General features: G+C 38.3%; 1 protein-coding gene across 1 annotated transcript; it reads right to left on the bottom strand.

The window, feature by feature from the left end:
• Positions 1–32,511: 32,511 nt before the first annotated feature.
• On the bottom strand, positions 32,512–36,600 carry LOC136206391 (F-box/LRR-repeat protein 3). Its single transcript, XM_065997422.1, has 8 exons — positions 35,811–36,600; positions 35,373–35,498; positions 34,907–35,011; positions 34,420–34,813; positions 34,206–34,335; positions 33,710–34,004; positions 33,364–33,615; positions 32,512–32,786 (listed from the first exon to the last, which is right to left on the bottom strand). The coding sequence occupies exons 1-8, from the start codon at positions 36,462–36,464 to the stop codon at positions 32,733–32,735; spliced, it is 2,010 nt and encodes a 669-aa protein (XP_065853494.1). The 5' UTR covers positions 36,465–36,600; the 3' UTR covers positions 32,512–32,732.
• Between the last annotated feature and the right edge of the window lie 35,489 nt (positions 36,601–72,089).

The raw sequence follows: 72,089 nt of genomic DNA, 5'->3' as shown, positions 1-72,089 counted from the left end.
AAGACTTAGATAATATAACTCAACTTACTTGTGGCATTGTCGTTTAGGCCATATAAACCAGAGACGCATGCTTAAGCTACATCAAGATGGGCGTATAGACTCAATTGATTGTGAATCGATGGGAACGTGTGAGTCATGTTTAAAAGGAAAAATGACAAAGACACCCTTTAGCAATAAAGGTCAGCGTGTATCAGACACTCTAGGATTGATACATTCAGATGTATATGGTCCTATGTCAGTCCAAGCAAGAGGAGGATTCAGATACTTCATTAGTTTCATAGATGATCATACTAGATATGGTTATATCTATTTGATGAAACACAAGTCAGAAGCTTTTGAGAAATTCAAATGCTTTAAGAATGAAGTTGAGAATCAAATAGGAAAGACTATCAAAATACTTCGATCTGATCGAGGTGGAGAATATCTTTCTGAAGAATTTATGAGTTATCTAAATGAATGTGGAATATGCTCACAATGGACACCTCCTTATACACCACAACACAATGGTGTATCAGAAAGGAGAAATCGCACCTTACTAGATATGGTACGATCCATGATGAGCACCACTGCTCTTCCAAAATCATTCTGGGGCTATGCCTTAAAAACCGCCCTATTTACCTTAAACCGAGTTCCAACCAAATCCGTCAGTTCCACGCCATTTGAACTGTTCGTTGGTAGAAAACCCATCTTCTCTTTCATAAGAATATGGGGATGTTCAGCATACGTCAAACGTATTGTGTCAGATAAATTAGATCCCAAATCTGACAAGTGTTTCTTCATTGGATACCCAAAGGAAACTATGGGATATTACTTTTATCATCCAGATGACCAAAAGGTAATAGTATCCAAACACGCAGTGTTTCTAGAGAAAGAGTTTCTGGAAGAAACACAAAATGGAAGCGCGATTGAACTTGAAGAAGTTCAAGAGGAATCACATGTTGAAAACGCGGAAGAAGTTGAACCCGAACCCGTTTCACTAGATGAAACATAAGTGTCATATCCCACTCGTAGGTCTCAGAGAATTCGTGAACTCCCAGTTAGATATGGTTTTCTAGTGGGAGATGACGAACTGGTTCCCGTGTTAGACGATGAACCCGAAACCTACGAAGAAGCTCTTGCTAGTCCAGAATCCAAAGCATGGCTTGAAGCCATGAATTCTAAAATGGACTCCATGTATACTAACCAAGTGTGGACTTTGGTTGATCCACCCGAAGGGATAAAACCCATTGGGTGCAGGTGGATCTTCAAGAAGAAGACTGACATGGATGGAAAGGTTAGTACCTACAAAGCTAGGTTAGTAGCGAAAGGATATCGTCAAAGACAAGGTATTGACTATGACGAGACTTTCTCTCCAGTAGCCATGTTCAAATCCATCAGAATATTGCTTGCAATTGCCGCTCATTTTGATTATGAGATTTGGCAAATGGATGTGAAAACAGCTTTCCTAAATGGAAACCTACTTGAGGATGTATACATGATGCAACCTGAAGGTTTCACATCAAAGGATGCAACCAAGGTTTGAAAACTTCAAAGGTCCATTTATGGACTCAAGCAAGCATCTAGGAGCTGGAACAAGCGTTTTTGATGAAACCATAAAACAATTTGGTTTCGAACAAAACTCAAAAGAGGCTTGTGTTTACAAGAAGACAAGTGGGAGCTCAGTCGTTTTCCTAGTACTATATGTTGATGATATACTACTTATGGGAAACGATGTGGCCATGTTGCAAACAGTAAAAGTTTGGTTATCGGGTAATTTCTCCATGAAAGACTTGGGAGAAGTAGCCTACATCTTAGGGATCAAGATCTATCGTGATAGACCAAGGAGACTGCTCGGACAATCCCAATCTACATATATTGACAAAGTGCTAAAACGTTTTGACATGCATGAATCGAAAAGAGGTAACTTACCAATGGTCCATGGTGTCAAGTTATCAAATGGTCAGTGTCCTAAAATGGACAGTGACAAGAATCGCATGGCTGTAATTCCTTACTCCAGCGCGGTTGGTTCGATCATGTATGCTATGCTATGCACTAAACCTGATGTGGCATTCGCATTAAGTATGACGAGCCGATATCAAGGGAATCCAGGATTTGATCACTGGATTGCTATCAAGAACATTCTTAAGTATCTTAGAAGAACTAAAGACATGTTCCTCATATATGGACAAGGAGAATTGAAAATTGAAGGATATTCAAATGCTAGTCATCTGACTGATGAAAATGATTACAGATCCTAATCAGGATACCAGTTTATCCTAAATGGAGGTTCAGTTAGTTGGAAGAGTTCCAAACAAGGAAGTGTTGCTTTCTCGTCGACTGAATCAGAGTACATCACAGCTGCAGAAGCGGCAAATGAGGCTGTTTGGATTAGAAAGTTCATAACAGAACTAGGAGTGGTGCCTGACATTGTAAATCCCATTACTTTGTACTGTGATAACAATGGAGCCATTGCACAAGCAAAGGAACCACGGTCTCATAACGCTCGAAACATTATCTCAAGCGATATCATCTCATTAGGGAGATCATAGCTAGAGGAGATGTGAGAATAGAAAAGGTGCCCGCTGAGGACAACATTGCAGATCCGTTGACCAAGTCGTTACCACAAAGAGCTCACGATAAACATCTTAGTTCTTCTGGTATTAGTTTCAGAAACAATTGGCTTTAGTCCAAGTGGGAGAATGTTGGAATTTAGTGTCCTAAATACAATTGTTTTGGATATTAATATAAATGAATAAATTGTTTATTTGGTCATTTGTTTAATCAGATATATAGCATTAATATGTAACTATATATAAAGGAACAAATCTTTCGCAAAGGAAAGTTTATTTAAGTAGTTATAAAGTGTTCATACAAGCATGAAGTGAGACTATACTTTATAATAGACTGATAGACTTAAAGTAAACCCAAGTCAAGTAATATGTTATAGGGATTGGCATATTGCTGTTGAGACTTGCATGTAACAGTGTTTTTTGTCGAGACAGAAAGCTGATCTCACAAGCTTTAGATATTCTGATATCTAGACAGTTACATGGATCTGATGAAGGAGTTCATTAGGATTGGGACCCGACTTGAGATAACAGAATGGAATGATTTATCTAATGTGTCAACTGTTCATCTCATCAGTATTAGTAGGTATAACTAATCCTCGGACTCAAACATTCATTAATTAGTAATTCTGGATTGCGGAGTCTGATACTTTGATTTTGTGCGAGCACGATCCAATAGGTGAGAGCCTAGGGTGTGTGAGAGCAGGGTTGGGTATCACGCAAAGTAATTACAAAATGGTTGATGTCAGATTGAGCATTCGTCACTCCCGATAAATGGGAGATATATCCAAAGGGCCGCTTGTGGTGAATTGATTGAAATCCTTGCAAGGTGATACAGTTAAGAGTAGAAATAAACATTTCACTTAACTTATCTTTCAGAGTGAATTCAACTTGTACAAGTAAAACCGGACTCTTCGTCATATGTAACCTTGACACGTTCCATGGTTATAAGGAATTGACCGAAAGGATATAGTTAATGAATGATCGTATTATACTGTACGTAATACAGCAAGGTTAATGCCAGTTATCAACCTGACTTCTTAATTGCTCTGGGGGAATATCATAGGTTCTACTATTAACAGCTCTCGACGGTATTCCGTTATATATATGTTGGAATTAATCGTGATGAATAATTTCAAATGATATATACGGCTAGTGGCAATAAAGAACCTAATGGGTCGCATATGGGACTTGGAATCGGAGGACGAAAATGTAATTAGTGGGACATACACATATGGGCCGAAATTTACATTAATTTAGGGATAAATTAATTTGATTAATAATTATAATTTGATTATGGTTATCAATTAAATTAAAAGATAATCTGATAATATTAATTAGAAGTTTTATGTGATTAAAACTCTATTTAATTATCCCTAACATTAATTAATTATTAATTTGATTAATAATAATTATCTAGATATAATTAGTTATTATTTAGATAATAGTAAAGTGTTTATTTAATTATCTAATTAGGAATCCTATTCCGAATAAGATTCCAATTATTTAATTACCTAACACAACTGGGATTAGGGTTAAGAAAAGTCTATAAATAGACTCCCCTAACCCCTAAATTCCGACACACATAAACTAGAAGAGGAGGAATCGATCCGTCTTTCGTCTCGGCTAATTCACTTTATTTCTTACTCCCTCTTTGATCTCGTATCGATTTCTGTTAGAGGCAATCATTGCGATTGCTATTCATTGAAAGTTGATTACTGATTATCTTTTGGTTTTGTGTTGAATCAAACGTTTATGGTTCACGAGTTGATAATAACAAGTTGTGGACACTTCGTTTGTAACGGTAGATAGTTCATCAATAAATGTATTACTATCTATCCCTCTTTATATGAAATAACAATTAACAGATCTTGGAAAAGGGAAATAGATAAAATAGATAAAATTTTATTATTCCGCTATGTCTAGGCTTGTCTATTTTCCTACACTTAGCATATGTAATTAACGCTAGAAGTTATTTAGGACAGTTAATGTTTTTACACCTAGAAGTAGGTCACGATTGCTCCGTCATAACTTTAATGCTAGAAACTAGGCATTTATTTATTTCGTTATAACATTGGGCTTCTAAAATGTCTCATCTTCCTCAGTAGTCTATAAATAGGCATCTGACTCCAAGCAGAAAACCATTACACCCATCTTCTTCCTTCGATAATCACTCTCAAAACCCTAAATCTTCTTCTCTTAAGCTTTAAATGGCCCAATCTCCAGAAACATCTCCAAAAATCGAAATCCCTACGCCCATTCATCCTTTTGTTAGGCAAATCTCTGTCCAAAAATCTCATTTGTTTGACTGGGAATTCATAAGCACTGAAAAACCCTTCCCCAATTGGGTTTCAAGCAAAAAGAGGGAAACCTTCTTCTCTCCCCCCAAATGACTTATACCCAGAACTTATCACTGAATTCTATAAAGAACTTTATGTTTTGTTTGAAAACGAAGATCATCTTGTGACCATTATTCAAGGCATGACCTTTACCATCACTCCACAGTATTTAGTAGATCTGTTGGAAGTCGGTCTCGTTGGGAATGAGCTTAGAAAATCGGGTGATGAAAAGAAAATCAAAGAATTCAATCCTAGGTACATCACACTAGAAGACCTTCAAGGATAATTAATATCCACTTCCCTCCATAAACGTGCCCATCAAGCCCACTACATAGTGGTAAATTATATTCTGCCCAAGAAGGGATTTGTGAATTCCGTGTCCAAACATGAATTCTGTGTCATGTGGCACATGTTAGAAAATAAACCCCTCAATCTCCCTATCCTTCTGATCTCCGCCATGAAGAGGAATGTTACTCAGCTTACCTATGGTTCTCTAGTTACCAAGATTCTCTATATGATATTGCAATTCCTGCCAATTCCCACTATCAATACAGATCAATAATTAACGAGCACATTTTGAATGGCCTTGAATTTCTCAAGCCTTACAAAGTTCTGGAAACCAAACCTTCCAAATCTAAAAAACCCAGCAAAGCCTTTGAAAAGGCCTCAAAAGCCAATGACACCAAAATGATTAGAAGACATTCTGAATCCAAACATTCTGAGTGCTCCAAAACCAAAGCTTCTAAGAAGCAAGCCTCTAAAATTCCACCTTCTAAATCTAAGGCTCTCAAGCCTTCTAAGGCAAAATCCTCTAATAAGCCAGCCCCTGAACCTACTAAGCCAAAGGCCTCTGAGAACACCAAGCCCATCTCCTCTAAGAAAAGTGCCTATGATCCAAATGGCATATATGCTGATGAGAACACCAGAAGTTGTTTCTTCATAACAGCCATATTTTGATTCAAACGACTAGTTTGAATGCTCCACCTATAAAAGCCAAGTTCAAGCTCCAAATTCACAATTGGTCATCAAGCATCTACGAGATATATTTCAAAGTGAAAAACAAAGCAAAGAGCAAAAACACAAAGAAAGTTTATATATGTGTAATCAATTTGAGAGAGATTAGTTCAATCATATTTCTAATCTGAAATTGTAACCTTTCGATTGTAAAATCAATAGTGGTTTTGTTGCTTCTATTATAGGAGCAAAGACTAATTTAGTTGAGTGTTGTAGTAAAGGTAGGTACTTTGCTCAATCTTAGACTATATTGTAAAACGTTTGTGATCTACCTCTAAAAGAGTTCAGTAGTGGATTAAAACTCAGAAGAAGGTATTCTAAGGACTAGACGAAGGCAGAAGGCCGAACCAGTATAAATATGCCAAGTAACTTATTTTCATTTTATTGCCTTTTACTTTTACTCAATATTGCATGCTCATATATTTATCTCACATTAACACTATGAATATTTTGTGCATAACTTAAACACCATCTCTCTTAAGTTCTTTAGAGCCTCTGTTAAAGTGTTGTCCTTTGAGTGGAATTATCAGAAGCTGAAGGAATCAAAGTAGACTGAAGTGCTGAAAAGCTCAGTATAATGAAGTTGCCTCTGATTCCGAGAATTTCCCTCTATGTTCATTGACTTGAGTAAGAAAAGTTTTTAAATGATTAGTTTACTCAATAGTTTTATTCAACCCCCTGTTTAGAACTAATGCACCTTATTAGGGACCAACATGAACCCCCAACATATCACATATGTAACGACCCAGTTCGGAGTGGGTGGTGTTGGGGTAGAAGGCTGCAAGAAGCGACCTGAAGAGATGGCGATGAGGGAAGGAATAAATTGAATCCCACATCGAAAATGGAGAGAGAGTGATTGAAGCTTATTAGTAAGGTGGGGATCCAATACATGTAGACGCGTTTTAAAGCCGTGAGACTCAATGTGTTGGATTTAGGCCAAAGTGGACAATATCTACATGGTATTGGGCCAAGATATTACAATTTGTATCAGAGTGGGCTCTCCACATACGATGTGGTTCGGGGACGAACCAAGTAGAAGCTGGTGGGCTTATAATGACCCGGTCCAGAGTGGGTGGCACCGGGGTAGAAGGTCTGAGCAAGGAGCGACCCTAAAAAATGGCGATGGGATCCGGAATAAACTGAATCCCCCATAAAAATGGAGATAGAGTGATTAGGGCTTATTAGTAAGGTGGGGATCCAATACATGCAGACGCGTTTGAAAGCCATGAGACCCTATATGTTGGATTTGGGCCAAAGTAGACAATATCTACATGGTATTGGACTAGGATGTTACATTATAACTCCTCGTAAGTAGGATAGAGCTCCTAGGTAGTGAACCTGAAGACATGTGTGGAATCATCCCAAAAGGGAAGCACGTCTTGTAGAAATTGAGGATTCATATCCAATGAGAGATAAGGCTAGAGATTCCTCATACACGGAGGGATGTGTTGATTCGCCTCTACCTTAGAAATAGGTAGTCTTAGAATTGATTCCGAAGTCCTTGCACAGCTGAGATGGAAGAAGAGATTCCTAGATCAATGTAGCGATGTATAAAAAGGTGTATAGAAATATATAAAAGCAAAAAAGAAAGGTACTTTGTATATAAAGTTATAATATGTACAAAAACAATAAACAATCCATGTTCTGGTCAAACGAATTCAAAAAAAGAAAAATGAAAAGAACAACAAAGTCAAAACACATCAAATAACAAGAGGTCTAATCCTCCTCCTCCTCCTCCTCCTCCTCCTCCTCCTCCTCATCATCATCATCATCATCCTCGCCCAGACCCATGTACTCGGAGCTTGAGGAACGAGCAGGTGTTGTAGAACTGGACGCGCCTCCGCCAATCTGGTGCTGCAACCTAGAGATTTGAGCATGGGCCACCTCCAACTCTGTTTGTTTGTCCCTCGTATCCTTCTTGGACTTGGCAAAAGCATCCTGAAGTTCATGCATACCAAATGTCATACATGAAGGAAAATAGGCAAACATAGGTGTAGCAGAAATATAATTTTTTTTTATCTATTTCCCTTTTTCCAAGATCCGTTAATCGTTATTTCATATTAAAAGGGATTAAACCTGTGTACCTTTTCTGAAGATCTATCTACTGTTGCAAATGAAGTGCCAACATAGAAATAAAATGTCTTTCATGAGCACAAATAAACAAAAGAAAAACATTAGTAATCAACCAATTAATAGCAATCTAAATTGATTGCCTATAAAGGAATCAACACAAGATAAAAAAAAAAGAGTAAATGAGAAAGGTAATTTTCGAGTGGAAGTCAGAAGAATATTTTCTTCCTCTAATGTTGGCTTGGTCGAAATATGCACAGGGGTAGGGGTATTTATATTGTTCAATTCCTAATCATAATCCAATTAGGTTAAATTGATTAATTAGTATTCTAATCCCATTAGGTTTACTAATTATATAAATAAAGATGATTATTAATATTATCTATATCTAATATAAATATAATTAATAATTCTAATTCTAATCTCATTAGAATACTTATTTATATTAGGATAATAATTTAGAGATATAATCACATTATACTTACTAATTATTAGTATTAGGAACCACTACACCGATAATTGCTTCATACGACGGTTAAAAACTATTGTCTGGAAAAAATTAAAACTGTCACGGGGCTCGCTTCCGTCTATTGGCACTTCACACGATGGTCACTTTTTGTCATTCCTAATAGCTTCACATGACAAGCGCTTATTTGTGTTCCTGTCATCTTAGTCATGTTACGATGATGGAGTTATTAACAACAGTCATCACATTATTTATATTTAAATGACAATCAATTTATTTAAACCGTCATTGAAGTGAGTGAAACACTGGATTTTATAAATATGATATGATATATGTTATATAAAAATTTGTCATTATAACGGTTTCGTATGACAGTTTAGTTATGTTGAAACACAATATCCAAGAGTTTTTTTATTCTGACAAAAATAAATTAATTAAGGAAGCCAAATCCCCAAAAATGTTCAAAATCAAAGGAATTAATTTAAAATTGATTTAACACCTTGTTTGTTAAATGTCTTAATACATAAGCATTAGATCAATAAAAATGAAAAAGGCCTCGTAATACATAAAGGCCCAAAGGCTGAACTTCTGGAACCAAAAGGAGAAGCCCAAAGGAACCAGAAGCCCAAAAGTAATAGAGGCAGACAGTTAGCATTGACCTGTCACATCACGTATATTTCCCAAATTGGCAACACGGATAAGCTACAGAAGCCATATCCCCTCGATGTCTTTATGGATTGTAAAAAAAAAAACACCAGCAACACCAACACCCAACAACAACAACTTCCCCCTCTAACAAAACCACATAAATCCAATACTGCAACTATTAATTTGCATAAATAGATGCTAAGTGTTTTAGGATAAGTATTGTTATACTTATAAGCTGTTGAGCTTCACCTATGTAACATTTTTTGTTAAATATATAATATCCTTCTGACTCTGAATATTGGCGCTACTGATTAAACTTACTAGTATTTTAATTTCTATCACTTTTTAAATGTTCTCAATGTTGCTTTATCCTAATATATCTTAACTTAGAACATTTAACAAAGTATTTAAAACACCAACTTACATCAAATTGCTTCTGTTCTTTGATACACACACACACACACACTCACACACACACACACACACATATATATATATACACACACACACACATTGCATGCTTCCGATTTCAAGACTGCCTCTGATACTGAACATGCTAAAATTCCAATAACTCTAAACTTATTTTGCTACTGAACGTTTTAACCCTCTTAGTGTTTTTCAAGCTTAGCATAATTCAGCAGTGCAACCCTTATGGGGGAGTATCCAAAAGTAAGAGTATGATAACTTGCTGGATCCGCTTTGATATTCTTTGCCGGAGTTACCTGCAAAACAAAACCGGAGACAGGATCTCCGGGAAAACTCTCCGACGATCAAGTCAGTTTTTGTAAAAATGAGTCTATAATTTAGCAATAGCTTTGTGGGAAAAAATATGAACGTACCTCCCCCCTTATTCTTAAGGCCTTTTATAGGTGTTTTTTGGGTAACCGCCGAGGGCGGTTACTCCTTAGTGGGCCACGTTCTGAGGGCGGTTACCCCTTTTTAGACCATGTCCCTTTCGTGGCTTTCATGGCAACGAACGTGGTTCTGAGTGGGAGTCTTGACGCTCCGTTTAGGAATTCGGGGCGGTTTACTCGCTGCGCCCGCTTCCTTCATTCGGGTCCCGTCCAATCTTAGCCCATGGGGCTTTAATATGGGCTGGGCTTGCGAAATGAATATAACCCGTTTTGGGCTTCGCGGGTTATCACATGCCTCCCCCTTGGTCTAGCAAGAGCCCTTTTAGGGTCTTTTTATAGGGGACGCTTCGTCTTTGTCCGATTATTTAAAAGTTTTGAATTTGTGCATTTCCCCTCTTTCTTTTTCTCCGGCGTTGACCTTTTAATTCCGTTACTTCTTTTCCGGCGTTGACCTCTTAATCCCGTCACTTCACTGTGTTGTCTTTTTCATGTAAGTTTTTCTTTTCACATTTGTTCCTTGTTCGGCTTTTTGCTTCTGTTTTCCTTTTATCGATCATGTCAGACCTCGACTTCGCGCCGTTTGACGACGATTATGTCCGCGAGGTCTCTGACGAGGTCGAAGAGATGGTTGAGGAAGCTTCAACCAGCTCTCCTGGGTGTAATTCTCATCCCGCTGACTTCCTTCATCTGGCGAATACAACCGACGAGGGTTTAGGTTTTGACCCCAAAAAGTTGATTCCGCCACCTGTCCCAACCCCTCGTTTGTTACCAAAGAAGGACAGGTCGGGAAGTCTGGTTTGTCAAGAGACAGTCGATGATTTGCGGGAGCATTATCCCTGGCTCCGAGGTCTCGAGACTATCATTCCTAGGGAGGATAGGGGACCGGGCGATTACCCAAAGGGGTACTTCACTATTTTCGTGGCCCAGATTATCTGCGGCTTCACTTATCCGCTGGCGGATGAGATTGCTTCCGTCCTAGGCGGTTACGGAATCGCGCCCGGGCAATTGCATCCTAACGGCTGGGCCGATTTGACTCTGGACAAATTCTTGGCGGATTGTTTGGAGGTTCCCTTTTCGCCCAAAATCTTCTCCAAGCTCCACCATTTTAAAAGCTCGGCGGGGTATTTCACTTTCATCCGCCAGAGCGGATACTATGGTTTTGACGAGAAGCTGAACAAGATCCGCGAGTGGGATCGATCTTACTTTTTTTATCAAGTTTAATGAGGAAAACCTGAACTTCCTTCGTTGCTGGAGCCGACCCAACGTAAAGAGTTTGAACTTCGGGTATCCCAGCAAGGAAGAATCCGCCGTTATCAAGTTCTTGAAGAGCACTCCTCCTTTTGTATGGACATACGATCAGGCCTTTCATATGCTAAGGAGCCGAGTAGCGATTGCGTACCGCGAGGGGGATCGCGTTGTCTATATTCCTTATCGCGTTTTTGTGCAAGGTACTTTTTATTTCCAAGTTGATGTTTTCTTTTAACCCTTTGCAGGGGTGATCCTTTATCTCAAATCGCTGCAGATCGGGAGGCTAAAGCCCTGACGAGAAGAAAGAAGCGGATGACGGAAACCGCTTCCGTTGTAGGGGCGGATCCTTCTGGAGGGACAATTCCTTCTATTGGGGCGGCTTCCCCGGTTAGGGCTTCCGCTTCACAAGGTCCCGCTTCTGCCTCCGAGGATCTTCCTTTAACCAGGAAGCGGAAGATAAGTGCGGATACAGAGTCTTCTCGTTCTAAAAAGAAGAACACTTCTGTGTCCCTTACTGTTGGCGGCGCACCTGTATCCGCCTCGTCTAAAGGAAAGAGCAGTACCCCCATTCACGAGGTATCTTGATCTGCTCCCTCTCGTATTGCTACTTTTTCCTCATGAGCTATCTGCCGTTCTCTTGATATTTTTCTTTATGCTTTTGCAGCCAATCCCCGATATTAGCGGATGGTGGACTAGGACTTTCGGCCTGGCCGTGAACTTCTCTTGCAAGGATATTGTATCTTCCATATGCAATGTCCTCGGGCGACTTCCCTCTACCTCCCGTGTGCGCGAGCAAGTACCGCTCCCTACTGTTGTGGAAGGGATCGAGAAGCGTTCTGTAGAGGTATATTATTGCTTTGTCCTTCGCTTTCAAATATCTTGTGTTCATCGTAACCGCATATTTCTATTCGCCCATTTTTATTTTTGAGACGTGTTATATGCAGATTATCAATTTCGCTGAGGGCATTCTCCGAAGGGATGCAGAGCGAGCCAAGGAGTTGGAAAGTCTTGGTACGGAATTGGCGACTCAGAAGTCGCTTTATGATGATGTCCAAGGGAAGGTGAAGGTCCTAGAGGGCACCTGTCAGAAGGCCGTGGGCGAGAAGGAGGAGGCCCTTAAATCCCTTCAGGCCAAGTCCGATGAACTGCAAAAAGCCCTCGACGACCTAGCTGCTTTCAAGGAGGCCCAAAAGAAGAGGGTTGAGGAGATTTTGGCTGAAGATGGCGCCCGCATCTACTGGTATGGGGAGCGGATTCATGCGGCTTATGAGCACGGGCATCAGGGTCTAGTACATAACCGCCCCAAAGTTCCCATCCCTGAAAAGGATTTAACCGGGGAGTGGGATAAGCTGGAAGCCGAGGATGCTGATATGGATGAGGTACTCTTCTTAGATTGGAAGAGTCTTCAGGATCCTCCGATTAGCTGCGAGATCCCTATTCGGCCCGTGGAAGGAGAGGCACCCCAAGCCGTTTCTCAACCTGTGCAAGAGGTACCTCTCACCGAAGAGGTTACTGAAGCGGTTACCGATTCAAGGGTTGAGGATTCGCTTGAAGTAGATCCTCCTACCGGAGGAGATGAGGGAGTCGCCGCAGTCCAGGAGGGCATTAGGGGCGAAGGAGAGGAAGCTGTAGCATAGCTTAACTTATATTTGGACTTTTGTATGTAACAAACCGCTCTGATATATATATTTTCTTTCGGTTGTTGCTTTTCATATGTGTGTGATTGTCACTTTTTTGCCCTTTATATGTGCCCTTTGTCCTTTTGCCGACTCCATATTTGTGTTTCTTCATAGCTAGGGTGGCCAGACCCTTTTTGCAATTTTGAGTACTCGTTTATTCGGTTAATTTTATGCCTTAACTTATAATTCTTCTTTCGAAAATAATCATAAGTTTTGATCATAAGGTTTTGCGAGTGATGCGTAATCATGCATCCGCCTTTCTTTAACAGGCAACACATTTATGTGTTTTTGATTTTAACCCTAAGGTTTTTTGCGAGTGATGCGTAATCATGCATCCGCCTTTCTTTAAGAGGCAACACATTTATGTGTTTTTGTAAAGAATCCGCATTTTGTTGTAACATACTGAGTGAATGTAATAACTTTTATTGATGACGAGAAAAAGTTTATTACATATGTACACCAATTGTGCGGGATCGAAGCCTCATTAAAACCTTTTATCAGAAAACCCAGTGGGAAAAACTCATAAAAGGAAAAAGAGTACTCGTCATTTCCTCGAACTACTCGGCCTTTCTATATAGGCGTAGATTCTCTAGATTCCAGGTGCGCGGGAGCTTCTTTCCACTCATTTCTTCTATTTCGAAAGTGGCCGGTCCCATCTTCCTGGATACTTTGTATGGCCCGATCCAGTTGACGCCTAGCTTGCCTTTGCCATCTCTAGACTGTATTTTATCTGCTTTTTTCAAGACCAAGTCGTTTTCGTTGATCATTACTTTTCGCACTCTTCTGTCATGGTATTTCTTGATTCTATTGCGGTACATTGCCATTCGCATGTAAGCTTTTTCTCTTCGTTCCTCCACAGAATCCAAAGCATCTCTGATGTTGATAGGATTTTGTGTGTCGCAATAATAAATTGTCCGATCTGTGGGCGACTTGATTTCAACAGGTAGGACTGCTTCGGCTCCATAAACTAGCGAGAAAGGTGTTTCGCCTGTTGCTGCCTTTACAGAGGTTCTGTATGCCCACAACATATGGGGTATCTCATCCGCCCAACTTGTTTTTTTGTCACCTAGCCGCTTCTTGATCCCTTGAACCATGGCCCTGTTGGTAACCTCCGTCATACCATTTGATTGGGGATGGTTTACAGAAGAAAAATGATTCTTGATTCCCATGCTTTCGCAGTATGTTTTGAACTTGGCACAGTTGAACTGGGTGCCATTGTCGGTTATAAGCTTCTGCGGGATCCCAAATCGCATGATAATGTTCTCTCGTAAGAACTCGATCATTCGCTCAGGTGTTTGTGCGGTTACTGCCTCCGCTTCTACCCATTTGCTGAAGTGGTCCACTGCGACTATCAAATACTTCCTTTTCTTTGTTGTTTCTGGGAATGGACCCACTATATCAATTCCCCATGTTGCGAATGGCCACGCCGTCATTATAGTGATTTGTTCAGCTTCGGGAACATGCTTTTCATTCGCATGGATTTGACAGTTGTGACATTCCGCAACCATCTTCTGGGAATCTTCCACCACCTTGGGCCAGTAGCATCCCATCAGTTTGACCTTTCTTGCCAATGCCGCCGAAGCTTCGTGCGCGCCACAAATTCCTTCGTGTAGTTCTCGCAGCACATAGTCTCCTTCATTGCGACTAACGCATTTCAACCATGGACATGTGTACGATTTCCGATACAAAGTTCCATCCCGCATTGAATATCGTGCCGACTGCCCAATTATTTGCTGGCTAAGCTCTTATCAACCGGCAAATCTCCCTACTCCAGATATTGACAGATTGGCATCCGCCAATCTTCATCGTCTTCCAGTTCCTCGATGATCATAATCTGATCAACCTCGAATGCTGGTGCCGATTTTATTTCCAAACTGCATGCTTTTTGACTCCATGGTTCTCTACTTGCCGCTGCTTTTGCCAATTCGTCAGCTTTTGCATTTTGGCCTCGTGGAACATGCACCATCTCCCAAACGACTCCCTTGTGCGTTAACTCTTGTGTCAATTGGCTGACCACCTAATGGTATTTTACTAGCTCCTCCTGTTTCACCAGATAATTTTTTGTGATCTGGTTTATCATGAGTTTGGAATCGCTGTAGATTACCACTCTTTCTGGGGTGAGTTCATTGAGCAACCTCAATCCACATATCATAGCCTCGTATTCTGCGGCATTATTGGTAGTTTTGAAAGTTAATTTTGCTGCATAGTACAGGCGGATAACCTCCGGACCTTTGATGACGATTCCTAGCCCAGCTCCGTCTGCAGATAAGGCCCCATCTGTGTACATGCTCCACTCTTCTTTTTGTGCCTTTGGACATTCATCATCATCCCAGGTGAATTCGTTCACGAAGTCAGCGAGCACTTGGCTCTTTAGCGCTGGTCTTCCTTCATAGCGGATATAGTATTCGCCCAGGCGAATTGACCATTCCATCAACCGGCCGGATGCGTCAGGTTTCTGCAATACCTTTCGCATTGGGATGCCAGTTCTCACAATGACAGTATGCGCCTGAAAATATGGTTTCAATCTAGTCGCCGTGGTTATCACCGCGAGGGCCATTTTGTCCAACTTCGAATACCGGAGTTCTGCGTCCTTCAAGACTTTGCTCACGTAGTATACTGGATATTGTTGCCCTTCTTCTTCTCGCACCATCACAGTGCATATCGCCATGCTGGTGACGGATACATAAAGAAACAAATCTTCTCCGTCTTCCGGCCTGCTCATTAAGGGCGGATAACATAGTAATCGCTTTATCCCCTCAAATGCTTCTTGACAATCCAGCGTCCATTCAAAGGACTTGGATTTTTTGATGGCATTGTAGAAAGGTAGACATCGCCTAGCTGAGCATGATATGAATCGCCCTAATGCCACCAACCGCCCGTTCAGTCTCTGTACTTCCCTTATGTTCCTTGGCGTCTTCATCTCCATTACTGCTTTAACCTTCTCAGGATTCGCCTCAACCCCTTTGCCGCTAACCATGAAACCCAGGAACTTTCCCGCTCTTGCTCCGAATGTGCATTTCTCTGGGTTCAATTTGAGGCCATATTTGATCAACACTTCTAGGATTTCTTTGATATCCCGCGGGTGGTCTTGCATTTTCTTGCTTTTGATGATCATGTCATCAACATAGATCGAGAAGTTCTCGCCGGATTTGTCTGAAAATATCTTGTTCATCATCCTCTGGTATGTTGCTCCCACGTTTTTCAATCCAAAGGGCATCACCTTGAAGCAATAAGTCGCCTGGTGAGTTATGAATGATGTTTTGATTTCATCCGCCTTCTCCATGGGTATCTGATGGTAACTGGATTTCACGTTGGTGAATGATAAAGCTTCATATCCTGCAGTTCCATCTACCAATATATCAATGTTAGGAAGTGGATACATATCTTTCGGACATGCCTTGTTCAAGTCTTTGAAGTCGACGCACATTCTGTACGTTCCATTCGGCTTTTTGACTAGCACCACATTGGCTAGCCATTCCGAATAGGTGACTTCTCGAATCTCATCCGACCTTAGCAAGTCCGCCACTGCTTTTTCAATCACCTTTTGCCGCTCAGGAGCATGTCCCCTCTTCTTTTGCCGCACTGGGGTTGCCCCTTTGTCTACATTCAACCGATGGGTTGCTACGTCTGGGCTTATTCCTTTTAGCACTTCATTTGGGGCGGCAAATGCCGACTCACATTGGATCAATACCTCGGTAATGGCTTTCTTTGTTTCTTCTGAGAGTCCAGCCGCTATTCGCACGTTCTTGTCATTCGAGATGGCGAATAGTTCCGTTTCTCCCAATGCTTCCGCCGGCAGCTTCTCTTCGACTTTATCCTCCTCTTTCGGTTTTGGTTCAAGTGATAATGTATAGGCCTGTTGAGATACAAGTTGATCACCTTCAACTATGACTCGCCCTTGGTGTGTTGGCAAATGTAACGTTAAATGCTTCATTGAGATGAGCGACTCCGTCTCTGACAGGAATGGCCGTCCCAGAATTATGTTGTAGGCCAGTGGGAGATCAACAATTGCGAATTCTAAACCACCTCGCCATTTTAGATTCTTATCGCCCATTTCTGCCTCCAACACCACCTGCCCACTTGTTTGGGAGGATTGACCCCCAAAACCAGTTACATCCATGAAGGTGTGTTCCACCCGCTCGTCGTTGATTCCCAACTTGTTGAATGCTGTCCAGGTAATGACGTTGCAAGAACTGCCTGTGTCGATAAGGACCCGCTTGACGTCCCATCCTTCAACGGCCATCGTGATCACCAGGGCATCCGCATGTGGCTCCGTGATTCTCGCAAATGAGTAATTGAGGGCATCCCCCCTATGTGTGTTGCTCTTTCGCCGTTCACGGCGAGTTCTTTTTGTTGGAGGCTCGTAGATTCCGCCTGCTATCACGTTTATCACCCCTTTCTTTTGCTTCTTTTCTGGCCGTGTTTCTCCCTCATGCAGGAGCGTTGTTTTCTCATCAGCTGTTTCTTTTCTTACAAATTGACTCAGCTTGCCTCTCTCGATCAGTTTTTCTATTTCCTTCTTCAGTTCGTAGCAATCATCTGTGTCATGGCCATTCAACCTGTGGAACCTGCAATACTTACTGGGATAGCGCCCCAAACTGGTTCGGCCTTTCACCTCGGGGAACCGCACATCCTTCTTCAAGGGGCTCTTTTCGATCCAAAGTAACACCTCTTGGCGAGTCGTGTTTAGTGGCGTGTGATATCCTCCACCTTGAAAGGGACGATCGCCTCTTCGAACAAAATTACTTTTGGACTGGGTCTGACGCCGACTGTCCGAAGTGGTTCTAGCGGCCTCTCTTTCTCGCCGAGTTTGGGCCCTATGTTCCCTGTTGACATCATCCACTTCCATGAATTCCTTTGCTATCTTCATGAGCTCGGCTACAGTGCGTGGTTTGTTACGGATGATTTCTTCCCGCATGCTCCAATCTGTGGTTCCATCCGCCATGATGTTGCGAATACTCACGATATCTGGGTTCTGCAATCGCACTAGGATATCGTTAAAGGCGACAACAAATTCCCTTAGGGAATTATAGTTTCTCTGTTTGATCTCCTTCAGCTGCCTATCTGTCACATCTGCCGCTTTACAGCCCACGAACTTCGCACAGAAATCCTGACTATATTGTTGCCAATTGTGAATAGATTCTGCCGGTAAAGATCGAAACCAATCAGATGCCGCACCGCCCAAAGTTGTCGAGAATAACCTCCAAATTATGCTTTCGCTTGCCCCTGCAACATCCATTAACTCTCTGTAGTTCCTGACATGAGCCTCAGGGTCAGAATTTGGATCCCCATAGTATTTTGGTATGGCAGGTGCTTTGATTCTGTGATCTGGAATGAATTCCCGCAACGAAGGGGCAAAAGGTGAATCGCTCTGGACCTCTGCTCTCGGCCGAGGTGAGTACCCCATTCGCTCCATCATGCTCCGTAATTGATCTTCTAAGTCAATATCGGGTACCCGCCGGACCTCTTCCATCCGCTGCTGGTGAATTCTGGATGGCATCCACTCGCCCATCGGTGTTGAGACGGGTGCCTGTTGGTGGACCAATCGCCGTCCCATTATAGGATCAAAGTTCCATGTGTGCTCACGCCCAGACATAGTTGTGTTAGGCGTCATCAATTCCGAACGTCTGTGAGGAAAAGGGTCCAGTTGTTGTAGCGGAAGAGTGCCTTGCATTCCTGGCAACGGTTGGGATGGTTGCTAGGTTGGATGTGTCGTCGTAATGAGATCTGGGTGCGAGTAGTTGCTCGGGTGACTGTGTGGATTCGTGCGACTACTCTGGCCCACTTGATTTGGCACCTGAGATGGCTGCGGAAGGACAGGTATGACAGGAATAGTCGGTGATTGTGTTGTGATAACCACAGGTTCCTGAGGGGCAGGCGCCATGGCGGTATCGCGTTCGGCGAGGGCGGTTAATAAATTAATCATTCGATCGCCAGCCGCCTGGCTCATATTCGAAGCCAAGACCTGTCCTGCCATCTGCACGAAATCGCTATTGGACATCTCCATTTCATTTTGCACCTGCACTTCCAATAAGGGACCCAATTGTCCCGAGGGGCCTGACGAGCTAGGCACCACAGGCTGAGTACCTGCAGGCTGCGAATTTGCAATCCGTGAACCTCGTGAGTTCATGCTAGTGGATCTGGTCGTAACACCGGTCGTTCGTGATGGTTCTGACATGTTCTTCGTGTACCTTTAACTAAGTGTTGGTAAAAAAGGTCCACGCTCACCGCACCAATGATAACTTGCTGGATCCGCTTTGATATTCTTTGCCGGAGTTACCTGCAAAACAAAACCGGAGACAGGATCTCCGGGAAAACTCTCCGACGATCAAGTCAGTTTTTGTAAAAATGAGTCTATAATTTAGCAATAGCTTTGTGGGAAAAAATATGAACGTACCTCCCCCCTTATTCTTAAGGCCTTTTATAGGTGTTTTTTGGGTAACCGCCGAGGGCGGTTACTCCTTAGTGGGGCCACGTTCTGAGGGCGGTTACCCCTTTTTAGGCCATGTCCCTTTCGTGGCTTTCATGGCAACGAACGTGGTTCTGAGTGGGAGTCTTGACGCTCCGTTTAGGAATTCGGGGCGGTTTACTCGCTGCGCCCGCTTCCTTCATTCGGGTCCCGTCCAATCTTAGCCCATGGGGCTTTAATATGGGCTGGGCTTGCGAAATGAATATAACCCGTTTTGGGCTTCGCGGGTTATCAGAGTAAGTTCAATAATATTAGGGGAGTAAGTTATCTATTCCTTCTCTAAAAAATTTGTCACCTTCAAAAAAGGGGAGATTGTTGAAACACAATTTCCAAGAGTTTTTTTATTCTGACAAAAATAAATTACTTAAGGAAATTAGATCCCAAAGAATATTCAAAATCAAAGGAATTAAATTAAAATTGATTTAAGCTAACCTTGTTTGTTAAATGTCTTAACACATAAGCTTTAGATCAATAAAAATGCAAAAGGCCTTGTGCTGAAACTCTTAGCCTGTTGGTTGAGAGCTTACCTATGACTCTAGAGGTCATGGGTTCGAATCACATTGGGGTGGGGTGGGTTAGGGGTTTTCCTTTGTCTTTAATGTAATTTTCCTTTGTTTAATGTCCCCTCAGCGTCTCGATGGACACAGCTAAGTTGGAAAGTTGGTAGCCTGCACGTCTGCTGAATCAGAATCGTGACTCAAGACAAAAGAGTCCATCCTTCTGCAACGGAAAACTTTTGAACAAAAGGATATAGAAGTCAGAAGCTGATATTGACAGAAACTGTTTCCCTCCAAACGACTAATTTGAATTTCAAAGTGTTCTTAGAGCAATATTTGTAATATACAATCATTGTAATATTTGTATTCATCCCAAAAGAGATTTAGATCTTCATTGTGTTCTTCATTAGAACCATTTTCTGTTCATAGTATTTCAGAAGCTCTACTATTTTCTTCGGTTATAGGCAAATAACTAAGAAATACATAGTTGAGAGAAATTGTAAAGGAATGTACTTTACAGAGGCTTTGACTATTGTATAAAGGTTTATGCTTTACCCGTAAAAGAGTGCTTTGGTGGATTAAAGCTTATAAGAAGGTATTCTGAGGACTGGACGTAGGTTAGAGGTCGAACCAGTATAAATTTGTTGAGTAACTATTTTCTAACTATGCCTTTACTAGTTCTAATTATTTATACTCTAACATTTATCTTATATATATATATATATATATATATATATATATATATATATATATATATATATATAGGAGAGGGCTCTTGTGAGAACCATTTTTTAGGTGAGGACACTTTGTTATGTGAGAACACTCAAAACTACGCCGTTTTGAGTATAAAAATTAAATAAAACATGGAATGTTGTTAGTGGGATTCGAACCCAAGCACTTCCAACCATACTCAATGCTGCTTACTACTAAGCCAATTGTTTTTCTTGTATATTATATCGCGCGCTGCTTAATATACTACTGTCCTTGTATCTTCTATTGTTTAATATTTAACACATACACTTATTAATATCGATTAAATGTGCATAATAATAAATTATTAATAGAAAAAAAGAAATGTGCATATTAATAAATTATTAATAAAAAAAGAAATATGCACAATAATAAATTATTAATAGAAAAAAAAGAAATGTGCATAATAATGAATTATTAATAAAAAAAAGAAATGTGCATAATAATGAATTATTAATAGAAAAATAAATCCAAGAACATACTCCAATTTTTTATTTATTTAATTCCTCTATATTTTTGTAATTTATGTTTTAAAATGTTAAGGACGATGTTCTAAATATTGTTACATACGTTCTAAACTTTATAATTTGTGTTCTAAAAATTAAGTATAATGTTTTAAAAAAATTAGCAAATATATGGACAATTTTTGCATTTGTTTTATAATATAATTTATAACTCATATTTTAAATAACATAACTTATGTTCTAAAGTTTATAGTTTGTGTTCTAAAAATTAAGTATAATGTTCTAAAAAAATCAGTAGATATCTGGATCATTTTTGCATTTGTTCTATAATATAATTTATAACTCATGTTCGAAAAAACATAACGCATGTTCTAAAAAACATAACGTATGTTCTAAAAAATATGTCGTATGTTCTAAACTTCATAGTTCGTGTTTTGAAAGTTAAAATATATGTTCTAACGTATGTTTTAAAAAAAATATTTTTTTATATAAATAAAATATTAATATGAAATTTTATTAAAATATATAATATATTTTTGTTTAAAAAATATAGTATTGGATTTTTTTAGCATCAGATGCACTTAATAATATATAAATAAGAATTGTATAATAAATAAACTAAAGCAAGCGTATTTTTATTTAAAAAATATAGTATTAGATTTTTTTTTAGCATCAGAAGCACTTAATAATATATAAATAAAAGAATTGTATAATGAACAAATTAAAGCAAGTGTATTTTTATTTAAAAAATATAGTATTGAATTTTTTTTAGTATCAGAGCCACTTAATAATATATAAATAATAGAATTATATAATAAACAAACTAAATAAATGGCCCAGCGGTAGATGATGCGTGCGTGTCACTCCTTCTATGCCTTAGTCCCAGGTTTGAATCCCACTCCACCCTCATTTTCTTATTTAATTTTTAATTAAAGGTATCAAAACTACGTCGTTTCATCTTGTTCTCACATAACAAAGTGTCCTCATCTAATGGAGGGTTCTCACTTGATCCCTCCCCTATATATATATATATATATATATATATATATATATATATATATAAGCTCTGATCTGAGCTTCCTTTTTATCTTGAACTTTGCCTTTGTGCTTAGCAAACAGAAATACGCCAAGTGGGTAGATTTGAAAAAGGTTAAAATTAACCAATAGTTTCATTCATCCCCCTCCATTTTGGAACAAATTCTGCCTCACAAAGGACCAATAAGTTATTGCTTTCTGTCAAAGTATGGGTACTTAGATGACAATATATTTATGCACATGTGTCCTTGAATGGAATTTTCACATGATGTTTTTATTAAATAAGTTGTCAAGAATATTTGTCGTATGTGATATTTAGATTATTAGATGACAATTGTTCTTTCTTTTCTATCATTGTAACGTATTCGTACGACAGTATTTAACAAAATTCCTTGTCTGTTACCCATTTTAAAATGACATTCATTTTATATTGACACTCATTTGATATCATATTAGATGACTTATTTTTTACTTCAATGTGTCTCGTATAACATGTACATATAACCTTTTTCATGAACCTGTACATATAACTATTGCAGTACTCATATAGTACTGCAAATACAATAAATCTGAAATATCGAAATAAACTTTAAAGATAACCACAAATTTGTCATTTACATGAATTAAACTATATATACACCAAAATGTGCACAATTTGCACATACAACTAGTACAACTTAATGTGCATAAAAGGTAGCTAACATTCACAAAACATAACCCCCATATTAATATTCATTGTACAAAACATTCAAATATGTACACTTTTTATTGTCACTTGAATCATTTTAATATCAGTACTTGCTCTGCCCATTCTTTGCGGACATCATCAAGATCAACATGTATGTAACTTAATCCACACTTGTGTTGCCACTACAAAATATAGATGTTTTAATATCACGATGCATATAATGTAGATTATATATACGTACAATCTGACTTTGTCTAAAAGATGGTACCTTCTCGACAAACTTTAAGTTCTTATCCATGACGATGTCTCGCATGATCCAAAATCCACAGGTTCTTCCATCCTTTTGTTCAGGGATGCCCTGTGGCACAAAATATACTAGTTAAACCAAGGCTTTCAATATCCACAACAACTATGCACTTCATGGTAACTTGCAATAAAACAACATGCTAAATTACAAAGAATAAAACATCTATATCCATACATATACAAAAGCATCAAAATTCACTAGCAGCGGTATCATTTCTATTTTTGTTTTTTTTACTTTCTTTGGGTCTTTCTAAACACAGTAGAATTTGATCCCACTGAAAACAAGTAACAACATGTGTATATGAGAAACATCATTATATAATTCATATGTACACGTGAGAAGAATTTGAAACTTACTTGCTTATAATATCTATCCACTTAGTCGAATTTGGCAATCATCGTTTCAATGGATCTAACCAATAGGCCTTTTGTGCTTTAAATCAACCACTGTCAAAATCCAATGTGCTCTACAAGTAATAGTCATTTTAGTACCCTAAATTAGAGAATTAATTGTAAATAAACATATAGCATAAAGTATTCATACGTACCCTGAATTGTAAGGTAGAAGAAAGACATATTTATCACCACCCATTTTGAACCGATCCATCAAGGCCTTGGACCGGCCAGCTGGTGTTTTCTTAGATCCCATTGCAAAAGTGGTAAATGGATCAACAAAATAGACATTTTCATGCACTTGTGCCCTTTTTAATACCTGATAGAGGTGACTGGACAAGTGCTCGTATAAGCAACTATCAAATATCAATCCACCTAATATTATACATGATATTCAATCAATATTCATTTACTTGATGTAAACTACAATCGTGCTTCCACTCAGCTCATGCATATGTGTCATTGCATAGATGTCTGAAGTCATTATTACTACCATAGCTGGATGGCCGAATAGCTCATTTCCAGAAGACTTGACACATTTTCCATTGATTAAGTTGTTCTTTGCCCAATTTCATAACCTCATCAGTGGGCGTGGTAGATTGTTTGACAGCTTTACCAAATCAACATTATCACTAGAATTAACTCTTTTGTTCTTTACCTTTTCAAAGTTTAATGATGCCGTGTTCTTTTCCTACATGCATTTGTAAATAATTAGATACGATTTGTCATAAATCGAATGCTACTATTCAACCAATTATATGATTCATTTTACCTCAGCAGATTGCAGTTCTTTTGGCCATTCTACAATTAACCCCAATGCATCCTTAACAAACTCAAGTTCCCCCTTAACCGGGCACGGCAGATGGGCATCACCATCAATACAAGAAACAACTTCAACTTTATGGTTTCCTTTGCCCAATGGTCGATTGTGGATTGTCTGCTTCTCTGGATCATGTTCTGATTGCATTGTTCTTCCAAAAAATTTCATTTTCTTCCACTGATAGTGCTACCTGTATGTCCAATTGTACATAAACTTTGGTTTGTTCCAAAATTTGAAAATACAAATAATCAAGTAATTGTTCAAATAATCAATTGAAAGTACAAATAATCAATACATACAATTTACCTCTACATCACTTGATTTGTCTTAACATGTGCCAATACTTACAACTTCCTCCTCCTCAATTGTGTTTAAGACCTCCAAAACCAACTTTTTCCTTACATGTTCATAATTGCCTAAAATCTCCCCCATGGTTTCCTCGTCTCGATTACAGCTACCTTCTCTTGATTTGGCATTAAGGATTGTTGGTGCAACTGTTGGTGTTGTATTAATTGTCATCCGTTCCGATTCAATTTTTTTGTCAATCATTCGCACAAGCTTCTCAACAATGTTATCCTCATTTTTTTTAATTCCTTTTGGTACATTGCATGCAACTTCCTCATCTCTTCCTCCCATTTTTCTTTTTCTTTGGCCAGTAATTCTTACAACTCCTCGGCTTGCTTCTTTCGTCCCCTCTTCCGAACCGGAAGCTTGAAGAACATTGATGGCTTCACTACACCTTCTCCTCTAACTTTACCATTGTGCTCTGGATTACCCAATACTTCAATCAACACATCATTATTGCCCTATGGTTTAAAAACACCTTCAGCCGCCTCCTTTTCCAGCTTCAACTATACAAACAGTAAAGATAAGATCTGTTCAATAAATGTTATTGCCTAACAATGTTGATTGAATATCTTTGTACAGTTTCCTCCACTTTGGAGTCTTTATATTTCCCATGCTTACCTTGTCTTGCTTTTATCCAATAGGTATGGCAGCTAATTTTCTCCACTTCATTTGTTGACATATCTAAAGTCTGCAACATAGTATAAATGATTGAAACCCATCGAATTAGTACAAGGAAATCACATAGTAAATAGTCAATCATATATAGTTGTGTAATGGAATTAATGTAAGAAAATAGGTAAGCGGGTCGCAGCGGAAATATAAATTTTTTTTACCTATTTCCTTTAACCAAGGATCCGTTAATCGTTATTTCATATCAAAGAGGGATAAAAGTATGTATCTTTATGAAGAACTATCTACCGTTGCTAGAGATGTGCCCACACGGAAATCAACCGTCTTTCCAAGAACACAAAAAACAAACAAGAATAAAATGATTAGTAATCAACCGTTGAATAACAACCAAAATAGATTGCCTCTAAAGGAATCAACACGAGGTCAAAGAGAGAAAACGAGGATGATAATTAGTCGAGTGGAGTCGGGAGTATTTCTTCCTCTTGGATGTGTCTTGGCCGAAAATCATAGTATAGGGGGGTATATATAGTTTAATTTTAATTCCAAACCCTATTAGGATTAGATTAAAACACTTAATTAGAATCTCATTCTAATTAGGATTATCTATTAGATAAGTAGGTTAAGTTATCATATTATCTATATCTATATCCTATATAAATATAAATGTTATCTCTAATCAAAATTAGATAACTTATCTTTAGGTTATGATAATATTAATTAGAGATTTAATCTAATTATAATTCTAATTAAACTTTATCCTATAATTGATTTAACTATAATTATAATCTAATTACAATTATCTAAATAAATCAATTATTCTTACTTAATATATACACCTATAAATTTCGGCCCATTTAATTACTCCACTCTATAATTACCATCTCGTCCTCCGGTTCCAAGTCTCATGTGTGACCCAATATGTTCTTATTATTACTAGCCGTATACAATCATTGAATTAATCTCTCCAAATTATATTTAATCGTTTGTATAACGGAATAAGTGCGCGAACTGTGAATAGAAGAACCGTAAACATTCTCCCAGAGTAATAAGAAGACATGTTGATTCCGTCGTTTACCTTTCTCTATTAGTTCTAGTATAATTCGATCCTTCATCAGCTATATCTTTTAAATGAATCTGTAACTATGGATTATGTCAAGTTACATATAATGAGACGTTTGTTTTACTTGTTCATGTAGAATTAACTCTGAATAGATAGGTTAAGTGAAATCTCCACTTCTACTCTTAACCCTATCACCTTGCAAGGATTTCAAGTCAATTCTCCACAAGCGGCCCTTGGATATATATCCCATTTATCAGGAGTGACGAATGCTCAATCTAATATTAACTATTCGACAATTACTTTATGTGATATCCAACGACTGGCGCACACACTCCAAGATCATTCCTGTTAATGGATCGTGTTTGCATAGAGTCAAAGCATCACACTCCATAATCCAGAATCACTAATTAATATTTATTTGAATCTGAGGATTACTTATACCTATTAATACCATTTGAGATAAATATGTGACATAGGATAAATCCATCCATCCTGTTATCTCAAGTCGGGTCCTCAATCCATTACTCCTTCACCGGATCCACGCAAATGTCCAGATATCTCCACAACTGAAGCTTGTGAGATTAGCTCTCTGTTCATAATAGAAGACATTATTACATGCAAGTCTCAACAGCATTATGCTAACCCCTTAAACATATTGCTTGACTTGGAGTGGTTTTAAGTTTATTAGTTTATCATAAAGTTTAGTCTCACTTCATGCTTGTATGAACACTTTATAATCACTTTAAATAAACTTTGGGATTTTCTTTTATTTAACTTTAGTTCGTTCTTGATAAAAGATGAATGCCTTTATATATAGTTAAACATATTATATCTTAATGACTTAAAAGAACAATTTATTTACAAGTATTTATATCCTAAAATAATTGTCTACAAGACATAAACCCCAACAATTAAACAATACCATTTCAACCCATATTCCTCGATAACCCCTGCGAGACATAGCACTACATACATCTGAATGTATTAGTCCTAAAGTGTCTGATACACGTTCTCCTTTATTGATAAAGGATGTCTTTGTCATCTTTCCTTTTAAACAAGACTCACATGTGTGCATTGAATCAAAATCAATTGAGTCTATAAGCCCATCTTGATGTAGCTTAGACATGCGTTCTCACTTATATAGCATATGCGACATTTGAATTATCTATCCTTTAGTTCCAAATGTAAAAACACCATCACGACCCTTCTTCTTGATAGAGTCTAAGTACTTATAGTTCCTCTTCAAATTCCCTTCTTTACCGTAATGGTGGCATCCCTTTTCGGCTTTTTGTGTTTCTTGACTTGCTTTCCTTTTGCTTGACTTGGCTTGTTTCCCTTGTTCTCCTTAGGGTTCTTAGAATTGGGAAACTTAACAAGTACATACATCACCTTCTCTTTCTTTAGATTGGGCTCAACTGACTTGAGCATGTTCAAAAGCTCTTCAAAAGAGGTCTCTAAGTCATTCATTTGATAGTTCATGAAGAACTATGAATAACTTTCTGGGAGGGACTATAGAACTAAGTCGACACTTAATTCATGATCCATCACAAATCCAATACTAAAAAGCTTGGTGATGTAGCCAATCATTTTGACACAATGTGCCACAACAGAAGACCCTTCTTGCATCTTGAAGCAAAATATTAACTTCACTATCTCAAATCGTTCGCATCCAGTACGTTTCTCAAACACCTCCTTCAAGTGCAAAACCATGGAATACGCGTTCTTGTTCTCATATTTTGTCATTGTAGCTCAAGAGCCATTGCTGCAAGTATGATGCATCCTGCATGTTTTTCATCTGATTGATGCCTTCGGTAAGCATTAATCTTCTTGACAAGAGCATCATCATCAGGGGCATTGGGTATCGGTGTACCTTAATGAATACATAATCTTTTCGAACCTCAAAACAATTTTGAGGTTGTGAAACCATTCGGTGAAATTTGAACCAATCAATTTGTTATCGGTTAAAATATTGCGTAGATCCATTTTAGATATGATGATTTAGAGTATTTACTTTTATAATCTAAGAGTGAGATAGAGTGACAGATGTTATTCATTTGTTTTAAGTATTAATTTAAACATAGGACTTTGCATGTGTAAATTGATCCCACTATTTTACCAAATTAATAACCTTCTATATTAACTCTAAGAATTTCACAAACTCTTTAGTGAGATAGGGTCCTATCTTGTGAAGTTTACCTCGAATGACTCAAACAAGTTGGCTTTATTGAATAGGTAGATTCATGTAATCAATCATGTACTTGTCATATCAACTACATGACTCCTAGGTTGTTGTGTTACTAACCACATTAGTAACTAATATGTTTTAATATTAATCTCAGCCATATTGTCCACCAGCTTCAAATAATCTGGATGATCACCCAATTACTCTAGGCTAGTTTAAGTCGATAACCTTATATATTCGTGAAAACAGTTTTCGATAATTCAGGTGTTATCCATTGAACCTCGAGTTTCGAGACTTTCAATCACCCAAAGGCCCCCAAATAAGCTGTGTTGAATTATAATATTAGGGGGACAACCGATTTATAACTTATTTATTTACTTAACTTTTGTTAATGAGGGATTTATTAAAGTCTCATAATCTACCCTGGTATTGATTTGCTTTAGCATGCAAAGACATAAAAATAATTACCATTGGTGGTTATGGACATATTATCTAAATTCATTCCGTTGAGCCAGAAACAGAATGAAAGCCAACCCTATGGAATAAAATATTAACTATTACATATTTTCTTCCTCCAGATCCTCCGTCTTTTCCTTGACGCCTTGAAATTACAACAATATTAATTTGCTATACCACTAGAATAACTTCAATTAGTTTAAAGGGATTTGGTGAGAACCAAAATACAATAGAGTGTAGATAAAGTAGAACATGCATGCCCTATTTCCCAAAAATACCAAAAGACAACATAACAATTATAAAAGGACGTAATAATGTCCATAACCATGTCATGACTCAATTAAATAAATTTAATTGGTTAATTACATAAAACTATTTTATGTAAGTTTAGATAATCCAAATTAAACGTTTAATTAATTTAGTATCAATTTAGCACTTTAATTAATTTTGTATCCTTTATATTTATATGAAAAGTATTATGGATAATTCATAATAAAACAGTTTAGATATGTAATGTGTTTTCAAATAAGTCTTAATATGTAAATAGGCTTATAATTTGGTCCACTTATGTAATTTTCCCTTATTACATTTTTGTATGAAATAATTTTCCCTTACTGTTAAAGGATGTAACTTCACAGTAAGCAATTTGACTATCAATCAGTCAATATTGGGCTATCGAAGGTGCATCTCAGTTTATTTCTCAATTAGTTATAGGAAAAATTACAAAACTAGGTCAAATGGGAAGCCCATTTATATATTTAACCCATTTACTTAACCTATTACATATCTAGACTGTTTTGTGTGACTTTCCCATAATACCCCCAATCTTTCATCTTCATCTTCCTCTTCCTCTTCCTTACCGTTTCCTCTTCACCAAAAATGGCTCCTCCTCCTTCCACAAGGATCTAACCTGCAAAATCCGTTGTTGTTTGACGACGTTCTTCAAAACTCCTACTCTGGTGAGAGAAAAGGGAAGCGAACGACGATAGAGGAAAAACGAGAGGATGATTTTAGGCCGAACGACGGTGAGAGAAGGTGAACGGCGGTAGAAGAAGGTGAACAGTGAGAGCAAAGAAGAGGAAGAATGCGAACAGACGGTAGAAGAATGTGAACAGTGAGAGAAAAGACGAGGAAAAAGGCGAACAACAGAGACAATGGAAGAAAGATGGTGATTTTAGAGCGAACAGCAACCTCGTTCCGTGAGGCGGAGGATTGGGAAACGCAGAGAAAATGCCTAATTCATTTATGTTCTGATTTTGTTGTTAAATAATGTTAGAATCCGTTGTTGTTTGCCATTTTTTGTTATATACCACTTAGCGAATTTTGTTAAAAACACATTCAGACTTCGCATATGCTAACTAAAATCATCAACTAAACCAAACATTAGCTTCGCAGACTTCGCATATGCTAACTAAAATCATCAACTAAACCAAACATTAGCTTCGCAGACTTCGCATATGCTAACTAAAATCATCAACTAAACCAAACATTAGCTTCGCAGACTTCGCAGACATCGCATATTTAGCTTCACAGGGTTCGCATTATGCTAACCTGGGTTCGCATTATGCTAACCTCTGCGAAGTCAGACGGGAGGAAGACATACGCGCGTAAATATTGAGGGTATTATGGGAAAGTCACACAAAATCAGTCTAGATATGTAGTAGGTTGAGTAAATGGGTTAAATATGTAAATGGGCTTCCCATTTGACCAATTTTTGTAATTAACCCTTAGTTATATATAAAGAAAAAAGAAAGGCAAAAAAAAGAATTAGACCTGATCGTTCATTTTTCGGTTCATTCCTGATCATTTATTTTTTATCTCCTCGATCACAAAAAAAAATCAAATTTGAACATAAAACTCGATTATAAGAGTGTTACTCATTTCACATGCTTTCGAAATTTATAATTTTTCACTGTTTAAAAACAGTTTTGAATGTGAAGTGTGGTTATAAAAAAAGCTAAGGATAAGGTACCAAAATAGGTCTAAGGTTTTTGGGGAAGTACCAATTTAGGCTCAACGTTCAAAATAGCACCAATATAGGCTTAACGTTTACAACATAATATCAATTTAGGTTTAACGTTTACAATATAGCATCAATTTAGGCCTCACGTACAAAATAGCACCAATATAGGCTTAATGTTTACAAGATAATACGAATTTAAGCTTAACGTTTATAAAATATATACAATTTAAGCTAAACGTCACAATTAAATTAATCATATTATATTCTTTCCCTGTTAACTTTATATATTATCTTTTTATTTTCTTATTTATTATAATACAGTTAATTAGTATTCTTGCCCATTAAAACCTTATATTTGTTTTTCATCAACGATTAGTTTGCATATATTACGTGAGCAATGAAATTTAGTAGTCATGGAATCGTTGATGAAAAACAAATATAAGGTTTTAATGGGCAAGAATACTAATTAATTGTATTATAATAAATAAGAAAATAGAACTAAATAAAAAAATAATATATAAAGTTAATAGGAAAACAATATAATATGGTTAATTTAATTGTGACATTTAGCTTAAATTGAATATATTTTGTAAACGTTAAGCTTAAATTCATATTATTTTATAAACGTTAAGCCTATATTGGTGCTATTTTGTACGTGAGGCCTAAATTGATGTTATATTATAAACGTTAAGCCTAAATTGATATTATGTTGTAAACGTTAAACCTATATTGGTGCTATTTTGAACGTTGAGCCTAAATTGGTACTTCCCTCAAAACCTTAGGCCTATTTTGATACCTTATCCCAAAAAACTATAAAAACCTTAATTCAAACTGTAAAAATATTTTTTTTTATAATTTCAAATACATATGAAATCAATAACGTATTTTTAGCAAAAATTACTTAATAACCCCAAAAAATAAATGACCAGAGGCTAAGCCTTTGTTTGGGAGGAGGTTAATGGGAGTAAATGGGAGTAATGAAAGGTTAAGTATTAAGTTAACCTTGTTTGTGAGTTATTTTTTGAGAGTAAATGGAGGTTAATGGGGTTAAATGTTTACTTCATCTAACCTCCAAACTCTAACCTCCAAATTGGGGATTAATGAGAGTAACGTAAACGTTTTTAAAATTTCTTGTCTCTACAGAGTAAATTTAACCTTCCATCCCCTCCATATTTAAACTCACAAACGACGTTAACCATTTAACCTCATTTACATCCTATAAACTCCCAAACAAGGTTAATTTTTAACTTTCATTTCCATCACTTCCCTTCCCTTTCCATTACCTCCTTTAACTCTCACTTTCATTAACCTCCAAACTCCCAAACAAAGGCTAAATGTATCCAAATAAAAGATCAATGACTGAATGAACCAAAAAAATAAAAGATTATGCATCTAACGATATTATTATTATTTTTTTGCCAAAAAGAAAAGACTCGGTCACATCTCAATTCCCCTTTAGTAATGCATAATCTGAAGCAGACGAAACCCTCTCCATGAATTATTTTACTCCCTATTTCGAAGGAAATATAATGAAATATATGCCACTAGTTTTTTCACATCTTGTTCTTTGTTATTTATGATTATAAGTCAAGTCAACAGAAATTCCAAAAACAAACAACAAAATTGATTATATTATTCATGTTACACAGCTTGACGTCTCAAAATTGATGGTTTTTCCCATTTTCTTATAATTTATACCCAAAAGCCTAACATGTTTTTCACATTAATTTCGAATCCTCTCAAACTCCAACATAGAACATGGACTAGTTTGCCTTGTTTTAGTCTTTAGTAGCAACGATTACATTATTCATGGAGCCATATCTGCCAACTGTATTTTCCAGCACTTGGGATCCAATTCAGCCTGTCATCATCAAACCAAATTAACACCTAGTAATTACAAGGTTTTAGCAGAAAAGCAGTTATCTATTTCACTTGTAAGAATTCTTTGGGTTTGTTCAAATGTATAGTCTCAAAACTAAAATAGCAATTTCCTATCCCAAATGCCTTGTATTTCAGTTAAAAAGTAGGTGCATTTACAAAAACTTAACTGTCTCGGGGCCCTGGATTTAATTTCTGGAGGGTAATTCTTCAAAAAAAAAAAAAAAGTTCTGGAGGGTAAAACATACTAAGTGATCGTGTCGGCATATTCTAACCCTTAATTTAAAATTATCAACTAAGATCTAACTGAAAATATATTTCAATTTCAAGGGAGGATATAATTCAAAAAAAAAAATTCAAGGGAGGATGGAAATATATCCTATAATATGTCAAATGTATATTTTGAATATAATTTCTGAACACAATGTTCACCCAAACACAACTTAATCCCGGTGCCTTTACCAAGCATGTCCAACCTAGAAGAGAACTATCATGCCAGAACTTTCAAGTAGCCAATGGGGTATTGATCACGAGCCTACTCATGGGTTGAACAGAAATACCTGACACTCTTTATCTCTCCATTCAAAAAGGCAACCCCGTGCTTCCAAATGTTCAAAAAGCCGTTGTGGCAGTAATGCTTTAAAAGATGCATGAAGCTTAGCTTTTATTAGTCCTCCACAAGCCAATAAAGCAGCTCCCAGTCCACCTGGAGTCAAGCCCTTCAAGTGTAACACTGTCAAGTTCTGAAGGCAGCTGATGCTGGCAAGGGATAAAAGTCCCACATCTGTAACTGAGCTATAAGATAAATTGATCTGCAAAGATAAGAATGAACCACATTGCATATATCGGCCTCATCCATAATGTAGTAGAGTTAGCAAAGAAATGAGACAGAGCTAGGAGAGTTACCTGTCTAAGGTTTTGAGAGAAGTGAGCAAGTGGAAGCATCCCAGCATCATCAATATTGTGACACTTCTTTATGTCCAACTTATAAAGTTGCTTACAGCCCACAGCTATTGCTGCAAGACCCAAAGATGTGATCAGAGGACATCCTCGACTCTCAATCGTGTTTAGTCTTGCGCATTTCGAGAGTGATATCAAAGATTTATCAGTAACATCTTTGCAGTAGGACATATTAATTGTCTCAAGGTCAAGGCAACCAGAAGCAATTGCCAAAATGCCCAAATCTGTTACTCCAGAAGATCTGAACAAGCCAACACCATCAATTAGTTCACAAGTGTCTTCATAATTCACTTAATTCATAAACGAAATGAAATTTGAAGGCACAATTTTCAGTTGTACTTGGTTACTGTCACAATGAACTGAGATAAAATAAATCCATACAAAAAAGACTGACTTCACCCAAGGGAACAAGGATAATAGAATACAAAAGCAAAATTGAGACCTGTACAGATCGAGCTCAGCAAGTTTTCGGCAATTCATTCCAATAGGAGTTAGCCCATCATCATTTATGTTCAAGCAAATACCCAATTTCAAACTGCAGAGTTTGAAACATCTAGATATTGACTTAAGACCTGCAAAGAGAAAAAAAGAAATAAGTATGACAGGTAAGAGATAAACTGTCACTACACTACAATGGAATGAAGGAAAAGAAGAACCTTCATTATCAATCTCGTTATCTGTTAAATCAAGCTCCTCAAGAAACTCACACCGCTGACCAATCAAGGTAAATGCTTCCCTAGAAACCAGGGTACATGACTCCATTCTCAGAGAAGTGAGAGTAGTGCATGAACTCATAATGTGGGCAATAGAAACATCAGTTATTTTGCGACAACATGTAATGTCCAGCTTCCTCAAGTCTCTATGTTTTGTTACTAGACAGGAGAGACCTTCATCTGTCACTCCCGTACACTTGCTTAACCTCAGTTCCTTTAGTGATACACACCAATTTCCCAGGGCATTCAATCCAGTGGAGGTAACTACACAACCATCTAGTTTGACAGATTGCAAATCTGAAAGCCTTTTCAGACTATTAGCAAGAGACAGATTGACCTAAGCCAATGGGATGATCAAACACCACAATGTAAGCATGTCAATCAATGAAGTAAAAACTGTGAAATGTATAACTAAAGGAAGAGAACTTACAGGGGAGCCATATGCTAAGATCAGTTCCTCTAAACCTCCAACACCACTAATGAGGGAGGACAAACCAACATGACTAACGTTCTGACAACTTGACATATCAAGTTTCTGAAAAGAATTATATAATCGTCAGCATGAGTCAAAGTTTAGGTCAGTCAGAACAAATAATTAAGGAAATGTTATACTATAACTTCATGTCAATCATATCAATTGTTGTACCTTATGCTAATATTACATTATAAATATACTACCATATTGTGAATTGAACGAAAAATAAGAGGACATCTTACGGCACCAACTAGTCCTTAACTTTCCCACAAAGAAGAAAACAAAAAACAGAGAAGAAAAAAAAAACTAACAGGTGGCTACAGCCACTTATTTTATCTGTCCAGTTTTCATTTGTGATTTTGGAACAAAAGGGAAGCAATGCTTAACGAGATGAGATAAAGTTAATTGTTAATCAATATACCTTCAGTGACTTGCATCCATGCTTGAGGGCTGTAAGGCTATCATCATTTATTCCATAGCATCCTTCCAGAATCAAATCTTCAAGATGTTGTAGTTTCAAAATGGAGGATAAGCACTTACTTGTAATCTGGCAGCAAGAAGAACACTTGTGAAAAACTAAACTTAGCACATAACAACGTCAAAATAAAACGAAAACCTTGAAAAATTAAAGGAAAAAAAAAGAAAGAGCAAAATTGAGGAACCCATGTATTATCAAGTTGACTTATGCTGAATTCAATATGTAAAATGACAAATGTTTAAAACTAATCCATAGAGGCAAAGGTAACAAACTCATAAATGGTACAGAAACGGCAGAAGAAAATGCTAAAATTAAGAGAAAAAAAGTGCACAAGGACAGAAGTAAATACTAGTACTACAAGAATGAGCAGTAAATTCGTACCGGCAAATATGAGAGATCCAAACTTCGAATATCCTTACACTTGACAGCAATCAAACCAATCCCCAAATCAGTGACACCTAAACACCATTTCAAACAAATCAACCTCAGTTTCTTGCAACCAACGGCGATACACCCAACACCCATATCCGTAATCAACTTGCACCTTCCTAACCACAGTCTCTCCAGATTCTTAGCCTCGGCCACCGCAGCTGCAGCCGCATCTCTGAGCTCCGTAGCGTTAGACAGGTCAATATCGACCAAATTCTTGCAATTCAAAGCCAAATTAATCAACCCATTGTAGGAGAACAACCTGGAGCGCGAGAGATCAATAGACCGGAGTGAATCGTTGCAAATATTAGAGATTACAGTAAGAGAATTGTCGTTTATTCGAGGACAAAGAGAGAGATCGAGGTGTGTGAGATGTGGGTATCTATTGAGGATTCTAGGGAGGTGTTGTTGGCGCAAAGGCTTGAGAGATTTGCGATGCTTAGATTCCAAGTTGTAAAAAAATTTGCAAACCAAAGAGAATGACTTTCTATCAAGAGGATTTGAGTGAAGAAAGTCTAAGATAGTGAAAACAATCCCTTCAGATAATAGATCAAAGAGTTTGGTGCCATTTCCGATTTCAGTGCTCTTTTGCCTCTTCATGGTCATAAATCATGAAACAATTCTGACTTGAGATGATTTGATATGGAGTTTTGTTTTGTTGAATTTTGAAGAGGAGAGGAAGAAAAATGGAGGAGAGAACCCTGGAGAGTCTGGTCCGGCACGGGTGTTGTTACTTGGAGAGCGAGTGAAGAAGGATATTCAAATTACAGTATTACCCTTGATGTGCCTTTCTAAAATGGGTAATTAGGAATTGGGTTTTGCTAAATACCGCCCCCTAAATGACTTATTACCGCTCCCTCTTGGACATTTCCATCCTTTTCATTTGTTCTATCCAAAAACTCAAAATCCTCTCTCTCTCTCCCGAGCAAGAAATTGAAATGTTACGAAAATGGATCCGAGCATTCCGAAAGTTGACGAATTCGAACATAAGGTAATGTTTCGATCCTACAACTAACTAAATTTCCGATATCTGTCAAAAATTTTAAAAAAATTCTATGTGTTTTGCCTAAACGGGTGGCGCACGATGTCCATCCCACGGGCCAAACGGATGAACTTTTCGTTCGGCCCGTGGGACAGGCAGTGTGCGCCACCCGTTTCTGCCTGGGGTAAAGCGGGTGTCATGCCCGCCTCCCTTAAAAACGGGCCGAAACGCACTGAAACGTTAAATTTGTAATTTTTAACGACTTTTTTAACAATTGTTATGCATTTTTTATATATTCAGGAACTGTTAGAAGATTGGAATGCGGACGAGATTGATTACAATCGCTGTTTCAGAACGGACACTGTTTTCCCTTCATGTTCTGATGATGTTGAATGGGCAAAAAATGTTGCTATTCAGAATGAGTTTGAGCTAATAATATATTCGCACAAATACAGGGGAAAGCAGAAGCTATTGAGATGTTCACGGGGTGAACGCTATAGAGGAGTTATGAAAAATCCCGAAGAGACTTTAATAAGAAGAAGTATGTAGACCTTTCTGGTTGGGGGATTGATGCGCCCGTGGACTAATGCCCAACGGAACTCAGTAAGGGATAAGTGTACCCCGTCGCTACCAAGTAATAATCTGGACAAGTCCAGGTATCGAATCCACAGGATTTACTCTTGCAAGTATCGAGCTACTAAGTTTCTAATGTTATCTAGGCTATGGGAGTTCGAACGATGGCTCGAACAATATTGTTGCTGCTCCTTTGCTATTGGAGCAATGTCTCAAGGGTCCGGAGTTGGTCCCTTCTCTTACTTACATAGACTCGACACCGGTTGTGAGTCATCTAGGAAGGACTAGCGTCACTGCCCTGTACGGGAAAATCATCATGGAGGATGATCCTGTACCAGTCGCAGTGGCGAATCTAGGATTTGAGGGAGGGAAGGCAAAACTCTATGCACAACCAGTCCGGTGAAAGCTGATTTTCAATGAAATGATCATGCCTACAAGAACAAAAACCATGGAGAAATATGATCTTATATTTGGCCACATCTTTTGAGACACCATGCTCTTTGTAGGCCAAATACCTCCCATCTCTAAGCTTTATTCTTTGTCCTGTATAGAAGGCCCACCTGGAGAGCCACATATCTTGGGTGGAGGAGGTTGTATCGCCTGATAAACCCATGCCAAAATCCCCACAGTGAAAACCAACAATGCTTTCATAAGGATACCTAAAAAGATTATGATCGAATTCGGGGAAGAGGCATAATTGAGTTATTGAACACAAAAGCATGAAAACCATAAAACAATACGGGGGACACTTAAAGTATCATTCATATATATATATATATATATCCACATTATAGGAAAGACCAGAAAAAGAATATTACAACCTCAATCCAATAAATTAATCTGGTATTGCTTTAATAATGGATGCAATAATCTTGTTTTAAAATGCAATTTATGTGCCAATGGATATTATTATAATACAGAAGACTATAAAGCTATAAAGGCAAAAGCAATTTTTCTATGCTTTTAATATCCTAAGATTAATTATCATTTTTTGTTTCAATTTACAGGAAAAACGAAATTGATATGATTAAAGTCAGAGTAAAAAGCAAGTGAAATTGCTAGCTTGAAACAATGGACTTTTCGCAGAATTTCCAATCAAGCAAGGAAATATATAGAAATCAATCAATAACTGAAAGAAAATCACTCAATGAAATTCCAAACCCTTAATCAAATCGCATTCATAAGCCGTGAAGTTCTAAGACCTAAAGATATGAAAAAGCGAACACGGTCTGTATTGCTGCTTGATTTTCAGTAACTAAACAATCAGAATCACCACACAGAAGTCTTAAAAACGAAATCAAATCAAAGAAAACAGATAGAGAGAGAAAGTAAACCTGAAGGAAGCTTGAAATTGATTGAGGTATTGTTGGAGATGGTGGCCGGCCGGCGGCGACACTACTCGGTCGATCGGAGAAGGAAGACGTTGGCTGGACGGAGAGAGAGGAGGAGTTTAAAGCTTGGAGGAGGAGGGAGCTCGGCTGGCATTCGAAAAGAATCGATCTAATGCTACCTCTATATACATCTTCTTTTTAAATTAAAAATCCACAAGGTAAAACGATGTCGTTTTGGAGTAAATTTTTTTTTTTAGTCTGGATGAAGGGGGGCCAAATGCCCCCTTTGACCCCCCTAAATCCGTCCCTGACCAGTCGTGCTATCCTAGGAGACAAATGCTTCAAGGTTCCTGGTAAACTTTTCAACTACCTTTCACATATAATGACATTAAGCAAGTAGTTTTTAGACTCGAAATTAGTTTGGGATACGCATGTTGATATTTTCGTGTGAGAAATGATCAATGCATGATCGGGAATAGCCCATTTAACGTAGAAAGCAACTAAGTTTTACTTGCAGTATGTTTCTGTCTAATGATAACCGATCGAGGATGGATTTCTGGAATCCATCTTCAATCGAAGAAGGCTTCATCGATCGAGTACCGATTGATACTCGATCGGTGATACCTTAAACAGGGACAAGGAATCCCAAGAGGCATAGCTGATACGATGTGCTTGGTAGTCGATGAGGAGAAATCGATCGTCGATCGAGGATGGGTATCTTCGATCGGGGATCATGTCAAGGACAGACCCCTTAATTTCGTTTCTGTGTGTGATACCCGGGTTTTCAAAGTGTGGAAAAACCCTAAGTCGTTTAGAATATACTTGTGTAACGTTATAGCTGAGGCTTTTCTATTGTTATTTTGCAGGCTCGTAAATGCAAGTTGGATGGCAACCTGAAGGTGTGCACCGACTGGTTGAAAGTTGTGCCCCTGGCTGTCAGGGAGAGATTGAAGGAAAATATACAAACACAGGCACAACGAAAATATAATTTTTTTACCTATTTCCCTTAACCCAAGATCTGTTAAACGTTATTTCACATAAAGAGGGATAGAACGAAATACCTTTATTAACGTATCTACAGTTGCAAACAAAGTGCCCACAACTCGTAATCCCGAGTTTCACAAGCGCAAACAAAACAACAAGTAAACGATTAGAATACAATCGACGAATAGAAATCAAAGAAGATTGCCTCTAGTAAATCAACACAAGATCAAGGATAGAGAAAATGAAGAGAGAAATTAATCGAATGGAGACGAGCGGAGTTTTCTTCCTCCCTAATATGTGTTGGCCGAATTCTTTAGTATAGGGGGGGGGGGGTATATTTATAGTCTTTTAATTCCAATCCCCCGTTAGATTGAATTAAAACACTTAATTAGAGTCATATTCCAAATAGTACTTCTAATAAGATAATATGAATATTATAATATATCTATATCTTTTTTTTGGTAGGCAAAGGAAGAAAAACAACAAAGAAACAAAAATTAACCCGAGATTAGCCTGGGAAAGCTAACCCCAACTTGATCAGCTGAAAGTAAAGGCAAAATGAAGTCCGAAGGTGACGAAAAGGTAGAGACACCAATCATCCTCTCCTGGCCCTCAGCCTCAAGGCGGTCGGCAACCTTGTTCTGTTCTTTGAAAACATGCCCAAAACTGATTGAGTCAAAAGAAGAACAAAGCCTTTTGATCCCTTTAAATAAATTCTGGCTGCCAAAACAAGATGACATATTATCAGAGATAATCTTCACAGCTTCAAGGTTGTCGGATTCCACAATCAACCTTTTTAAACCCATGTTCTTAGCGAGTCTAAGCCCAGAGAATATTCCCCAGAGCTCAGCAGAGAAAGAAGAACCTACTCCTAGGTTCTGAGCAAAGCCAGACACCCAAGCACCTCTAGCGTCTCTCAAGACTCCACCAGTTGCGATCCTTCCATCCGAAAGACAGGAGCCATCAGTATTTAATTTTACAGTGCTTCCCCGGGTTTGCTCCAACCCAATAACTGAACCACCTTCTTCTGGTAAGTAAAAGGTAAACCCTCCTCCTTAAAGCTTTCAATAATAGAGTTAATTTTTTTGGAAAAAAAGGCAAGAAGGTTAGGAAAGGTAGGTGCTCCTTCTCCAAAGATATCCGCATTCCTCCATTGCCACAGCTGGTGACAAACAACAACAAAGAGAATAGCACCATTTTCAAGCTCAGGTAATAACAAACCTTTAACCCCATCAATAAACCAATTCTGAGTAGGATAGGCCAAGAATTTAGGCAGCAGATAGCTCGGGAGGACTTCCCTCCAAACCTTGTTACTCTTCTCACAGTCTCTAAGAGAATGGCAAATAGTTTCAGCCTGACCTTTGCATCTACTGCAAGTATCAGCCTCCACTAAATGGTGACTTTTCCTTTCCACATTAGTGAGAAGCCCGTTCTTAACCCTAAGCCACAAGAAACTCCTTATACGATAGGGAACCTTCAGGGCCCAAATGCTCTTCCAATCTATTGAAGGAGGATAATCCGAGTTAACAAAGAACGCCTCAAAAGCAGATTTACAAGAAAAGGCCTCGTTATTGGTAAGGGACCAATAATGACTATCCTTATCACCCTCCTCACTGCTCACTTTAACACCCCGGATCTTCAGAAGCGACTCAAGATTAAGGTAAGCTTCAAATTTGGACCAAATCTAATCTCCCTCTGAATCCACCACATTTGCAATACTCCAGTGGCGGGTCTCCAGAGGCGGAGGAGCCACACACTCCTCTAATAAGGATTTTCCCCCCAACCAGGTGTCGTTCCAAAAACTAATAGATCTACCATTACCCACCGACCAACCAATCCCAGAGCAGAATTCAGAAAAAAACTACATTCACCCCTTTCCATAAGAAGGAACAACAAGGAACTCTATCTTTTGGTCCCCCAAAAACCTTATCTTTCCTGTATTTACCACATAACAAACGAACCCAAAGAGAAGACGGGGACTGCCACATTCTCCACAGAAGTTTCATCAGCAGAACTTTATTATTATCTCTAGCTTGCCTGATTCCTAAACCTCCCCTATCTTTAGGTTGGCAGACTTCCTTCCAAGGAACCAGATGAATTTTATTTCTTTCTTCCGAGTTCCCCCAAATGAAGCGACGATTGATTTTATCAAGGTCATTAAGGACAGGTTCCGGTAGCTTACAGGCTTGCATTAAGTGATTTGGAAGAGCACAGTTCACTGATTGGATTAAAGTAAGATGGCCCGCCAGAGGAAGGGAGTTGGCTTTCCAATTAGCACACATCTTATTAGCCTTATCAAAGATCTCTTTAAAGGAAGCCTTTGAAACCCTATCACTATGGAGAGGGACTCCAAGGTAGTTACCAAAAGCCATGGTCAGAGGGATACCCGAAATCTCACTCAACTTCTTACAGACCCTTTGGTCTATGTTTTTAGAGCACAACATCCTTGACTTCTGAATGTTAAGTTTTTTACCAGAAGCAGAGCAAAAGTTATTAAGGATATCCATAACCACACCAATTTGCTCTTCACTTCCATCCACAAAGATCATCACATCATCAACAAAGAACAAATGAGTGATTGGAGGGCAGAATTTATTAATGGCAACAGGGTTAAGCCTCCCAGAATTAACAGCATCCTGGATGAGGTGAGTAAGCCTCTCCATGGCGATAGCAAATAAGAACGGGCTCATAGGATCCCCTTGACGGATGCCCCTGGCAGGCAAAAACTCCTCAGACATATCCCCATTAATCAGAAGTTGAAAGACCAGGGAAGAAATGCAATCCTCAATTAACTTCCTCCACTTATCCGGAATCCCAGCTTTCTCCAAACTATCCAGAAGAAACCCCCAGTTAATTCGATCATAAGCTTTTTCCAGATCCAGCTTGAGAGCCACAATACCTCGCTTCCCCTTCTTAACCTTCATTGAGTGAACCATCTCCTGTGCAATAACAATATTGTCCATTATCTCCCTTCCCGGGACAAAGCTTCCTTGATTCTGGCTAATAATCTTCGGGAGAATACACCGAAGTCTATTAGCCACAATTTTGGTGACCACTTTATAAATCACATTGCAAAGACTAATATGTCTCATCTGAATGAAGGAAGAAGGCTTCTCCACTTTAGGTATTAGGACCAGAAGAGTCTTATTCAGAAGCCTAATATCTTCAGAGCCTTCAAAAACCCCTTTAATAAAACTGTAAACACCCTCTTTAACAGTCTCCCAATGTTTATGATAAAAGCCAGCCGGAAGCCCATCAACCCTAGGAGCTTTAGAAGCACCAATACTAAACACAGCCTGGCTAATCTCTTTCAGATCAATAGGGTGAAAAGCTTCCCTAACCTTTTCCTGACCAACTGTCGGAAAAGTAAAAACAGCCAGAGCACAATCTAAGTCCACCGGGACGTCTTTATATAACTCTTTATAGAAATTGATAGCCAAGAGCCGGATCTCCTCATCCTCATAAATCCAGTTGTCATTCAGATATTTAATAGCATCAATTCGATTCCTCTGCCTTCTGATAACTGTAGAAAGATGAAAATACCTTATATTACGATCTCCCTCCTTAATCCATATTTTCCTCGATTTCTGGAACCAGAGAAGCTCCTCTTGCTTCAGAACTGCTTCCAGCTCATTCTGGAGGGATCTCAGGAGACAACTCAGACTATGATCAAACCTGATCTCCAAGCAACCTTGGATACCTTCCATCCTTCTAAGAATTTTTTGCTTTCTTCTAAAGATGTTGCCAAAAATGTTCTTGTTCCAGCTAACCACTTTACTTCTAAAACCTTCAGCAGCCTGTAAGACATTTGTATGAGGTTTCCAATTATCATGCACAAAGTTTTTAAATCCAGGGTGTGTTTCCCACGCCACTAGATATCTAAAGGGTCTCTCCCCTCTCTGCCGAGGAGCTCTCACCAATCTGAACAGGATAGGGCAATGATCCGAATGACGGAAAGGGAGATTTAACACAGCCGCATCCGGATAACTGCTCTGAGCCACAATGTTAGCATAGACTTTGTCCAGACGAACAAAAGTACTATTACGCTTCCAAGTAAACTTGTGGCCAGCAGCCCCAAGATCAGTTAGGTCACACAGATCCATATCCTTCTTATGATTAAGACACCTATTGATATAGTGATTCCCACCCCCTCTTTGATCACTCATAATAGAAATATCATTAAAATCCCCAGCAACCAACCAGGCCTCCACCATATTAGTACTAAGAGAAAACAAAGCCTCCCAAAGGCGTTTCCGGTTAGCCAGAACCGGATCAACATATACAATAGTGAGAAAGAGAGGTTTATTACCAGGGAGGGTAACTTTACAATGAATAAACTGTTTATCAATTTTGACAATATCAAACTGAACCAGATTAGGCTTCCAGAAAAGCCAAATCCCACCCGACCTGCCAGTAGCCTCCGATCTAACACAGTTCCACTTCCTAAACACTCTAACCACCTTATCAGCTTTAACTCCACTGATCTTAGTTTCCAGCAAAGCAAAACAAGAAGGATCAAAGTGTTTAATTAAATCTTTAACATGGATGCGGGAAGCCTTGCTAGCCGCTCCTCTAACATTCAAAACAAACAAATCCATAAAACGGAAGACTACTAACCCCAGGCCCAAAACCCTAAACCAGATATTTATTAGGGGCTCCAATGAGCCTCAAAGAGGTACCTACATGACCCCTTTTATCCAACATCTCCAATGAGCTTTGTTTATTCTTATGGTTACCTTTAGGTTTCTTCATATACGTTTTATTAACCCCTATAGTCCTCTCATTTCTAGGCTCAACACAGTTAATAGGAATACTAACCTCTTTGTTCTTTCCTTTACTTTGTGAGGCTTGCACCTGCGAACAAGCCTGGACCTCTTCTTTGGACTCGAAGAGAGGGCTGTCAGCTTTTACATTTCTTTTTGTCGGCTCCACCGACTCTAACCCTGGCATGCTTGAAACAAGATGCTCATTGGATTGATCAGAGTCCTGGTCCTCCTCAATGGTTAGGGCATCAAATCTAGAGCCTGAGCTAATGACCGCATCTGCGCTGGCTTCTTTAATCTCCTTCAAAATTGGTACCTCCTTCTTCCCTTGATCATTTGGAACCTGAACAGGATCCTTAGTAATGTCAGGTGGACGATTCTGGACACTAGCAGCGCGAGTCCTTCTTCTCCCTGACCTCTTAGCTACCATCCAATGACCAAAATTCCTTGCATCCACAAGGGTCTCCTCTTCTCTAGACTTACTAGCTTCAACAGTCACTTCAGCCACCTTCTTTCTTTTAGAACAACCTTCATAGGTGTGACCAAACATACCACACTCATAACAAATGTTATGGACCCCTTCATACTCAATGAAATAAACTGTATTTTGTAAACAGAATTTAGACAATAGGGGTTTAGCCAGGTCGATGTCGATACAAACTCTTGCAAACTTACCTCTAACTGCCCCAATGGTAGTTTTATCAACATGGTGAACTTTGCCCACCAGCCCGCCTATCTTATTAAGAAAAATTTCATTATAATATTCAATAGGGAGGCCCGGGAATCTCACCCAAGTTAGAATTCTATTCACGGAACAATCATGAGGATTGAAATTAGGGACCCATGGCCTTAGGGCCAGAACATGATTAGAAATAATATATGGGCCCCCATTAATCACAGCATTATAGTCCTCAGCACGGGTAAACTTAATTACATAAAAGTCATTTTCTAAGTCAGTGATACTGACTTTTCCTTTCTTAGTCCACTGCGCCTGGATCCTCTGAGCAAAATAATTAAAATTAATTCTTTTCATTAACACCGTCACTATTAACGACAACTTCCACTTAGCCCGAAGGGCACGTTTATGAGCCGAAGACAGTCTAATCACAGGACTCAAGGGATCCTCCTGTTCCCCATCCTCCCCATCTGAGTCCGAAAGGAACTCCTCCAAATCCTCCTCACTTCGACCTTCATCAAATAAAGGTTCCTCCTCAACAACTCCCATCACAGTATCCTTCCACAAAGCTTTCCCAAAACCAAGCTCTGAATTACTGTTTTTGGAATTAGAAATTTCTGGCCTGGAAACCTTAGGCCTACCATCCTGGCCACCTACACAAGTGTCGGCAAACACTTTAGAACCAAAAGAATTCAAAGGCTCCTTAACGACCTCCTTATTTTGAGATTCACCAAAAACCTCCGACCCGACAGCCGAATCGCTGCTGAAAAATATTTTATTACCACCAACACCTGCCCCCGCGTCTACCAACAAGCCAATCGCCCCCCTTCCGGTCAATGTCCGGACGGGAGACGCGCCTCCCCTGCCCCCTTCAGCGCCAGCACCAGCGCCCCCCAACAATCCTTGGATGGCCACATCTCCACCCAAACTAGGCACGCCCTCCCCCTCTTCAGGCGGAAAAAACCCCTGATTCCCAACAATCCCGATACTCACCTCCCTCCCTCTAACCACGATCTCTCGCCCTTGTCCCTGAGCCGCCGCCCTACCCAACCCTACCGCCTGACCCCGACCTTCTATCCCCAACCGCCCCAGCCTTTCACCCGACGCCGACCTAATCCTCTCCCTTTCCCTAGATCGGTCCCTCTCCTTCATCGGCACCGACCAGCGCAGAACAGGCGGAACAAAATGGAAGACGATGAAGACGCAAACAGATCGCACGCAAAGAAGATGCAAAGCAGGTCGCTGCCCATATAATATATCTATATCTAATATAATATAAATAACATTTATTTATTTTTTGTGATAGGATAATATTTTTCAATTAGGGATATAATCAAATTAAATCACCTAACGAATTTTATCCTACAATTAATTTAACCATAATTATAATGTAATTATAATTATCTAAATTAATTAATTAAACAAAATATACATACTATTATTTATTTGTGATAGGATAATATTTTCAATTAGGGATATAATCAAATTAAATCGCCTAACTAATTTTATCCTACAATTAATTTAACCATAATTATAATCCAATTATAATTATCTAAATAAATTAATTAAACAAAATTAATATACATACTATATGTATATTTCGGCCCCCTCTCTCTCTCCATTCAATAATTACTATTTTGCCCTTTTTTGGTTCCAAGTCTCACATGTGACCCATTAGGTTCTTATTGCTACTAGTCGTATACATTTGTTGAATTAATTTCCAAAATTGCATTCAACCTATTGTATATCGGAATGAGTGTGCAGACTGTGAATAGCAGAACCGTAAACATTCCCCAAGAGCCATAAGAAGACAGGTTGATTTTGTCGTTAACCTTTCCGTATTAGGTTCAGTATAATTCGATCCTTCACCAGTTATATCATTGAACGAATCTTGTAACTATGGATAGTGTCAAGTTACATATAACGATACGTTCATTTTACTTGTCCAGGTAGAGTTGACTCCGAAAAGATAGATTAAGTGAAATCTCCCATTTTATCAGGAGTGATGAATGCTCAATCTAATATTAATTATTCCGCAATTACTTTGTGTGATAGCCAACGCATGCCCGCACACACCCCAGGATCCTCCCTGTTATGGATCGTGTTTGAACAGAGTCAAAGCATCACACTCCATAATCCATAATCACTAATTAATATTTATTTGAGTCTGAGGATTACTTATGCCTACTAATACCAATGTGATAAACATGTGACATAAGATAAATCCATCCATCCTGTTATCTCAAGTCGGGTCCCCAATCCTAATGAACTCCTTCACCGGATCCATGTAACTGTCTAGATATCTCCATATCTAAAGCTTGTGAGATCAGCTCTCTGTTCATAACAGAAGACTCTATTACATACAAGTCTCAACAATATTATGTTAATCCCATAAACACATTACTTAACTTGGGGTGGTTTTAAGTTTATTAGTTTATTATAAGGTTTGGTTTCACTTCATGCTTGTATGAACACTTTATAATCACTTTAAATAAACTTCGGGATTTTCTTTTATTTGACTTAATTAGTTCTAAAAGATGAATGCCTTTATATAGTTAAACATACTATATCTTATAAAAAAATGATGTAAAAGAACAATTCATTTAAAATATTTATATCCTGAAACAATTGTCTATAGAACATAAAACCCCAACATTCTCCCACTTGGACTAAATCCAATTGTTTCTGAAACTAATGCCAGAAGAATTCAAATGACAATCATGAACTCTTTGGGGTCAAAGGCTTTGTCAACGGATCTGCAATGTTGTCCTCGGTGGGCACTCTTTCTATTCTCACATCTCCTCTGGCTACAATCTCCCTTACAAGGTGGTATCGCTTAAGGTAATTCTTGGATGCATTATGAGACCATGGTTCCTTTGCTTGTGCAATGGCTATGTTGTTATCACAGTACAAAGTAAAGGGATTCACAATATCAGGCACCACTCCTAGTTCAGTCACGAACTTCCTAATCCAAACTACTTCCTTTGCTGCCTCCGCAGCTGCCATGTACTCAAACTCGGTCGTAGAGAAAGCTATGCTTCCCTTCTTGGAACTCTTCCAACTGACAACGCCCCCATTCAGAATAAACAAGTATCCTGACAAGGATATAAAATCATTATCATCTGTAAGATGACTGGCATCTGAAAATCCTTCTATTTTCAATTCCCTTTCTCCATACACTAGGAACATGTCTTTAGTCCTTCTCAAGTACTTAAGAATGTTCTTGACGGCATTCTAGTGATCATCACCTGGATTTTCCTAATAGCGACTTATCATGCTCAATGCAAACGCTACATTAGGCCTAGTGCATAGCATAGCATACATAATCGAACTGATCGCACTGGCGTAGGGAACTACAACCATGAGTCTCTTATCATCTTCCATTATAGGACACTGATGATTGTTTAACTTTATCCGATGTCGTATGGGTAAGTTACCTCTTTTAGATTCAAGCATGTTAATCCGCTTTAACACCTTATCAATGTATGTAGCTTGTGAAAGACCAAATAGTCTTCTTAATCTGTCTCTATAGATCTTAATCCCTAAGATATAAGTTGTTTCTCCTTAGTCTTTCATAGAGAAGTTACCTGATAACCAGGCTTTCACGATTGTAGCATAGCTACATCGTTTCCCATCAGTAATATGTCATCCACATATAGTATGAGAAACACGACTGAGCTCCCACTAATCTTCTTGTAAACACGAGCCTCTTTGCAGTTTTGCTCGAAACCAGATTGTTTTATGGTTTCATCAAAACGCTTGTTCCAACTCCTAGATGCTTGCTTGAGACCATAAATGGATCTCTGGAGTTTGCAAACCTTAGTTGCATCCTTTGATGTAAAACCTCCAGGTTGCATCATATATACATCCTCAAGTAGGTTTCCGTTTAGGAAAGCTGTTTTCACATCCATTTGCCAAATCTCATAATCAAAATGAGCGGCAATAGCAAGCATAATTCTGATTGATTTGGACATGGCTACTAGAGAGAAAGTTTCGTCATAGTCAACCCCTTGTCTTTGATGATATCCTTTCACTACTAACCTAGCTTTATAGGTACTAACCTTTCCATCCATGTCTGTCTTCTTCTTGAAGATCCACCTTCACCCAATGGGCTTTATCCCTTCGGGTGGATCAACCAAAGTCCACACTTGGTTGGTGTACATGGAGTCCATTTTAGAATTCATGTCTTCAAGCCAAGCTTTAGATTCTAGACTAGTAAGAGCCTCTTCGTAGGTCTCGGGTTCGTCGTCTAATACGGGAACCTTTTCATCGTCTCCCACTAGAAAACCATATCTAACTGGTAGTTCACACACTCTCTGAGACCTACGAGTGGGTAATGACACTTGTGTCTCATCAAATGAGACAGACTCGGGTTCCACCATCTCTTCCGCTGTTTCAATAGGTGTTTGCTCTTGAACTTCCTCAAGTTCAACTATGCTTCCTATTCGTGTTTCTTCCAGAAACTCTTTCTCTAAAAATACCGCGTGGTTAGATACTATTACTTTCTGATCATCTGGATGATAATAGTAATATCCCAAAGTTTCCTTTGGGTATCCAATGAATGAACACTTGTCAGATTTAGAATCCAATTTATCTGACACTATACGTTTAACATATGTTGAACACCCTCCATATCCTCATAAAAGAGAAGATAGGCTTCCTACCAATGAATAGTTCGTATGGTGTGGAACTGGCGGATTTGGTTGGTACTCGGTTCAAGGTAAATAGAGTTGTTTCTAAAGCATAGCCCCAGAAAGTCTTTGGAAGAGATACGATGCTCATCATGGACCTACCATATCTAATAAGGTACAGTTTCTCCTTTTAGATACACCATTGTGCTATGATGTATAAGGAGGTGTCTATTGTGAGCATATTCCACATTCAGTTAGATAATTCAGAAAATCATCTGAAAGATATGAAGGAAAATAGGCTAACGTTTGGCAGCGGAAATATAAAATTTTTAACCTTTTTCCATTAACCAAGATCCGTTAATCGTTATTTCATATAAAGAGGGATAGAAGGAAATACCTTTTGAAGATCTATCTACCGTTGCAATCGTAGTGCCCACAACTCTTACTCCGAGTTCCCGAGCACAAGACAAAAACACAATTCAAAATATGATTAGAACTCAACCGTATAAAAGCAACCAAAGTAGATTCCCTCTAATAAATCAACACAAGATCAAGGATAAGAGAAAGAGATTAATAATCAATTGAAACGGGAGGAAGCGGTGGATTATTTCGTCCTCAACTGGGGTGTTGAAATTCTCTCTCTTCGGTTAGCTAGGGTTGGCCGAAATTCTCATGTAAAGGGGGGGTATATATACTCTCTTGTATCTAAACCCTAGTTAGATAGAATTAGGTTACTGAATAAGAATTTAATTCGGAATAAAATTCTTATTAGTTATTATCTATAATTATATCTAAATATAAAGATAATAATAATAAATTGACAGGATCATAATAGAAGCAATTTAATCTCATTAAACCTCCTAACTTATTTATCCTTTAATTAATTTAATTCACAATCATAATCTAATTAGAATTGTTAAAAATCAAATTAATTATTTATGTATTTTATATACATAAAATCGCCCCCTATCTACTGGGCCTTAGTGGACTCAGTTGGACTTCCATCAATTAATTAACATCTGTTTCTCTTTTGGGCTCTAAATCTTATGTGTGACCCATTAGGTTCTTATTGCTTCTAGCCGTATGCAACCATTAAATTAATTTTCTCAGAATTATATTTAATCTTTGCATAACGGAATGAGTACGCGAAATGTGATTGGCAGATCCGAAACATTCCCCCAGAGCTATAAGAAGACATGTTGATTGTATCGTTGACCTTTCCGTATTAGTTACAGTATAATTCGATCCTTTATCAACTACATCCTTGAACAGAATCTTATGACTATGGATAATGTCAAGTCACATATAGCGAGACATTCGTTTTACTTGTACAGGCCGAGTTAACTCCAATTAGATAGGTTAAGTGAAATCTGCATTTCAAGTCTTAAGCTATCACCTTGCAAGGATTTAGAGTCAAGTCTTCCACAAGCGATCCTTGGACGTATCTCCCATTTATCAGGAGTGACAAATGCTCAATCCAATGTATAACTATCCTGCAATTACTTCCTGTGATACCCAACGTCTGCCGTTCACAGCCCAGAGTTATCTCTGTTATGGATCGTGTTACAACAGGATCAAAGCATCACATTCCATAATCCAGAATCACTAATTAACATTCCTTTGAGTCTTAGGATTACTTATACCTATTAATACCAATGAGATGAACAAGTGACAAGGATAAATCTACCCATCCTGTTATCTCAAGTCGGGTCCCCAATACTAATGAAGTCCCTTTCATCGGATCCATGTAACTGTCCAGATATCTGCATATCTGAAGCTTGTGAGACCAGCTCTCTATCTCGACAGAAGACATTGTTACATGCAAGTCTCATCAGTGATATATCAATCCTATTTCTAAATATATTACTTGACTTGGGGTGGTTTTAAGTTTATTAGTTTATTATAAAGTTTCGTCTCACTTCATGCTTGTATGAACACTTTATAATCACTTTAAACAAACTTAGGGATTTCCTTTTATTAGACTTATTTAGTTCTTAAAAGAGGTTGCCTTTATATAGTTATGAAACCATATCTTATTAAAACAAATGATATAAAGAACATTTCATTTACATTAAGTTTATATCCTAGAACAATTGTTTATAGGACACTAAACCCCAACATACTCCCACTTGGACTAAAGCCAATTGTTTCTACAACTTATCCTAGTAGAACTTAGATGACGATCATGTACTTTCTGGGCTAAGGGCTTTGTCAACGGATCTGCAACATTATCCTCAGTAGGTACTCTTTCTATTCTTACATCTCCTCTTGCAACAATCTCTCTTACAAGGTGGTATCGTTTTAGGTAATGCTTGGATGCATTATGAGACCGTGGTTCCTTTGTTTGTGCAATGGCTCCATTGTTATCATAGTACAGAGTAATGGAATTTACAATGTCAGGCACCACACCAAGTTCTATAATGAACTTCTTAATCCAAACCACTTCCTTTGCTGCTTCCACAGCAGCGATGTACTTTGACTCGGTCGTAGAGAAAGCTACGCTTCCCTGCTTGGAACTCTTCCAACTGACCGCGCCCCCATTCAAGATAAATAGGTATCCTGATTGGGATCTAAAATCATTCTCATCTGTGAGATGACTGGCATATGAAAATCCTTCTATTTTCAGATCCCCTTCTCCGTACACTAGGAACATGTCTTTAGTCCTTCTCAAGTACTTAAGAATGTTCTTGACGGCATTCCAATGCTCGTCTCCTGGATTACCTTGATAACGACTCGTTATGCTTAACGTGAATGCTACGTCAGGTCTAGTGCAAAGCATAGCATACATAATCGAACCGATTGCGCTGGCGTACGGGATTACAGCCATGCGTTTCTTATCATCTTCAGTTTTAGGACATTGATGATTGCTTAACTTTACTCCATGTACCATGGGTAAGTTACCTCGTTTCGATTCAAGCATGCTAAACCACTTTAGCACCTTTTCAATGTATGTAGCCTGTGAAAGACCAAGCAGTCTTCTTGATCTATCTCTGTAGATCTTTATACCAAGTATATAAGCTGCTTCACCAAGGTCTTTCATGGAGAAGTTACCTGATAACCATACTTTCACCGGCTGTAGTAGAGCTATATCATTTCCCATTAGTAATATATCATCCACATATAATATGAGAAATGCAACTGAGCTCCCACTTGCTTTCTTGTAAATGCAAGCTTCTTCGTAATTTTGTTCGAAACCAAACTGTTTTATGGTTTCGTCAAAACGCTTGTTCCAGCTTCTCGATGCTTGCTTGAGTCCATAAATGGATCTCTGTAGTTTGCAAACCTTGTTTGCATCTTTTGATGTGAAACCTTCAGGCTGCATCATATATACATCCTCAAGCAGGTTTCTGTTTAGGAAAGCTGTTTTCACATCCATTTGCCAAATCTCGTAATCGTAGTGAGCGGCAATAGCGAGCATTATTCTGATTGATTTGGACATAGCCACAGGAGAGAAAGTTTTTTCATAATCAATTCCTTGTTTCTGACGATATCCTTTCGCTACTAACCTAGCTTTGTAGGTGCTAACCTTTCCATCCATGTCAGTCTTCTTCTTGAAGATCCACCTGCACCCAATGGGTTTTATCCCTTCGGGTGGATCAACCAAAGTCCACACTTGGTTGGTGTACATGGAATCCATTTCAAAATCCATGGCCTCGAGCCATGCTTTAGAATCTAGACTGGTTAGAGCCTCTTCGTAGTTTTCGGGTTCGTCGTCTAACACGGGAACCTCATCATCATCTCCCACTAGAAAACCATATCTAACTGGGAGTTCACGAACTCTTTGTGATCTACGAGTAGGTGGCACTTGAGTCTCATCCAATGGGACTGCTTCGGGTTGCTCAACCGCCTCTGTTCTTGCAGTCGGTGTTTCTTCTTATTGAACTTCATCAAGTTCAATCATGCTTCCCTTTTCTGTTTCTTCGAGAAACTCTTTCTCCAAAAAGGTTGCGTGCTTGGATACTATTACTTTCTGATCATCTGAATGATAGAAGTAATACCCCATAGTTTCCTTAGGGTATCCAATGAAGAAGCATTTATCAGATTTAGAATCTAGTTTGTCTGACGCTACGCACTTGACAAATGTTGAACAACCCCATACTCTCATGAATGAAAATGTGGGTTTCCTACCAACGAACAATTCATATGGTGTGGAACTGGCGGATTTAGTTGGTACTCGATTTAGGGTGAAGAGGGCAGTTTCTAAGGCATAGCCCCAGAATGTTTTTGGAAGTAATGCTATGCTCATCATAGATCGTACTATATCTAGTAAGGTACGGTTCCTCCTCTCGGATACACCATTATGTTGTGGTGTATAAGGAGGTGTCCATTGTGATCATATCCCACATTCAGTTAGATAATTCAGGAAATCATCTGAAAGATATTCACCACCTCGATCGGATCGAAGTATCTTTATTTTCTTTCCTAATTAATTTTCTACTTCATTCTTGAAGCATTTGAATTTCTCAAAAGCTTCGGACTTGTGCTTCATCAAGTAAACATAACCATATCTGGTATGGTCGTCTATGAAGCTTATGAAGTATCTGAATCCTCCTCTTGCTTGGACTAATATAGGACCGCATACATCTGAATGTATTAATCCTAGAGTGTCTGATACACGCTCACCTTTATTGCTAAAGGGTGTCTTTATCATTTTACCTTTTAAACAAGCTTCACATGTTTCCAATGATTCAGAATCAATTGAATCTATAAGCCCATCTTGATGTAGCTTAAGCATGCGTCTTTTGTTTATATGGCCTAAACGACAATGCCACAAGTAAGTCGAATTATCTAGCTTATGTCTTTTGGTATCAATCGCGAATACAGAAATTTTGTCATCTAGCACATAAATCCCATTTTGTGATATTCCTGAAAAATAGAAAATCCCATCTCTATAAAACTCGCAATGTTTATTCTTTATTGAAATATGAAAGCCGTCATCAACAAGACAGCTAATAAAAATAATGTTTCTAGACATTTCTGGAACATACAAACAGTTCCTTAATTCTATTACAAGCCCAGAAGGCAAACTCAAAGCATAATCTCCAACAGCAGGGCGACAACTCTTGCTCCATTTCTACTCGCAAGTTTACGATTCCCTTCTTCAATTCCTTAGTCCGATTTAGTTCCTGCATATTCGTACAAATATGAGATCCACATCCGGTATCAAGTACCCAAGATTTAGACTATGAAATTGTATTTATTTCAATATAAAACATACCAGATGTTGAAGCACCGTCTTTTCCCTTCTTGAGGGATGCTAGGTACTCCTTGCAATTCCTTCTCCAATGCTCGTCTTTACCACAAAAGTGGCACTCTCCTTTGGGCTTCTTCACTTCCTTTCCCTTAGCTCTAGTGGGCATGGCCCTCTTGCCTTTCTTGGAATGTTTAGGATTGGGAAAATTCCATTTCCTCTTCTTTGATCCCTCTATGACAAGAGCCGGTATTGCCTTGTCTTTCTTCATATTGGGCTCAACTGTCTTGAGCATGTTTGCAAGCTCTTCAAGAGAGGTTTGCAAGTCATTCATCTGGTAGTTCATGATGAACCGTGAATAACTATCTAGGAGGGATTGAAGAATTAAGTCCACACTTAGTTCGTTATCCATCGCGAATCCAATATTAGAAAGCTTGGTAATATATCCAATCATCTTGACACAATGTGTCATCACAGATGTGCCCTCTTGCATCCTGCAACGATATAACAATTTTGATATCTCGTAGCGTTCGCACCTAGTCTGTTTCCCAAACAACTCCTTTAGGTGCATGATGATGGAATAGGCATCCATTTCCTCATGTTGCCTTTGCAATTCCGGTGTCATCGATGCAAGTATGATGCATCCCGCATGATCGTCATCAGCCTTGTGCTTTTGGTAAGCATCGATCTCTTCGATGGGAGCATCATCAGCCGGGTTAGGGGGTATCGGTGTATCAAGTACATACCCTATCTTATCGAACTTCAAAACGATTTTGAGGTTGCGATACCAATCGGTGAAGTTTGAACCGTTCAACTTGTTATCGGTAAGTATATTTTGCAGATTGGTTTTAGTCATGATTTTAGGAGTGTTTTAATTTAACCTGAGAGTGAGAAAGAGTAAACGTATGTTATTCATTTGCTTTAAAGTACGTCAATCTCAAATTATAGGCCTTTTAATTTATTTTAAATTGCTCCCACTATTTTGCCAAATTAATAGCCCTCCATATTAATTCGAAGAATTTCACAAATCCTTTAGTGAGCTAGGATCCTAACTCTTGAGATTTCACCTTGAGTTTACTCAACAAGCTAGTCTCATTTGTTAGGTAGATTCATGCAATCAATCACATCAATAATGTGATTCCTAGGTTATTGGGTTACTAACCACATTAGTAACTAATATGTTATTCATATTAATCCCAACCATATTGCCCATTAGTTTATGATAACATGAGTTTACCCATCCAATTATCATAATCTAATTTAAGTATTACCCCATACTCATGAAAAAACATTTTTCGATAATTCAGGTGTTACCATAAGACCCCGAGCTTGAGTTTACTCAACAACCCAAAAGCCCCCAGTACTGCCGGCTGAATTATAATATTAGGGAGGGGCAGCCGATTTTAATAACTTGCTTATTTACTTAACTTTTAATTAGTGAGGGATTTTTATTTTAAGTCTCATAATCTAACCTAGTCTTGATTTGCTTTAGCATACATCAGACACATACATTGGTGTTATGGACATATTATCTAAATTATTCCGTTGAGCCAGAAACGGAATAAAAGGCCAAACCTAGGGAAATACTAACTATTACATATTTCTCTTTAGGTCATCCGTCTTCTCCATGGCGCCTTGAAATTACATATTAATTTCTATACTACTAAAGAAAACTTCAATTATCTTGAAGGAAATTAGATGAGAGGAGAAATTACAATAGATAGTAGATAGGCAGGACACACATGCCCTATTTCAAAAATACCAAAAGACTAAATAGAGGGTCCAAATATGTCCATAACTCCAAACATACATAGACTCAATTAAATAAATTTAATTGGTTGATTACATAAAATATTTATGTAATATTTAGGTTAATCACATTAACTTATCAAATTAACTTTCATCTAATTTTAATTCTATCAGTTTCGTATCTTCTATATTTAATCTAATTAAATGTAGCAATTACATATTAGATTAATACAACTATACAAAACCTTATATATGCATATCCCGGTTATTTAGATTTTAATTCATTTAATACTTTTGATTTACAAATAGGTAAAACAAACTTTTAAATAAATTCTTTTATCCGATAATCAAAAACAGAAAACTATTAATTTCTGAAACATATATGTATATAAATATATTTAAAAACTATTTTTAAAACCATTTTAAAATATGTAGGTTTCGGGCCGGGCCCGAACACGTGGCTGCTGCCGTTTGGCAACAGCCATTGCGTCTGGTCCGCCGCTGCCTTGTGGCAGCGGCGGCCAGCCGTTGTGCGGTTGCTGCCGCGAGGCAACAACCGCATCACGGCGCAACCTGAGCTGCTGTTAATTTTTTTTTAAATAATATATATATATATCAGTTTTAAAACGGTTTTAAAACGATTTTCAGAAAATAAGGAAAAATAATAGATTTTGTTATAATGATTATCAACCAAAATAATTAGGAACATATGCATAATCTATTTTAATTAACAATTAATTAAAACTTATTTATCTTTAGAATTAATTAATCAAAACAGTTTCGTTAATTAACCTAACTATAAATATTCATTAAATCTGATTGAAAAGCTTCTTAATTTTCATATATGAAATAACGGATTTATCGCAGGCTCTGATACCACTGAAGGAAAATAGGCTAACGTTTGGCAGCGGAAATATAAAAATTTTAACCTTTTTCCATTAACCAAGATCCGTTAATCGTTATTTCATATAAAGAGGGATAGAAGGAAATACATTTTGAAGATCTATCTACCGTTGCAATCGTAGTGCCCACAACTCTTACTCCGAGTTCCCGAGCACAAGACAAAAACACAATTCAAAATATGATTAGAACTCAACCGTATAAAATCAACCAAAGTAGATTGCCTCTAATAAATCAACACAAGATCAATGATAAGAGAAAGAGATTAATAATCAATTGAAATGGGAGGAAGCGGTGGATTATTTCGTCCTCAACTGGGGTGTCGAAATTCTCTCTCTTCGGTTAGCAAGGGTTGGCCGAAATTCTCATGTAAGGGGGGTATATATACTCTCTTGTATCTAAACCCTAGTTAGATAGAATTAGGTTACTGAATAAGAATTTAATTCGGAATAAAATTCTTATTAGTTATTATCTATAATTATATCTAAATATAAAGATAATAATAATAACTTGACAGGATAATAAAAATAGAAGCAATTTAATCTTATTAAACCTCCTAACTTATATATCCTTTAATTAATTTAATTCACAATCATAATCTAATTAGAATTGTTAAAAATCAAATTAATTATTTATGTATTTTATATACATAAAATCGCCCCCTATGTACTGGGCCTTAGTGGACTCAGTTGGGCTTCCATCAATTAATTAACATCTGTTTCTCTTTTGGGATCCAAGTCTTATGTGTGACCCATTAGGTTCTTATTGCTTCTAGCCGTATGCAACCATTAAATTAATTTTCTCAGAATTATATTTAATCTTTGCATAACGGAATGAGTACGCGAAATGTGATTGGCAGATCCGAAACATTCCCCCAGAGCTATAAGAAGATAGGTTGATTCTGTCGTTGACCTTTTCGTATTAGTTACAGTATAATTCGATCCTTTATCAACTACATCCTTGAACAGAATCTTATGACTATGGATAATGTCAAGTCACATATAGCGAGACATTCGTTTTACTTGTACAGGCCGAGTTAACTCCAATTAGATAGGTTAAGTGAAATCTGCATTTCAAGTCTTAAGCTATCACCTTGCAAGGATTTAGAGTCAAGTCTTCCACAAGCGATCCTTGGACGTATCTCCCATTTATCAGGAGTGACAAATGCTCAATCCAATGTATAACTATCCTGCAATTACTTCATGTGATACCCAACGTCTGCCGTTCACACCCCAGAGTCATCTCTGTTATGGATCGTGTTACAACAGGATCAAAGCATCACATTCCATAATCCAGAATCACTAATTAACATTCCTTTGAGTCTCAGGATTACTTATACTTGTTAATACCAATGAGATGAACAGGTGACAAGGATAAATCCTGTTATCTCAAGTCGGGTCCCCAATACTAATGAACTCCCTTTCATCGGATCCATGTAACTGTCCAGATATCTGCATATCCGAAGCTTGTGAGACCAGCTCTCTATCTCGACAGAAGACATTGTTACATGCAAGTCTCGTCAGTGATATGTCAATCCTATTTCTAAACATATTACTTGACTTAGGGTGGTTTTATTATAAAGTTTCGTCTCACTTCATGCTTGTATGAACACTTTATAATCACTTTAAACAAACTTAAGGATTTCCTTTTATTAGACTTATTTAGTTCTTAAAAGAGGTTGCCCTTATATAGTTATGAAACTATATCTTATTAAAACAAATGATATAAAGAACATTTCATTTACATTAAGTTTATATCCTAGAACAATTGTCTATAGGACACTAAACCCCAACAAGATATTCTCCACGTCGATCTGATCGAAGTATCTTAATAGTATTTCCTGTTTGATTTTCTACTACATTCTTGAAGCATTTGAACTTCTCAAAAGCTTCTGACTTGTGCTTCATCAAATAGATATAACCATATCTAGTATGGTCATCTATGAAGCTTATGAAGTATCTGAATCCTCCTCTTGCTTGGACTGATATAGGACCACATACATCCGAATGTATTAATCCTAGAGTGTCTGATACACACTCACCTTTATTGCTAAAGGGTGTCTTTGTCATCTTTCCTTTTAAACAAGACTCACATGTTCCTATTGATTCATAGTCAATTGAATCTATAAGCCCATCTTGATGTAGATTAAGCACACGTCTTTTGTTTATATGGCCTAGTCGATAATGCCACAAATAAGTTGAATTATCTAGCTTATGTCTTTTGGTATCAATTGTGAAAACAGAAACTTTATCATTCAAAACATAAATCCCATTTAATGATATTCCTAAAAAATAGAAAATGCCATTTCTATAGAATTCACAACTATTGTTCTTAATTGAAACATTAAAACCATCATCCACAAGACAGCTAACAGAAATAATGTTACGAGACATCTCAGGAGCTTATAAACAGTTCCTCAATTCTATTACAAGTCCAGATGGTAGATGTAAAACATAATCTCCAATTGCGAGTGCAGCAACTCTTGCTCCATTTCCTACTAGCAAATTTATGTCTCCTTTCTTCAAGTCCCTAGTATGTCTTAATTCCTCCATATTTGTACAAATATGAGATCCACATCTGGTATCTAATACCCAATACTCAGACTGTGAAATTGTATTGATTTCAATATAGAACATACTAGAGGTTGAAGCACCACCCTTTCCCTTCTTGAGAGAAGCTAAGTACTCCTTGTAGTTCCTCTTCCAATGCCCATCTTTACCACAGAAGTGGCATTCCCCTTTGGACTTCTTCACTTGCTTCCCTTTGGCTTGAGTTGGTTTCGCTCCCTTGTTCTTCTTGGGATTTCTGGGATTGGGAAACTTCCATTTCCTCTTCTTGGATCCCTCAATAACAAGTGCAGACACAACCTTGTCTTTCTTTACATTGGGCTCAACAGACTTGAGCATGTTCATGAGCTCTTCAAGAGAGGTCTTTAGGTCATTCATTTGGTAGTTCATAATGAATTGTGAATAACTCTCTAGGAGGGAGGTCAGAATTAAGTCAACACTTAGTTCATGGTCTATCACAACTCCAATGTTGGAAAGCTTGGTTATGTAACCAATCATCTTGACACAGTGTGTCACGACAAAAGAACCATCTTGCATCTTGCAGAGAAACAACAATTTCGCTATCTCATAGCGCTCGCATCGAGGTTGTTTTCCAAACAACTCTTTCAAATGCGCAACGATAGAATAGGCATCCAACTCCTCATGTTGCCTCTGAAGTTCTGGTGTCATTGAAGCAAGTATGATGCATCTTGCATGTTCATCATTGTACCGATGCTTTTGATAAACATCGATCACTTCAATGGGAGCATCATCAGCCGGAACAATGGGTATCAGTGTATCCAATACATACCCTATCTTTTCGAACTTTAAAACAATTTTGAGGTTGCGAAACCAGTCGATGAAGTTTGAACCATTCAATTTGTTATCGGTAAGTATATTGCGTAGATCGGTTTTAGACATGATTTTAAAAGTATAACTAATCTGACCTGAGAGTGAGAAAGAGTGACAAATGTTATTCATTTGCTTTAATTTATTTCAATTTAAATACAGGACTTTTAACTTATTTTAAATTGCTCTCACTATTTTGCCAAATTAATAACCCTCAATATTAATTCGAAGAATTTCACAAATCCCTTAGTGAGATCCTAACTCCTTGAGTTTGCTCAACAAGCTAGTTTCATTTGTTAGGTAGATTCATGTAATCAATCACGTCAACCATGTGATTCCTAGGTTATTGGGTTACTAACCACATTAGTAACTGATATTTATTGATATCAATTCCAACCATTTTGCCCATTAGTTTAGAACAACATGAGTTTGCTCATCCAATTATCCTAATCTAGTTTAAGTCATTACCCTTATCTCCGTGAAAACTATTTTCAAATAATTCAGGTGTTACCCATAAGGCCCCAAGCTTGAGTTTTCTCAACAACCCAAGGCCCCCAGATACTGCCGGCTGAATTGTAACATTAGGGAGGGGCAACCGATTTCATAACTTGTTTATGGACTTAACTTTTGATTAGTGAGAGATTTATTTTAAAGTCTCATAATCTAACCTAATCTTGATTTACTTCAGCATACATCAAGCACATACAATTCACATTGGTGGTTATGGACATATCATCTAAATTATTCCACCGAGCCAGAAACGAAATAAAAGGTCAACCCTAGGGAAATACTAACTATTGCATATTTCTCCTTCAGGTCCTCCGTCTTTTTCCTTAGCGCCTTGAAATTACAACAATATCAATTTCTATACTACTTTAGAATACTTCAACTAATTTGAAGGGATTTAGATGAGAAGAGAAATACAATAGAGAGTAGATAAGACAGGACTCGCATGCCCTATTTTCCAAAAATTACCAAAAGACTAAATAACAATTATAGAGTGGTCTAAATATGTCCATAATGTTGGTCCCGTGTGATTAGTTCCAAGGGGGGGTTATGAACTAATGTAACTTTTTCATTTAATTATGCTGACTTAATTGATTCTTTAAGTTATTTAACTTTGTTTTGTTCAGTACGGCCGAGAGATGTAAGACAGCTTTAGTCAGATGCTGACTAGTACTGTTTTACTTATGAGTTGGAAATTAACACTTGAGGTCAGCTCCCAACTCAGCACCAAGATTACTCAGTGTTAGCTTTTACAATTTATATCCTGAGCAATTTAATCAAGCAACACATACAAATATATATATATTGAGAGAGAGTTAGAAATTACTCAGCAGACTTATCTTGGTTCGGTCTCTCCGCCTACGTCTAGTCCCCAGAATCCCTCCGGGCTTTTTCAATCCAATACTGAGCTCTTTAAAGGTAGAGCACAAACCGTTTACAAGGCAGTTGAATATGCAAGAGTACATTCCTCTATTCGTCTACTCAACTCCTACTGAGCGCTATAACCGAACACTCAGATTTCTCTCTACCGCTGAGTACTTTAAACCGAGTACTCAACACCACTCTCTCAATCTTTTACAATTGATACAAATCTGTTCTTTCTAGATGAAGAACACTTTAGATGAAAACAAATTCAATCTAGCTTTTACACAGAAATGGAAATTTGGTGTAAGATCTTTTTCTTGTTTGAATGTGCTTTGTATGTATGCTCTTTTTCTCTTGTATTTTTCGGCAAAGGATCCAAGAATTGTACTTGTCCTTTTATAGTTGATTCTGAAGCTCTAATCGTTTGAATCCGGAAGTATCCGTTGGATTCAAATGGATCTATTGCGTCATTCCCTTGGTCAGCATTCAGAATTGTAGGCCAATCCTGTCGTCTGAAATTAGTAGGCGTCAGGCTTGTCTTCTTCCTACAGTTTCGTCTTCTAGTGCCAGTTTCGTCTTTTAGCCAAATGCCAGTTGAGCCATGCATCTCGAAATTGACTCTGTGCGTAATTCCAAGGTTTCTATTATTGGTGCAGTCAGATGTCGGATCTTGTCTTTTAGCAAACGGATCATTCGCGCTGTCCTGACGACTACTCAGCTTGACTTTATTGACGTTGCTTTTGTTCTTTGTTTTTGAGTCATATTCTTACTCAGCTTCCGTGGTCAGCTTCGTCTGCAAGCTTTAGTTTAGAGGAAGACTTCTCTTCTTTGATGCTGAGTTGCGTTCCACTCAACTTCTTTGGCCAGCTTCATCTTCAAGCGTTTGTTCTGAAGATGACTTTTCTTCTATTATGCTGAGTTGCACTCCACTCAGCTTGTGCTGTGTTCTCATGCTGACTTCGTCCTGTCTTACTTTTTATTTCTGTTTTCATTTATACTTATACTCAACATTGAACAAACATATTAGTACAATTAAATCAAAACACTTAAATTTAATTGCCTCTTAATCATGGATTAACTTAAATAATTTTGTTAAATCAAAATCATGTGGAAAGGTGTTTCAACAAACTCCCCCATTTTGATGTTGGCAAAAATATTTAATTGTGGAACTCAGCATTGAGATTCCCCATGATTGAAATTCCTTTTCTACTTCTGAAGTTACTCCCCCTTAAGGGTGCATCTGTTGACTTAAATTAACTCTAAACCTTCTAAGATTTAATCGAGTAAAATTAAGACATGCCTATACTGACTTAGTTCAATTCTAGACCTTCCAAGATCTAATTCAGATGAGCCTAGGTCAGCTTTCAGAAGAGTTCAATGGTTGACACATATGTTTACTCAGTTTGATACATAGTCAGTTCATGTATCAGAGTTATGAAAAGATGTATCAGAGCTAATGTGTACTGAGTATATTCTTTTTTAATTTTGTTTGTTTGTTCATTTAGGACAGATCAGCACATAGCACAACAAGTAAGTAAGCATCACATAAGATTTATCAGTTTCAATAAAAGATGCATAAATATATATAGATGGTCAGCATTAACAAAATAGAACACGCTAGATAAAACTACAAGTCAAGTACTAAGACTAGTCAATCTATTTCTTCCTGTTGACTTGAGCTTGGTTAGCTATTCCTTTGCCTTTGGTGGTTCTTTGGTGCTGACCCTGAGTTCCGGAACCAGATGCTTCTCCCATTTTCTGCTGAGTTCCAGCAGCTTGCGTTTCTTTCTCCCCCATTTTGCCAGCATCAGATGAAGGATGAATAAATGTCTCGCGAAGAACAGCACGAGTCAGTTTTGATGAGTACGCTTGGAGTTGACTCGTACTCTCCCGAAGACCGTCGAAGACTGCCATGCCATCGTCCAGAGTGGAAGCGGGTATCCTAATGGTGGCACTGAGCATACTAAGAAGATACTCTTGAGATTTCTCGATCCAAGTTATAGTGTCAGTCAGCTTGGCATATGATTGATGATACATTTTGAGCAAAGCAGCATCATAGAACTGACGTTGAGCATTGGTATGCCAGACATGTTTAAATGTGGCTTGAGAGTACTGCAGAATCTCATTTGTCTTGACTTGGTATGTGTCCATTTCTTCTTTACTCAAGTTGAGTAGGCGAACGGCTTCACTAATTTGCTCAATGGAACACTGGGAGGAGGAGGAGATTAAATCACGAGCTCCGGTCAGCTCAGAAGTTAGCTGGGTAAAAAGTTGATTGACCTCAGCAGAGGTTGCATAGAGTGAGTTCACAGCTGACAAAGTATTGAGTTGGCCCTGGATGGAGTTCATATGATTGACCATTGTCAGCTGGAGTTCAGCCAGCTTCACTATTGAGTCTTGCTTGGGTTGTTGAGATGCGAAGGATGTCATGACACTCATCAAGTCCTTGAGACCCTTGATTTCAGTTAAAAGTTGAGTGACAGAGGAAAGTTGTGTTGGCTCAAAATTAGCAGACCCAGCAGCATCGGCATGAGGCTGATGAATATCCTAAAGTAGGGCTTGAGCTGAGTCGATGATTCTTCGTCTAGACTCAGTGGCATGCAAGAAAGCATATGATTCATCAGTTTGCGGTTCAGAGGCCGAAATTGGAATAGCACCAGATGGAGGAGGTGTTTGGTGCTGTCTAGACTTAGATGTGCCAGCTTGGTCAGCAGCTGGGCTTTTATTCAGATTACCAAAAGGAACTGACTGGTTATCATTCTGCGATAAAGGAGTAGGAAGAGGTGGATCGGTAGAGATATTGACCTGCTCGGAGTCAGTCTGAAGCTGATTGGTTTTAGAAGGTTGAGGTAGTTCAGTGCTGACCTGAGCAGGATTTTCCTTTGCTAACTCTTTGTCTTCAGTAGCAGGAACTTCAAGAACTTTCTCGACAAAAACAGGACTTTGAGGAGCTTTGGGGTCGGCTTGTTCCTCAGCTTGAGAAACAGAGGCTTGCTTTTCCTTAGGTTGATCTGGAGTTGGTTCAGTGAAGAATTGAAACTGGAGTTTTGTGAGGGCAGTAATCAGATCTCTTAGTGGAGAATCATCTAGAAGGTCAATGACTGGAGATTTTTGAGCCTTTCATTTGAATCATTTGCCTGTGCTGTTCTTATGAGTTGGAGGAGAGGGATCAGCAGCAATGGAGTCAAGGGACTCAGAAGAGGAGTTCAGCCCAAGGTCAGCATTGAGATCTCGCACAGCTTTGTCTTTCGCTGTGGACTCAGCATCAACTGTCTTACTTTGCTTAGTTGGATTCTCAGTCTGCTCAGCATCAACTGTTTGATTTTGCTCAGCAACAACTGTCTCACTTAGCTCAACATTATCAGTCTTTTCAGCATCAAACTGACCTCCAAGATGTTGAAACACCTTTCCACATGATTTTGATTTGACAAAATTATTTAAGTATATGATTAAAAAATATTCTAAACACACTAAGTTTAAATGCTTTGATTTATTATACTAATGTGTTTGTTCAATGTTAAGTTACTTGTTTATAAGACACAAATATTAAAAGGCTAAAGGCCCAAAAGAAAGTCAAAGGCCCAAGTCAAAACAGATCAAGACCACTCGGCCCGTGTAAGCAAAACGCTGTCGTTGTTGGTAAAACGCAGCTCAGCATGAGAAGGATCGAGAAGACCTTCCTTGACTACTTCGGAACGAAGCTGCTGAGTTGAACGACAAAGAGTACAAGACAGCAGCTGAGCAAGAGCAACTTCCAGACAAAGTATTTCCACTTCGGGTAAAGTTCAGAAGACACAGAAAGCTGTCTGGATTGACTTTACCGTAAAAGGAGAGACATTCTGCTGGACTGACCAAAAGCTGCTCAGCACTGACCGAAGACAGAAGATGCAAGAATCTGATTGGCCAACAGCACTGAGCAGACTGAGTGACAACGACATAAAGCCATTTCCCTCCAACGGTTATTTCGAAATTCGAAATCACCGAATGCCTCAAGTGTCACTATAAATAGGCCTTTCAGTTGCTTCATTCGATGCAGATCTTCAACTAGCAATTACGCTGACCAAATTTATACTCGAAGAATCTGTGAGAAAAGCAAAGCAATACTTACACCAATTTCCATATTATTGTGTAAAACTCTAGAGTGATTTCCAATCATCTAAAGTGTCTTAGCAATTGTTGTTTAGGACAATCTTATTATCAATTCTAGAAATAGAAAGGAGAGGCTGAGTACTCGGTTATAGTACTCAGCGGTAGAATAGGAGTGAGTAGAGGTATAGAGGAAGGTACTCTTGTTATACTCAGCTTCTAGTTGTAAAAGGTTTGGTGCTCTACCTTTAAAGAGCTCAGTAGAGAATTCGAAAGCTCGGAACATATTCCGGGGATAGGACGTAGGCGTAGAGGCCGAACCTGGATAAATCTGCTGAGCAACATCTTTCTAACCTTAAACTCCTTTGATATATAAATTGCTTGCTTAAAAACTGACTAAGTAAAGAGGTCACGCTGAGTTGTGTGCATTGAGTATCTGAGTTCAGGAATAGACTCAAGTGTTATCTCTTGACTCAAGGAAAGAAGCTAACTTAGTCACCAGTTGACTAAGCTAGTGTCTTAAGTTCACTCAGCGCGCTGTGTAAACCTTTTTCAAAGAAAAAGAAGTCAGCCTCAACGTACAAAATTTTAAATAGTTCCTATCCCCCCCCCCTTGGAACTAACTTGTTACGTTATAAGGGACCAACAAGTGGTATCAGAGCTTAAAAGCTCACTGTGCAAGGTTTAACTACCTTGAGCTGATCCCCACTATGGCTGAAAACAGCACTCGGTTTCTCCCAGGAAATCTGACAACTTAGATTTTACCTAAGGGTCTGTCCATAACTCGGCCTCCCCTATTCTTCGGGTCTAACTATACCTTCTGGAAGAATAGGATGAAAAATTTCATTCAAGAGGGTGTCATTATTTTTGATGGCATAAATGCAAGCACCCTCAAGCTTAAAAACATGTCAGCTAAAATTACTGAAGTTGTCCAAACAAGCTCTTTCAGGCCTCCTCCTCCTCCTCCCGATGCTGCCAAAACGGGGGAGAAAGAACAAGCTAGAAGAACTCAGCAAGAGGATGCTGTTGGGAGCAGTCAGCAAAAGCCTAAGAGCAAAAAGAAATAGAACTAGCTAGCTCAACTTCTTAGTTTTTCTTCTATGTTTATTTTGCTTATGTATGCTGACTACTTTAAACTTAATACAATGCCTGCATCTTTTATCCAACTTGATTTATCTTATATAATGCTAAGTTATTATGCATCTTCAAATACATCAACTATGTTTACTGTTTAATACTTGTTGCTGTATTGATCAAATGTTGACATTAACTTGTATGTTTTAAACACACTGTCTTATAAAGACTCATTGAACAAAAACAGACTCAGCGCTCTCTGATAGTTAAATCTTCCGCTTAAAACTGAGTAAAATAGAATATGTTCCATGAGCTGACCTATATCTGAAAACTGACCTTAGACTTACTTGATTAAACCTTAAAATGTTTAGAGTAAAACTAAGTCAGTAGCTCAACCCTTACGGGGGAGTTTATTAAGTTATAAAAGGTCAACTATCATGGGGGAGCTCAACACTGAGTTGTTCACTGAATAGTTTTGCCAACATCAAAATGGGGGAGTTTGTTGAAACACCTTTCCACATGATTTTGATTTGACAAAATTATTTAAGTATATGATTAAAAAATATTCTAAACACACTAAGTTTAAATGTTTTGATTTATTATACTAATGTGTTTGTTCAATGTTAAGTTACTTGTTTATAAGACACAAATATTAAAAGGCTAAAGGCCCAAAAGAAAGTCAAAGGCCCAAGTCAAAACAGATCAAGACCACTCGGCCCGTGTAAGCAAAACGCTGTCGTTGTTGATAAAACGCAGCTCAGCATGAGAAGGATCGAGAAGACCTTCTTTGACTACTTCGGAACGAAGCTGTTGAGTTGAACGACAAAGAGTACAAGACAGCAGCTGAGCAAGAGCAACTTCCAAACAAAGTATTTCCACTTCGGGTAAAGTTCAGAAGACACAGAAAGCTGTCTGGATTGACTTTGCCGTAAAAGGAGAGACATTCTGCTGGACTGACCAAAAGTTGCTCAGCACTGACCGAAGACAGAAGATGCAAGAATCTGATTGGCCAACGGCACTGAGCAGACTGAGTGACAACGACATAAAGCCGTTTCCCTCCAACGGTTATTTCGAAATTCGAAATCACCGAATGCCTCAAGTGTCACTATAAATAGGCCTTTCAGTTGCTTCATTCGATGCAGGTCTTCAACTAGCAATTACGCTGACCAAATTTATACTCGAAGAATCTGTGAGAAAAGCAAAGCAATACTTACACCAATTTCCATATTATTGTGTAAAAGTCTAGAGTGATTTCTAATCATCTAAAGTGTCTTAGCAATTGTTGTTTATGACAATCTTATTATCAATTCTAGAAATAGAAAGGAGAGGCTGAGTACTCGGTTATAGTACTCAGCGGTAGAATAGGAGTGAGTAGAGGTATATAGGAAGGTACTCTTGTTATACTCAGCTTCTAGTTGTAAAAGGTTTGGTGCTCTACCTTTAAAGAGCTCAGTAGAGAATTCGAAAGCTCGGACTGTGTTCCGGGGACAGGACGTAGGCGTAGAGGCCGAACCTGGATAAATCTGCTGAGTAAGATCTTTCTAACCTTAAACTCCTTTGATATATATATTGCTTGCTTAAAAACTGACTAAGTAAAGAGGTCACGTTGAGTTGTGTGCATTGAGTATCTGAGTTCAGGAATAGACTCAAGTGTTATCTCCTGACTCAAGGAAAGAAGCTGACTTAGTCACTAGTTGACTAAGCTAGTGTCTTAAGTTCACCCAGCGCGCTGTGTAAACCTTTTTCAAAGAAAAAGAAGTCAACCTCAACGTACAAAATTTTAAATAGTTCCTATCCCCCCCTTGGAACTAACTTGTTACGTTATAAGGGACCAACAAGTGTGACCGACCCGTGAAGTACTTAGACTACGTGGTTCCTAGTCAAGGCGTGTCTAATGCTCGGGATCAGAAATTAGGGCCCGTAAGTTCAGTGGCTTGTCAATTCCTACGGTTTCCGGTTTGTCACTTCTGGTAAGGCAACACCTATATGAATCCCTAAAGATAGCCCGAATGGCGTCGGAAATCGCGTTCTCCTACACAATATTCAATTATGAATATCAAAACAAGTAACAAACATCAACACATATATAGAAAAGAAGATTATGAATCATAAATTATAAATATGGAGAATGTAAATATGAATTACAACCAAGCCTAGTACATAGGATGAGTGCAAGCTAATTAGCAAGTGTAAAGGGAAGAATCCACCATCGGAACTAGCTAACCGGACTCAAAGCCGTCTCTTAGGACTTGGATGGTGGAGCTTTCGAGCTTGGTGCACGGAGATGGAGCGAAACTTTGATGGAATGCCGGAATCAACGAACAAGCTCTCAAGGTGGAAGAGTTTGGCTATATAAAGCCTAAAAACAAAATCTAGAACTACAAATGACAAGAATTTAATCTCAAGAAGGTGTATATTACAAGGTGTCTAAGGTATCTCAAATGAGTTCTAGTCACTCTTATTTATACACATCAAGCTAGGGGTAAAATTGTAATTCCACAAGGTGCAAGCATGGAGGAGCATGATTTTGTGCAGAATTCCCATAATACGCCTCGCGTAGGGTGTGGAACGCCCCTCGTGTTTGCCCATTCCGTCAGAAATCTCCTGCATGTGGACCAATTCTAGATCTTGTTGTCTCAAACACGCCCCGCGTAGACTGGGATGCGCCTCGCGTGTTTGAGTTTCTGAGATTTTATTGCTTGAATTGGGCCTTTTACGCCGTGCGTAGCTGAAGCACGCCCCGCGTAAATGAGTCTATGAGCTTTTTGCATTGAAGAACTTCCTTACACGCCCCGCATGTAAGGTGGTACGTCCCGCGTATGGATAGTTGACTCAGGGAGACCGTGTAGTCTGACTTTCAGGATTAGGTTAATCATTTCTGACACATGTTCCACGCCCCGCGTATGGTGGTACACGCCTCACGTATTGATGACTAGATCCCACGTAGTGCCTGTGGATAAGGCAATTATTTCTGATCCAATGTTTCACGCCTCGCGTGAGGAGTGATGCGCCTCGCGTGTATGGGTGGATTTTCACTTCTTGCTCGTACCTGAAATACAATTCTCGAGAGCCGAGTTAGCTTGATGTTTTATTTCCTAAATCAATCGAAAACAAGGAAAATTAACCGAAAGTGCGGAATTTATTTTTATTTCGTTATTTTATTAAAACACTCTATTTTTGCAATTAAACTTATTTATTTCTTCTAAAATTAACCCGTAAATCACGCTAAAAGATAGGGGTAAAATACCCCTATCAGTCAGCTTGATCTCCCCTTTGAGTACATGATCTCTAATGAAGTGATGTCGAATGCTGACATGCTTCATCCTGCTGTGTTGGATTGGATTTTTGGACAAGTCAATAGCACTCTTATTGTCGCATTTGACTTCAATTATGTCAGTTTGTACTCCATAATCCTCCAGCTGTTGCTTAATCCATAGGACCTGGGCCACACAGCTTCTAGCAGCAATGTACTCAGCTTCAGTTGTTGACAGGGCCACTGATGATTGCTTCTTACTGAACCAAGATACTAAACAGCTTCCAAGGAAGTGACACCCTCCTGAAGTACTCTTACGCTCTAGCTTATCTCGTCCATAGTCAGCATCAGTGTATCCAATGAGTGTAAAGTCATTTGAATTTGGATACCATAAACCTGCATTAACTGAGCTCTGCAAATATCTGAAAATTATTTTTACAGCTATAAGGTGAGATTCCCTGGGGTCAGCTTGGTATCTTGCGCAATAACATACTGAGTACTGAATGTCAGGCCTACTAGCAGTAAGGTAAAGTAGAGAGCCAATCATACCTCGATATAACTTACTGTCTACTGACTTACCTTTCTCGTCAGCACAAAGGACAGTGTCAGTACCCATTAGGGTAGATATGGGCTTACATTCTTCCATATCGAATTTCTTTAACATTTCTTTGGCATACTTAGATTGACCGATGAAGATGCCGTTCTTCCCTTGCTTTATTTGTAGCCCAAGGAAGAAGTTGAGTTCTCCCATCATTGACATCTCGAACTCAGTTTGCATCTGTTTACTAAATTCTTTGCACATAGATTCATTAGTAGCACCAAAGATTATATCATCTACGTAAATTTGTGCCAGCAGGGTATTTTTACCCTTTTTCTTAATGAATAAGGTTGTGTCAGCTTTGCTTCTGATATAGTTCCTGGTCAGTAGGAAACTGGTTAACGTCTCGTACCAAGCACGTGGTGCTTGTTTCAGGCCGTACATGGCCTTCTTGAGTTTATAAACGTGGGTTGGAAATTTTGGATCTTCAAACCCTGGAGGCTGACTAACATATACCTCTTCGTTTATAAATCCATTAAGAAAAGCACTTTTGACATCCATTTGATATAGTTTGAAGTTCATGAAACTAGCATACGCATATAATATACGTATAGCCTCTAACCTAGCAACAGGAGCAAAGGTCTCACTATAGTCAATGCCCTCTTGCTGACTATAGCCTTGGGCTATGAGTCGGGCTTTGTTCCTGACTACATTGCCTTGCTCATCTAGTTTGT

This window comes from Euphorbia lathyris, chromosome 9 (assembly GCF_963576675.1).
Source record: "Euphorbia lathyris chromosome 9, ddEupLath1.1, whole genome shotgun sequence".
NCBI lineage: Eukaryota > Viridiplantae > Streptophyta > Magnoliopsida > Malpighiales > Euphorbiaceae > Euphorbia > Euphorbia lathyris.
The sequence above is the reverse complement of the archived record's forward strand: the minus strand, read 5'-3'. Positions and strand labels throughout refer to the sequence as shown.

Bases quoted from the DNA above. Each gene is read 5' to 3' on its own strand.
- LOC136206391 (XM_065997422.1), bottom strand. From the start codon at position 36,464: ATGACCATGAAGAGGCAAAAGAGCACTGAAATCGGAAATGGCACCAAA. The intron at 34,005-34,205 runs GTCTCAATTTTG...TGGCTTGTTCAG, and splicing joins GCTGAGCTCGATCTGTACAG to ATCTTCTGGAGTAACAGATT. The intron at 33,616-33,709 runs GTAACTCTCCTA...TTATCTTTGCAG, and splicing joins TCTCTCAAAACCTTAGACAG to ATCAATTTATCTTATAGCTC.